Raw genomic sequence first — 72,089 nt, 5'->3', positions numbered from 1 at the left:
CCTTCTGCTTTCCAAGGCAACTGAATCTTTCGTCGTTATTTCCCAAATCTTCAATGAGAATCAGTGAAACGAAAACCAAACACATATACACACTCACGTCCTAGCTTGAAAGAAAAATGATGGAAGCATTTAAGAAATAACAAGAGCAGTCTGAACAGCTCCAGCTAATCAACTGCTCTAAGAAGTGATCGCTCCCTCTACACCCAGTTTATATCACTGAAAATGATTCAGGAAGCACAGCAAAGTTCTAAAACCAGCAAATGCATCTGCATACCTAAAACGTCTTTTTTTTTAAAAGCAAAATCTTCAGCTTTGAAAGATTGTCATCCATATATTTTCGTTTTTCTCTTTTTTACATAACACGCTTTCGAGAAATAAACTGTCTTGTAAATAAGGCTGTATTAGAAAATGTGTATCTAGGTTTGCTAAATTAAAATCGGCACATCCCAGTGGGCGAAATATGTAGAATATACATCAATTAAACGCACACCTTATACGTATAAATGGGCTCCGTAACTGGTCTAGAATGAAATTCTAATATATGAATATCGTTATACGTCAATTAGACGTCTATGATTATATGTTCATTATACATAAATGGTTGGAGTTCTATTATACGGATAAATTGAGAGGACTATCGTTAAAGGTCTGTTATACATCAAAGATAGATTTTATAGGTGTAGAAACTAGTAAATAAAGCCAATGATTTGTTTTAGAAATGTATTCTGAAAATATACAATTATTCACACCTTAAAAATATGTAGTTCAAATTATACATTATATACAATATTGTAATAAACAAATGGCTAATCATCATTAAAAACACAACTAGTAAACTTCAGTTACAAATTCTTGTAACATGGCAATATAAATATATAGTAATGACAAACAAACTAATTACATGAACACGCTAATATTTAACTGAAACCCACATTTCGATATCGATCATTTCTATATTTCCACGAAAATATTAGTAATGTAGCAAAAACGCTACTTTCTAATAAAGACAGAAATAAACTGTTTTGTGTCTCATGGTGATCCTCCTCTCCATCCTAATGAAAAGTTTAATATGATCCCTCGAGAAAAAAAAGGAGTCAATTTCCGCCTGGAATGATTGATGGCCCATCAAACATTTTGTAATATCCCTGGAAGTTTATACAGTAGAATCCTGGTTCTTGGCTTAAGTTCAAGGTAAACAAGACTAAGGAAACGAATTGGAAACTTGATGTCGATCTGGAATTTAATTTACCCGGAACATTTCACTTCATTCGGCAGTACGTGCCAGAGAGCATCATCTGTCATCCCTTCGATAGCTCGGTTGGTAATGTGGAGGATTGTGGTGAAATTAGTGGGGAATCCTTAGGTCTCTGGTTCGCTTCCAGCTCGCAGGAAGGTGCTTTTTGTGTTCTTTAATTAAATAGTTAAAATAGCAAATCTGTTTCACTCAGACATTGATCAAAAGCTTAATAAAAGCTGAAGCAGAGGCTCCTGTTCCGAATTCAGCTCACGTCTGATTGTCTTGTTTTGGCCAATATCTAATCTTTGAATTAAGGGAATACTCTGTTTGCTTTGTAATTAAAAAAAAAAACATACAGTACAAATGTCAAGTTTTTGGTAGATATAAAGGTGTTCTCTGTTTTCAAAGGATAGGTACTTAATTGGCTTTATGATTTGGTATTTATTTTGTATCGTTGTATTATAAAGTTTGTGCTTTCTGTGTTTTTATCGTATTGCTAACTTATTTTTTAAACAAATCCTTACAAAGGCAAACACGGCACACATCTGTTTATACCAGCGGTAAATTGTACATTTTTATTAAGTAGAAGCTACTGTTCACTTTTGGGAGTATAACAGGTTCGATATAAAGTGGCAAAAATATAAAAGGGGAATATACCCCAGACTGCGTATAAAGTTCTCGTTGTGACTGTTGTTTTATTTTGAGATAAAAATGGCATACTGTGCACGAAATGTTGCAGAAACACAATCTGTTATTTTAATAATTATTATTTAAATAATTTGATCAAATTGAGGCCCCGGATCCAAATATTCACTTCTGATTTTCTAAAGTGATATCTTCCCTTCTTCTCGTGGAAGTCACACGATGTGAGCAATTGTTTTTTTTTTTTCACATTGTGATCCAAAGAGCCTCAGGCGCACAGTAACCAAACCAGGATGGATTCTGCTGGGAACCTACTGAGCTCATTCTCACTCCCTGTGCTGAAAACAGAATCAGCTCTTCGCCGAACACTGTCTGCAGCTGCTGGATGGTGCTCTGCGTCCTACTGCTCCAGCAATTACTTTGACTAAAGACGGATCACTTGTGTGCTTTTAACCTTCTCGCAGCTACAGGCGAGACTGAAGCTGGAGATGTGAAGGCACCTGCTGGTACTGTACATCTTCTCTAACTTTCACAATCGCGACAGACTTCTCTTTAAAAAAAATAAAAAGTAGATATAGCCCTGAAAAAGCATTAGCTTTATCAGTTTTTACATTAATCGATTTTGAATCACATTTTGATATTTGACATTTGATATAATTTTTATTGCATTTTACATAATAATAATTATTATTGCTTACACTTATATAGCGTTTTTCTGGACACTGCACTCAATGTGCTTTACAGGTAAGGGGAATCTCCTCCACCATAACCAACGTACAGCATCCTCCTGAATGAACACAGAGAGTCAGGACCTCGGTTTTACTTCTCAGCCGACGGACGGCACCTGTTTACAGTTTAGTGTCCCCATCATAATACTGGGGCATGAGGACACACATGGACCGCAGGGTGAGCGCCCACCGACAGAAACCAGATGGTTCCGTGTGTCGGGCTCGGCTGGGAGCAGGACAATGACGTCAAGGGGACAAAGTAGAGGAAATCAAAACGGTTCTATAAAAGACCTGTGTCAGCTGTCGGTTTGCACTCTGGACTCTAAATCCACCGTTCCAATTTCAAATCTCTCTAACACCTGAGCTGCGGCTTCTTCCGAGTACTTATTTGTATACTTATTATGTGTAAGTGTATAGATGAAACCTTTAATGTATTGTTGAGTTTAAATCAACATGCTTTACTAATACAAGAGAGAAGTATAGTATGAAGGATGGGACAAATTTATGATTTCTTGGAAGAAAACGGTTTTTATTTGCATTTGAAATGAAGCGGAATTTTAGGGCGACACACAAACCCTTTGTCTTTTTTAGAGATATTTTTAAACAGACAAAATTGTAGAAAACGTGTTTTTTGAGCACCACAATATCAGGGCCAGTTGCGTAATGAATAACGCGTCAGAGGATTATAGGTTCGACTCCTATTTGGCTCGTGTTGCGTTTATACCATTTACATTCCTTTATATAAATGAGCTGCACCTGAAAGCTATAGAAAACACTTTGGGTAAGTTGACGAAATTCGAAAGGCTGCAGACAACTTAACACTGTTCTGTCTGGAGATCAGCTCCCGCTCTGAACTAAATTGCAATGAAAAACCATGCGTAACAAAGCTGGAGAACAGCTGAACTTGTGCTCAGTACGGTGCTGAGGGTTCATTAGTGGCGTTGTTGTAATTAGCACGAACTGCACAGGCTCTGAATCAGCCCATTTCAATTAGTCTGATCAGTGTAGGACACGTTAATGTGGAAGTGCTGTTGTTTTTATTTTACATATTGTTAGCATTTTAATGAATTGTTAAAAGATTGATACACAAATCGCTAAATACGAAACGTAAAAAAACCCAACTGTAAACAATTGACCAATCATATTCCTGAATTTTAAATCTCTGGGTTTATCTGTGTCCGAGTGCCTGGTGTAGCTATTTTAAAAGCAGAGGCTATGATTTATTGTGGAAGTGCATTGTTGCCACTAAGGGAAAAAAATCCTGAGTTCTCTTAATTAAGAAATACCAAATTATCTCCTAATTGAGAGATAGCAACGATATCATATGTGTGTATGAACAACCTGTTACATTTGCAATGGCAGTACCTACAGGCTATCGATAGGTTTGCTGGCACTGTGGGTTTGTTGTTCCTGACAATGTGCACGCTGAGAAATGCGCACGGACTGACTTTCTTCTCGCAATGAAAATGTTACCGTTTGTAGCTCATGTAAACACAGTTTTAACCAGTAGCACACTCATATATATCTCTGAATCAAGAACCAATGTGCCTTGGAATCCATTGTACCGCTTCAAACTGAAGTCAGATATTTAGTCTTAAAACTACATAACTCAGGATTTTTTTTTTTTTTTTTCCTTGATGGCAGCATTGGCTTCTGTAATTTAGATTCAACCACTGAAGAGGTTGGTTTTGTGTTTTTAGCTATTGAACATAACTGGTAAGTTTAAGTCAGTTCTTGTAACTCTTTCCACTCGAAAGAGCTGTATTAATACCGACGCACCTGTCTCCACAGGAAAGTTATTGCTGCCCCCAAACCAATGTACTGCAGCTTGTGGCCACGTGTTCCTGCTGTCAGCCTGTGATACCATGTTCGTCTTACGCCTTTACCATGCCAAGAACGGGATTTGAACCTAGACGACCAGAGCACAATGGATTAGCAATCCAAAAAGTGACTCCTGTTTAATTTTCTTTTCGCTTGCTCGATTTGTGGTACGCTCCGCAATCCTTACAACGATAAACAAAACGACTTCATGTGCCACAGCATTCTGCTGCAGGTACGGTTTGCACCGTGTATTGGGCGAACCCGAATGAAATATTTCAAATATGTGAAGAATTTCATGAAACCTGAAAAAAGATCACAGCCAATGTCAACAGTTCAGAGCCTGTAGGTAGCTTCAACAGAACAAAACGATCTGAAGCCGCAATTCTTTCATAGAGTGTATTGTGACACTCTAACCACGCTGTTGCTATTACTGCTACTTCTGCTGCCGTTGCTTTAAACTCTACTCAGCGGGCCAGTAAAGTTGTACAAGGAATAGACTACTTTGAGCCGTCCAAGTTCCATTATATGAATTTAAGTTTTTTTTTAATTAATAACAGCATTAGTAATACAATGCGTGCTCAGAAACGTTACTTATTAGCTTATGAAGCAACAGTGTTTCGACAATTTGCGGTCTTCAAAAAGTAAACCCTGAAGTTTTTATACTTCTTTGTGAACAGATCACCTTTGATTTAGAAAAGGAAAACTTACTCCCCTGTTGCTTTCATTGCAATATCTGAATCGAGACCCAAGCGCTTAGAAAGCTGAATAACTCAAAAGTCATAAACCCGATTTTAATTTAGATAAACATTTTCTAATGCAGCCTTCATTACATCACAGTCTATTTCTCGAAAGCGTGTTATATAAAAAAGAGAAAAACGAAAATATATGGATGACAATATTTTAAAGCAAAAGATTTTACTTATGAGAATTTGTCATCTTATGTATCTAGACGCTTTTCAACCGCTGGTTTTAGAACTTTACTGTGCTTCCTGCATTATTTTTAGCGTTATAAACTGGGTGTGGAGGTAGCGATCACTTTGTAGAGCAGTTGATAGGCTGAACCTGTTCAGACTACTCTTGTTATTTCCCAATTGCTTCCATCATTTTTCTTTCACGTTAGGACGCGAGTGTGTAGATGTGTTTGGTTTTCGTTTCACTGATTCTCATTGAAGATTTGAGAATTAACGACGAAAGAATCAGTTGCCTCGGAAAGCAGAAGGTTTGGTTCTCAACGATCTTGAAGACGCACCCATGTAGAGCAGCGTGTGAAGATTCGTACTACAAAACACCAAGTGCTCAAAGTGACGTCTGCGTTTACCGTTGAAACTTTTCATCTCAGGTGTAAAAGTAGTTGTGTTGAATAGCTTCATGTAGCAGAGTGGCGCAGCGGAAGCGTGCTGGGCCCATAACCCAGAGGTCGATGGATCGAAACCATCCTCTGCTATACACGGTTTACGCACGATTGAGCGCACTGTCACTTTAATGAAGTGCTTTGAAACTATTTTTTCTCTCGTGTGTGCAAGCTTCAAACTTAGGGTATTCTTTAATCTTTACCAATAGCAGATGCCCAAGTGTATCTTGTTCTGAGATCCTTGATAGTTTCCTCAAATCCTTCAAATGAACATTAATATCGGAGCAATTATGTTTATACGGTATATATTACAGTTAAGGCACATATAAGAAAATATCAACGCACATTTGTATAATGCTCATTTAATAATGATTGTCAACGATTGTCAAGTTATCCAACAAATCTGTGTTCTAATTTTGAAATATTTTTGCTAAGGATACAACGGGTGTATAAATGAATTCTCCCGACAGCCAGTTGAAGATAAAATTCCAGACGTGAAAATAGTTTTCTTGGACATTGACTTAGGTACTTAATTGTTTACTTGTTGTAGTTCCACACGAGTAAACCACGAAGATTTCCTGCAAAAGTCAAGAGAGTTTGCTAAGAAATCCCTTCAAGTCAGTTTCTAGCAGAGATTGTTTACATCAGAACAATCTGAAGCATATCCCTGAGTGGGTTTCAACCACCAGCCCTTTGCTTAACAGCTGCACAGGGACACGTTCCCTTTGCGTTTCACATTTCACATCTTTGTAGCAAAAGGAAATAAAATACTGCCATTTTCCTGCCAGTTGGCAGTATTTCTTCTGCACTGACCAAGAAAAACCAAGAACTTGATTTCATCTTTCGCAGGCTGTAATTTCCAGAAAAGGGAGTGAATACTTGTATTAAGCAAAATCAAGCCGACGGAAATGCACTGCTGTTGTTTTTCTGCACTTTTTGTTAAAAGGAGAAAAAATCACTGGCATTTTTAACTTGTAACAGTTAATTTAAATTATCAGACCACCTATGGAACTGAGAGCTGGGTGGAAATAAAACCAGGATACACATTTTAACCTCTAGAATCAGGAGTCTGATCCTCCTGGCTTCTATACTCCGAAGATTCGTGTAAAACCCTTAAAAGCGCTTATTACAGGGACTCGTGCTCGTTCTCTACTGCTACTCTCTACTACTCTCTGCTACTCCACACGGGTACGCTTTATAACGCATTAATCTGTGAAGTAAACTATATATTTTTTCTGTTTAATGAATTTAATTCCTAGGTTTGTTGCTCTCCTTCTCCAACTGTTATGAATCGCTTCTCTTCACAGCCCGGTGTGTTTTGGAGATGTTATATCTGTAAGAAAAGCCCCCCGGGCTCCGGACAGGAGTCTTCTCCAGCGGAGACGCGCTCTGCTCTGTCAGAAAGAGCGCTGTGACGTCACAGACACCAGCCAGAGCCCCGGAATCAGTGCGCAAAACCGCGGGAGGCGCGCGGATCACACGGAGGAGAGTTATTGATCACTTATCTATCGACAACCAATTAATTCAACTGAAGAACCGTAGAATAAACGATTAACTTCACCGATTGGTGAGTACTGATTCTTTTCCCGTTCTTGACCCTGTTTTAAATATCTAGAAAACAGTCAATAAAGACTGTATCAATCAGTTACCATAGTGCATTTAATGTTAATAATGTTCAATCTGAAATTAAACAATGATTATTCATATTATTATTTAGGTTACTGTATCCTAGAGCTTAGAAAATTATATTCCAAGTTGATAAATGTATGTAAGTATCAGTTTAAATGCATTTTTTCCTGTGTTTATAAATCATAAGTATGGTAACCACGGCGACAGGCGGCATGTCACTGTGCGTGTCTAGGTGTCTCGCCTTCGTCACAAAGAGCGATGTGACGTCACGGGTAGCAACAAATTCTAATACAATGTTTGTATTACAAGTGTAATACAAGTGTATTCATGTCAATATTAGAGAGTACAACTGGTAGTTTTCATGCTAGTGTTTATGTGAGTATTAATGATGATAGCGATACTGATAGTTTTAGTTTTAATGTTCATATTCATGTTAATATTAATTATAATTATAGAGTTACTAAGTTAAGTAACTTACTTAAGTTAAGTTAAGTAAAGTAAAGTTAAGTAAGCGAAAGTGTTCAAAAATTCTTTTGCCCAGTTCTGAGGGCCTGTCCCCATCCTATTCCATAATGTAATTATATATAATATAATACCTTACAACAGTGTTACTGTTAGAGTATTAACAGTAGTAGTAGTGTTTGTTTTAATGATAGCTTTACTGTTATTATAAGTAGTTTGTGTCAATGTTATTGATAATGATAGTGTGTGTCTTAGTGATAGTGTTACTGTTGTAATATGAGGAGTTATTTGTGTTAATGTTAGTTATCGTGTATCTGTAGATACCTGTGTATGTGGTGTCTGTGCATGTGTGTCTGTAAGTGTGTGGTGTTTGTTAGTGTGTAAGCATGTGGGGTCTCTGAGTGTGTGGTGTCTACAAGTGTGTCTGTGAGTATGTGTAGTGTCTCTTTGTTTCTGTGAATGCATGCCTGTCATAGTGTGTGTATGGTGTGTGTCTGTGAGTGTTTGGTGTCTATCAGTGTGTAGTTCTATATTTGTAAGTGTATGTGTGGGTATGTCTGTCAGTGTGTGTAGTGTCTATGTGAGTATTAATGATGATAGTGTTACTGATTTTAGCATTAATGCTAGTATTCATGTTAATATTAGTGATAATTATACTGTTCGTGTCAGAGTATTAACACTCTGTATTATTAGTCTAGTAGTAGTTTGTGTCAGTGTTAGTAACAATGATTGTGTATGTTTTGGTGATAGTGTTACTGTTGCAATATTAGCAGTATCTGCATTAGTGTTAGTTATAGTGTATGAGTGTATGCGGGGTCTATGTGTGTATATAGTGTCTACAGTGTATGTGTGTGTCTGTGCATGTTTGTGAGTGTGTGAGTGTCTGATTGTTTGTATAAATGTGTGTTGTGTCTGTGAGTGTGTGCGAGTATAAATGTATGTGAGTGTGTAGGTGTATATCTGTCTTTGTGTGTGAATGTTTGTGGAGGTGGGCTTGGGCTCCACTGATGGGCTCACACACCTGAAGACACTAACGTTTCTCTCCGTTAGAGTATGTGAATAACAGTTTAACCCAAAATGTTTGTAATTGTGATTTTGTTAAAATGCAATTAATCGTCTATCAGCAGTAAGTTTACAGTTCGTATCCTTCGTTTTGTCTTTTAACTTAAGTGTTCAGGATCCAAGCCCGTGAGCGGACGGTTGTGTTTCTTGAATCTCTTGTAATCATCAAAAGTCGTTGTTTGAGTCCTTCCTTCAGTTTTTTCTCAAGTTGTACCATGGATATTTTATACGATCCATACTTTTCATGATCTTTTGAATATTCCTTCACTTCCTTCCTTCATGGAAAAAGTTCAAGTGGTTCTTGTCACTGTGCTCCACATCTACAAGAGAGCACTTGTAACAGTACAGGACACGCAGTGAGGAGTTTGTGCAGCTTTCAGCTCAGTGCGGAGTCCAGAGGGAGGATTCGCTCACTGAATGTTCTCTCAAGAAATCCCGGGTGAGATTCAACAGGTGGCTTCTTCAACAGCCACGACAAGTCTGAAGACTTTCTTCTGAATTTCCTGAATATGACGTTAAATTAGTTCAAATAATTTGGTAGTTAACACAACTAAATGCTGTGGCGGTATATTTGAAGTTAAATTAAGTTAAAAGACAAAGCAAAGGATGTAAACTGTAAACTCTCTTAACGTCTTACAGTTTATTAAATAAAATAATTTCTTACTTTCTTAATTATTTCTTACTTATAGACGATATATTGCATTTTAACAAAATCACAATTACAAATATTTTGGGATAACTGTTATTCACACACTCTAACGCAGAGAAACGTTAGTGTCTTCAGGTGTGTGAGCCCATTTCTAAAAAAATAAAAAATAAAAATTACATGAAATTAATTGTTCTACTTTTTAGCTTGCATAGCCTTATGAATATTTTGGTTAAATCTTTTTTTTCTGTTGTAATTTCAGTTGATATTAATATTAGTCATGATTTACAACTTTTGGACATGGTACATCTTGAATAATTTTGTAATTAGTTTCAATTTTGGAAAATCGTGCCCAGAAGATACCAAAACTGATAATGTTCATATAATGTGTAATGCAATAGCAGCATTTTGGGTGGGAAAACAAAAAGTATTTCTTGGTATGAATCCCAACACTTCATAAGCGGGGTTCGAGGACTTCACGCTTCAGATAAAGCTGTCAAAGACATCATAGATTTTTACTCAATCAATAGCAGTGTTATCGCTACCGAACACTAAGTATAGATCCTGGAAATACTTCGTGAGATCTTCGTAAGAAAATCCAAAATACTACAGAAGCAATCAAATGTATACGTTTCTTTTGGATCTAGAATAATCTAGGATAATTATGAGACTCAAAACATGCCTGTCTTTTCTTTTTTCGAGGACAAATGGATTATTGAGGTGTAAAGATGGGTTCAAAACCAAAATCATCTGCTATTGCTGCTGTTTCTTTGATAGTTTCTTCAAATCCTTCAATTGATCATCGATATCGAGGAATAATATTATACAAATTGTGGTTTTCTGTTAATTGCCAATTTTATTGTAATTACATATTTTTTTACAGATGTCTTGCATGTATCACAAGGTATAATAGTCGCCGTGCGGCCTCAGCTAAAATGTTTTAAAAATTACGACAAAAGTACAATTTGCTTAACAACATTCATGGTTATATCTATATTAAAATGAAGGTAAATATACCAAGATATTAAAATACAATTTTACATTCCTAACCTAATAATGCTTGTGAAGTTTTCCAATAAATCCAAACTGTAATTTTGAGATCAAATTCAATGAATGAAAATACACAAGTAGTTCACTAAACTGAGTTTCTTCCCTGAAATGATTTGCTTGCGAAGCACTAAGCAGCTTTGAACGGATCGCGGGAATCAAATATACAGATGGGTTCAGAGTGTGCTTTCCAACTTTTGTGTAACATTTTCCTTTGATAGGGCAGAGTTGTCTTCACAATCTGGGTTAAATAAAAAGGAGTGACATCAGTGTCAAACAACGGTTGTGTTCAAAATTTCTAATTATTTTGGTTTCAAGATCGCAATTTAGTGTGAAACATAGAAGCCAGCTGGATAAATCTGTTACACGTCATTTACAATGGCCTTTCAACTAATAGCCTGTGCAGGGCTCAAAGCCCAGCTGTTGGTATGAGTTGCGTAAGGCTCTGCAACATGCAGATGAGAAACTAACCTCTGCTTCTTCATTATAGACACAGTGAGCTATATTTGCGAGCCTACTGCTCCCAACGGGCTCTGTATTTGATTGCGGTACAAGACTGGCCATTGAGAAATGAAGTGAGAAGGGTGTGTACATTAAAAGGCTCATAGCGTTCTTGGAAAGGCTCAAAACACCACCCTTTGGGTTAACAACTGACCCACAAAGACTCATGTACAGCTTAACACTCCTCGGTCTCAGTGAAAGTGATACACTCCGTAAAATTTCCGGAGATTCAATTGTTTTTAATGGAAAATCAACAACATATACTGTTTTTCATTCTATACTGCGATTTCTGAAGGGCACCCTGTGAAAATACGAGTTTTGATGAGAAGGGATTGACATATAAGGTCAGCAGGCTTGGGGAATTTGACCTTATGATTAAAGCTGTGGGTTCAGCAGCATCAGAACCTGATCAATATCAGTTGACTCCAATAGACTTTGAAAATTAACTTCGGGATTTAGAGTCAGACGTGTTACAGTTGCACCATGGGGTACTTAATTAAAAAAATAGAAAACAATCAGTGTTCCTGGATCTGTTATCGAGAACAACACCTGCACAAGAGCTGCGCAGGAAAAATAAAATGTGGTCTGGGAAGAAGAGACTCTCTTCAGAAGAGCGGCGCTACTCACAGGAGGAAAAAAAAAAAGTCTTTTTTTTGTGAAGCTGATTTTTCTCCTTTGGGGAATTCAAATCCATAGACAGCTGTTACCTTGTGGCGCAACGGTAGCACGTCTGACTCCCAATCAAAAGGCTGCATGTTCAAATCACGTTGAAGTCAGCTAATAGCTTTTCAGGTTCTGCTGGTCCTGAACACAGAATTCACACCATGCAGTTGAGCTCTCTGTGTACACCACATAGATAATCTAAACAAAATAGAGCTCACACAGCGACTACCCTCTAACAAAAGAGAAAAGGCACAGTTCACATCTGCTAAACATCACGTCCGACTTCTGAGACAGCTACATCAGAAAATGAAATGGAATCCTGGAAGTTTCAGGTAACGTCTTTTAATACAGGTACAAGCAAACCTGCTAGGGAGTTTCAGGACACTTTTGTTTTATTAAAAAGTGTCTGAAGCCTGAAGTAAATGTAATTTAAAAATAAAATGCTATTGGGCATTAGCTGGTGCTTTTTGTAACGATTTGCTATTTCATGTTGGAAAAAAAGGAAACCGACCCAACGTTTGCTTTCAGGTGCAGTTCATTACATAATAGACATCTATTACTGTGGAGCCTGAATAAAGTTTACACGAGCCAGGTAGAAGTCGAACCTACAATCTTATGATTTGAAATCAGATTCGTTATTTATTAAACCTCTGGTATATCACATAACCTGAATTGCGCCATAGTGTGCTGGGCTGCTACTAGTAATACACCGCCCAGTTAAAATTTCAAAGTGAGAAACAGGTGTTTTCTACATTTTTATGAGTTTTAAAATATAATCTCTTTAAATCAGACAAAGGGTTTATGTGTCGCACTGAAATTCTGACTGATTTAGAATTCAAAATAGACTGCTTTCTTCCACAATGCCGAGAAATGATCAAATCTTTCACTCTTGTAGTAAAGCAGACCTTGACGGGTGAGCATTTGCTCCGGTAAGTTAGGTCACGTATCATGTTAAATCATTTCTTCTCAACACATTTCCTGGTGCACGTTTTCTCTATGAAAAAAAGGACATTTTTCCCTTGCACGATTTCTCGTTTTTTTATCAAAGCGCACAGAAAGAAAAAAGAAGAAGAAATAGTGTTGCAAAAGAACTCTGTCGCCCTTGGGAGATGTCAAACGCATTGGACACGAAAAATACCAGATAAAAGCCAGTTCTCTTCGTTTCTCAGTGTCAGGGCTGCTATGTAAAAGAGGCAATTTGCTCTGAGAGCAGGTTCAGCACTTACTGAACGCAGATGTCTCAGAGCGGTGTGTCCAAGTGGCTATAGAAGGTAATGACCGTCCTGTCACTGTGCCTTAGTTGGTTAAAGCGCCTGTCTGTCAAACAAACAAATCCAGGTTCAAATCCCAGCAGTGTCTTTCTTCCTATCTTGTGGTACAGAACGCACCATTTCGGGCAACCACAAAGGGCTTGACTTTGTTAAATGCATGTGTTTAGTTCCTTTCTGGAAAACTTGTTTTTCAAGAAATTCACACAGTTTGCAAAAAAAATCAATTCAATTCTTGGTTATCAGTGCAGAAGAAATATTACTTGAAAAGCAATCAGTGGAATTGTTTGACAGTCTCTTGAGAACCTAAGCTAAGTTTTTAGAGATACTTTGTCAGCTTGACATCAAGGCAGAAAACAAAAGCTTTACTGCGTCCTCTCAACCCAAATGCGCTTTGCCACCTTTAGCGTTATGCAGGGAACAACGTCTGCTGAGATCACTTTCAAGTCAGTGCAAATCATAGTGTTTTAATGTTGGTTGTGCTGGCGTACTGCTTCTGTCTGTGAAACTTCAATGTTTTGCTTCTTCACGGCAAATCGTTGGCGGGAGTTGAGCTTGTTAAATCTTTGCACACAGCTCCATCAGAAATAACAAATAGAACATTTTTGGAACAACAATAATAATAATAAAAATCTTTCAATCCCTTGATTGCATAAGAGTGCAAACCCTTTACAAAGGGGGTTGTAACTGTTGAAATGTAACCAGTCACATCCCAAATCATGAACAAAGGTTATTTTCCTTCACCAGACATCAATTGTTATATCAATGATTATTCATATTTAATATCAGTTCATCTCATATAACGAACCAGATTTCGGAGAACAAACGTTCAAACTGCACAACAGAACCTGAATCTATCTGCTGATTGTCACCAAAGAATGTCGTTACAAATTATCCGCTGAGCTGTTTTAAGTATCCGGCCACCTCTGTCCTTCCTACTTTGCAGTGGGCACAATTCTTTCAGTTTCTTCTCTTGCATTTTCCTTGCTATTTTACTGTCTCTTTCTTCCACAAGGAAATGGATCCACAGCCAAAATCCTGTGTTTCTGCAGTGTCAGTCAGTGTGGAGAGAAATACTTGCACAGCTCCAGTGCACAACTGCACCAATCGTTCTCAACAGCAGTGTGCAGTGAAGTCATGCCCAGGTTGTTTCCTGTAGAAGTCTCGCCTGTGCAGAAGATCGCTGTTGAATTTATGTTGGTTCTTCTGTTACTTTTTCTGCTCGATGGCCTCTATTAAATCAGGCACACCTGCTTCCTCAGCAAGTTACTTTATCGCTTCTCACAAACCAACATACTGCAGGCACCTCTAATACCATCACTGCTTGTGGGCCACGTGTTCCTGCTGTTCATGCACATCTAGAAACATTACTACTCTAGTACAAGAGGGAAAAATGAAACGAAAACACAACCACTTAAAAAAGGGTAGTGCTTTGCTGTGGCTTAGTTGTTAAAAGTTCTTGCCTAGTAAACAGGACATCCTGGGATCAAATCCAAGTGGTGCCTTTATTCCTGTCTTTTTGTACCATTTATCATTATACACAACATGCTTCTGCATTAAGTTTAATGGAGGTGTTCATTTAGTTTTTAGCACAACTTGTTTTTAAAAAAATCCACACATTGTGAAAGATAAAATGCTAATCTTTCTTATCAGTGCAGAAGAATTACTGCCGGCTGGCAAGAAAATGACAATATTTTTTTTTGCTTTAGTCAAAAATCTGTTAATGTAGAAAAAATACACCATGTGTCAGTTTGTATGGCACACTCAGTCAGGGTGTGCTTCAGTTAAACACAACGTTGGTAGATCAAACGCAACCAGAAACACACTTTGAATTAAACCGATCTAAACATTACCTTCTCTAAATGTGATTGAGTTTCTTTACACATCTTTAGCCATCCTGATGTTTGCAGAGATTTTAAACTTTTGACACGAGTCAAACTACAAGTAAATAGTTGAGTATCTAAGCCATTTTGATATTTGCCAATCACCGGGAATGTAGATATACATGTCTACGTGTTTACTTGTACATGATCTACTGTTTGTCTGTATATTATCTTTAAGCACTGTTTGCACTGTGTTTTTACACTTGTTTTACAATCGTGAGACTTTCTGTAAGTAAGAATTCCATTGTACCAGTACATGTACTGGTTACATATGGCAATAAAGTTCAAGTTCAAGTAAACATCAATATTTCTGCTGTCTCCTGAGAAACACAAGTGTAGAGTCAAAACACAATAAATAATACTGTAAATCTATTAAGCTAACACCCAGATGTGACAGAACAAATGTAAGACTTACACCCCCTTTAAATATGTATTTACGTTAAAGAAAAAAAAATATTGTCACTGACGAGGATGGGATTCAAACCCACACGTGCAGAGCACAACATATTAAAAGTTAATCACCTTAACCACTCAGCCACCTCATCTAGAATTGCACTCCCTTCAGACATGATTTGGTGCCCTTAAGATGACCATCTTTCTGCATTCTTGAGGGTCATTTTCCTCTTCCACCTGTAATTTCACTATTTTCCTTGGGAGACGTCAAGCCACCAAGCCTGTGCTACGCTTCGGTGGCGGGTGTAGAGGACACCCTGTTGTACACGGAAAGCACATTGATCTCCTTGGACATGTAAAGTGCCAGATAAAAGCCATTTCTCATCCTGTCTCTTAGTATCGGGGCTGCTAGTGCATTAAAGGAGGCAACTTGCTCGGTGAGTAGGCTCAACGCACACCGAATGCAGATGTCTCATGGCGGTGTCTCCAAGCTGCTTTAAAAGAAGAGCGCTCTGCCGGCGCCATGACAAAGTTGATTAAAACACCTGTTTAATAAAGAGGAGATACTTGATCCGAATTCCAGTGGTACCTTTCTTCCTGTCTTGTTTTACAGAACATGTAATTTGGGACACTCACAGAGGTCTTGATTTGGTTTAATGCGTGTATTTATTTCCTTTGCGGAACCCATCTTGCTTTTTTTTAACCATATAGCTTACGAAAGATGAAATGCAAGTGAATTTTTTGTTCACCAAAAGCATGTTAATGAAAAAAAGCAAGGTGCAAGCATTTCTTTGGTGCAATTGGTTTGCGTGTTCGGCTATTAACCCAAAGGTGGGTGTTTTGAACCCACCCAGGGACGCACTTCCTCCTGTAGTAAACATCATCAACGCAAAAAAAATATTTTTCCTCAAAACCTTAACTATTTTGATATTCGCAGTAGTAAACAATTGAGAAAAGAGTCAACATTACCGGGAATTTCCAATAATTACCGACATCGGCAACTTCCAAGCAGATAGTATTCACCCATGGACATTTATGTTCCAATGGGTGGCGGGAGAATTCACTTCTACTCCCGTTGCATCTTCAGCTAAAGTAATTTAAAAAACAATGCAAAATTGTTCGAGAACTTGACAAGCAAAAACAACAGATCACCGGAGGTCTATTTTAATATTTTCGTATATTTACCTTAATTTGAATATAAATGTTAACTGAAGTGCTTTTCGATATAATGTAATGCTGTTGTACTTTTAAAATATTTTAGCTGAGGGTGAGAGGGGGGATATTACGTCTTGCCAAACATCTAAAATAACTGTAAAAGGGGATGGCATTTTAATAAAACTGGCAATCAAAAGAAAGTTACAATTTGTATGGTATTATGCCCAATATCCCTCGATATTGAAGGTCAGATGAGGAATTTGAAGAAATTATCAAAGAAACAACGGCAATAGCAGAGGGTGTTGATTTTGAACCAGTGTTTGCACCTCAATAATCCATCAATCTTCGCTTGACAGGCTTCCTCAAGATATTCGGTGTTCTATACAAAAAATCGACTATTAAGCGCAAATGTGACAAGAGGCAAAGACTGCGGTAGAGGAGGAATAAACTCCACACGATGACTGTATGTATACTGTACGTCTGTCTAATATTCGGCCCCTGCAGGGGCATCATATTCGCTGAACTGCCTGCCAGCGTGTGTACGGGCTTATAATTCAAGAATATCAATGGTCAGACGCTTACATCGGGTGTTTGTGTTTGTATTATTTAGAGAATTGAAAAAACATTTTCAAAACTACAGCTCAAATGAAATTAAAAAAAAGTTTATTTGTCTCTTTGCTGTAACAACTGTGCCAAAACTATTCAGATACATCAGAATGTAACTAGATTGTATTGGATTTTAGGAAATGTATTTTTGCGCATTTCCCTATACGATCAGAATGCCTTCCTGTTTTCACTGTGTTTATTGTTTCTGCCTATGATCTCGGAAAGAAAGACCCAGTATCTGTTCACTGAAATAATCCAGGAGTTTGCTGTGGTTTGAGAAGAGTGTATGAAGGTAATGAAGGAGGGAGGACACGCGCATTCCGCACGGGGAGCGCAGAGCAATGAGCCGCGCCTGCAGCTCTCTGAGTCTTTTCTTATATAACCTCTGAACCTGGAAACACAGCGTCTCCAGCCCGTTTTGGAGATTTACAGTTCAGAAAATAGCTGTCTCCAGCAGAAACTGATCTTTCTGCTTTAGTTAAGGTTTGGTTATTGTGGGGGTTTAGCGCTTGTAACTCTCTTCTCTTACTAAACACTATCTACTGTAAAGTATATAAATACTGTAGAAGCTAAAATGCAGCTAAAATACTTCAGTAAGGCCGAGCAAATAGGAAAGTTTAATAAAAATGATCTATGTTCTAGTTGCCCATATTTTTTAAACTCTCTGTTCGAGTTCTGATATCCTCTCGGCTCCTGCCGCTGTCACTGGGAGAGTGGCTGCATTCCGTAGGGCTACAGGCTGATTTCACAATGCCACAATTAATGAAATACAGGGGAAACCGCAATGAAAACAATATGTTTTAATACATCTTCTTCTGGATTTATATTTCGGTCTTTCACCTTTGAATGCATACCTTGACCGTAAATCTTTACTCGATTACAGGCACCCCAAACATTTCTTAAGGGAGAAATCGAAGCCTATTTGACCTTTTGCTAATCACATTGAAGTGTTCACGAAGCATTTCCCTGCCCATCATGTGCCCGCAAGCCGGTTTCTCCGTTTTCTTCTTTCTGTCGTTGTCAGCGAGCACAAGAAGACAGGAAAAATGCAAGAGAGGGAAAAGCTATCAGGAGTGGGATTTGAACCCATGCTTCTATTTAGAGACCAGAACACCCAAGCAATGGAAAGACAGGAGTCCTGGAGTCTGGCGCCTAAGACCACTCAGCCATCCTGACGAGGTACGTAAGTTGGTGTGTTAAAAGCACCAGTAGTTCACAAAACTGAGAAATGCTTTGCTGGAGAAACGCCATGTTGCCTAATGTTGCCTAAACGGATCTCGGAAATCAAATATTCGGATCGATTTAGAGTGTGCTTTACAGCCTTTGTGTAATATTTTAAATTGTTTTAAAAAAGTGTGTACTGTGTACTACGTTTAGGACTAGTTAGTGTGGTAGAATATGGAGATCATCTCCAGCTCTGAGCTCAACTGCAACAACAAGTTGTGCTGAACAAAGTCAGTTCAGCTGAACCTTTGCTCAGTGTGGTGCTCAGGACTCAGGAGTATTGCTGTGGTTCTAATTAGCATGAACTGCAGGGGCTCTGAATCAGAACATTTCAATTTAACTGTACAGTAAGTTAAATTGCAGGACACGTTAAAATCGGATTATTACTGTGTCTCTGTCCCGTTTGTATATAACCGAATGTTTAAAAGATACCAGTAAGGACACACAACTACTAATGCAGTACTTATTGGAAATAGTCCCAAAACAAGTATGTCCGGCAGCTGGTAGACCCCTGTAATAATTTTGCAGTGACACTTTGAAGATTTACACTCTATTTAAATATTAATTTACTAAATTTCAGTTCTCTTTTCTCACACTCCCTTGCATAACTGAACTCTCACTCTCTCATACTAAGGGCTTTACATGCATTAGCTGTGATACAGATTCTAATAAAGACAGAATGAAACTGTTTGTTTAGTGTCTCATGGTGATCCTCTTCTCGATCCAAATTAAATGTTTAATATGATCCCTCGAGAAAGAAAGGAGTCAATTTCCGCCTGGAATGATTGATGCTCCATCAAACATTTTGTAATATCTCTGGAAGTTTATACAGTAGAATCCTGGTTTGTGGCTTAAATTCAAGGTAAACAAGACTAAGGAAACGAGTTGGAAACTATGTCGATCTGGGATTTAAATCATCCGGAACATTTCACATCATTGGGCAGTATGAGCCAGAGAGCAGCTCTGTTGATAGCTCATTTGGTACAGTAGAGCAGAGGACTGTAGGGGAAACAAGAGGGAATCCTTAGGTCGCTGGTTTGACTCCGACTCGAAGGAAGGTGCCCTTTGTGTATTTCATTCAAACAGTTAAAATAGCCGATCTTTTTTTCACTCAGACTTTGATCAAAAGCTCAATAAACGACGAAGCAGAGGCTCTTGTTCCGAATTCAGCTCACGTCTGATTGTCTTGTTTTGGCCAAGATCTGATCTTTTAATTCAGGGACTACTCTGTCTGCTTTGCACAGTAATTCAAAAGTAGATACAAATGTCACATTTTTATTTTAGATATAAAGGTATTCTCTATTTTCAAAGGATAGGTACTTAATTGGCTTTATGATTTGGTTTTGATTTTGTATCGTTGTATTATTAAGTTTGTGCTTTTTGTGTTTTTAACATATTGTGAACTTATTTTTGAAACAAATGCTTACAAAGGCAAACACGGCACACATCTGTTTATACCAGTGGTGAATTGTATATTTGTATTAAGTAGAAGCTACTGCGCACTTCTGGGAGTATAACAGGTTCGATATAAAGTGGCAAAAATATAAAAGGGGAAAATACCCCAGACTGGGTGTAAAGGCCTCGTTGTGACTGTTGTTTTATTGTTGAATACGGCATACTGTGCATGAAATGTTGCAGAAACACAATCTGATAGTTAAATAATTATTATTTTAATAATTATGTATAAGTATGAGGCACCGGATCCAAATATTCAGTTCTGATTTTTTTTAAAGTGATATCTTCCCTTCCTCTGGTGGAAGTGACACGATGTGAGCAATTGTTTTTTGTTCTTTTTTTTCACGTTGCGATCCAAAAAGCCTCAGATGCACAGTCTGACAGCAACCAAACCAGAATGGATTCTGCTGGGAGCCGGACTGAGCTCATTCTTGCTCCCTGTGCTGAAAACAGAATTAGCTCTTACCCGAGCACCATCTACAGCTGCTGGATGGTACTCTACGTCCTGCTGCTCCAGCAATTATTTTGACGGAAGACAGATTACATTCGCGCTTTTAACCTTCTCGCAGCTACAGGCGAGACTGAAGCTGGCGATATAAAGGCACGCGCTGGTACACCTTCTCTAACTTTCACAATCGCGATAAACATTTTTTTTAAAGACCTTTGAAAAACTAGATATAGATATAGATAAAACTAGATAAAAAACATGAGTTTTATCGTTTTTTACATTAATCGATTTTGAATCAAATTTGATCTTTTTACATTTTACATTTTACGTTGAAATGTAGCATGCATACCTAGTCCACCAACGGACAGAGCAATATTTTACGTGGCCTTCCAGAGCTTCCAACGTGTGATGGATTTGTATGGGTGTCTGTATGATACCACTAGAGCACTGGCGCAGTTGCAAAATCCACTTTCACACGACTTTTTCAGTGTCTTCTCTCTCAAATGGACCGAAGCACAGGAGCCAATATTCGGGAAAACGACAGGTGTTTAAACAGAGGATGTCCCAATGTCTGGGACAATGCATTGTGATTTTGTATAAACGCAAATGGTTTCTCATTTAAAAGCCAACAATATTCTTTTTCTCCCTGGTGCTAATAAGCTACCACACATGCGAGCTGTAGTGTGAAAGAAAATTAAAATGTCCATAGGAAGGCAGAATAAAATCCAGAAATGTGTTGGTGATATCGATAAACAGGGCTCATGTTCACAACAAAACTTTACTGTATAAAAAGTTAAAATTTGTAAATATATATTTTTTTATTATGAATAGTGTCTTTTAAACCATTCATGAAGGATTTTTAGACAAAAAAACACACCATTATATGAGAAAATATATTTACTATATCTGCATTTAACTCATTTTTTAACAATTTCAATTTCAAGGCTGATATAAATTGTTGCCCTGCTTTTTTGTCATAAATACACAAGCTTGTTATGTCTTGTGTCAGAAATAAACTGCATGAAAGTTGCTTAAGCAACAAAAAGTAAGAGCCACAAAGAAGACAGACATTTGCGTTTATAGTGCAATGTTATCTCGAGCCTTTAAAATTACTTTAAATGCAATTTATTTTTCTCTGTGGCTCTAAGGCTTTGTCATTTACTGTAGTTATTCAGGAGAACATTATGTTAATCGTATAGATAAAACGTTTAATATATTCAGGTGGGTAGCTACGTCAGCATGCGTATCTGCAAAGGAACAAGTAATACTGTAGGTTTATTCCATGCTGAAAATAGAAGAGAGAAAATATGTTTTGGCCGAAACGTACCAGTAAACTTTACATTAACAATACCAGCCAACGATACATTATCATTTCACACCGGTTCTACAGGAATCTACAGCAGAGCCCTGAGTTGACTCCCAGAGTCCCACTGAGCCCATAGAATTCCACATCACCCATCACTCCTGCACACAGTCCGCTGAGAGCACCTGTCCATAAACTACTGGATTGAGAATGGGATCAAATAATTCCCCATTTTCTTAATTCTACATCAAAGGACTGTTAAAGGTCTATTTGAAGGCATCGATTCGTATTCTTAAACCAGATGAACGCCTGGAATAAGTTAATATTACTTATAAATAGTCGTGCTACAATACTCCAGTTGAAGGCATGCTTCTAGCTTTGTGGTACTCTGGTGCGTCACAAATTTATGTTTGAATTTCTGTGGATGAACTACTATAGGTGTACCCTCGCTCACTTTCTTTAGCGACAGTCGTTGCTCTTCATCTGAGTGATGTATTTGCCTGTTTTTCAGTTCACTTCCCTGCAAGGAATATTTACCTCAGAGCTCTCTTTCACAGACAGCAGGCACTATGTTTGTTAACAGGTGTTATAGTGATGACATCTTTCTGTATGATCAGGACAGGAGCTGCAAGTCCACTGTGTTGTGGCTGCAGTACAATTCTAGCTTTAAATTATAATACTTTTTAACAGCGACAGATTCTTAAGATCACGAGGTGTTTATATTATTTCAGTATTAAGCTGTTACTACATTCGGAACTGTCCCATAGGATTCAGTGTTCCGTTAGTTTGGCACTAAACTGCTTAGTCTATTGCAGGAATTGTACTTAGTCCTGTCCTGTAGTGTCCTCTAGAGAGCAGCAGCTGTTTCCTTGGGCTCATTGCAATTGGGAACATTGTGATTACTGAGCAGGGGACTAAAGTCAGCAGACGAGCGAGTTGCAAATCGGTATTAATCTGGCGTACAGAGCTGCATGCTAATCTCTGGATCATCACCAGTTAATGTGATGCTGTTCTTACCTTGCAATTGACCCAATCTGACTACTGGCACAAAACAACTCTGTTATTACAAATAAACTTCTTGTGTACCTACCGTGATACATAAGTTTGGTGGAGAGGTTTGGCAGCCCATATTCAGTCAAAGGTGTGTGTGCAGATCACTGTGATATACAGGCATCAACAAACTGACATACAATATTAAATGTTTAACTGATAAAACCCAAATGAACCAAACCTGAATAAATTATTGGTGGAAAGAAGTCTTTTTATATAGCAAAAGGTCTCTGAGCCTTTGGTAAGAACGTTGGGTATATAACCCATTGTCCTCAATATTGGAAATGAATCCTTGAGCACTGCTGTTTTACCAACGGTCCCCAAAAGTGCTGCCATTACCCCCGTCCCATAAAAGCCTAACATTACCCTTTCTTGCATAAACTGTAGAACATGCCATCACATTTCAGTTGCAGTTTAATCTATTATCACCCTACTCCCCACTTCATAACCTTCACTCTAATTCTGGTCTCCTAACTGTCCCCCAAGCCCGTCTACACTGTATGAGTGACAAGGCCTTCTCCTGTTATGCCACCAAGCTCTGGAACTCTCTCCCCAAGGATACCAGAGTCACCTTCCCTAAACTCCTTCAAATTCAGACTCAACACCTTCTTCTGTAGAAGAGCCTTTACTGAACTGGTTCCATTCTTTACCCCTCTGCTCCTACTTTCCTTAGTACCACCATCCATGGTCTCCTCTGTCTATTGGAATTGTTTTATCCTGTGTATTCTTATTGTAATTCTGTCAAGTGCTTTGAGAAGCCACCTTTGGAACCATCACATAAAATAGTTTATCCTAAATCCTTGAAGCTTTAATAGGGCAGTGCAGTAGGGCTAAAAATTGACAGTGTTAGTGGGCCAGCAGGATTTGTGCAAATTATAGGTAGTCACAAAGGGAGACTAGGATTCACTTGAAATTCATGACATGGGACACTGAAACAGGGGAGAGGCTTTGTGTAGTAAGCGTTCAGTCTCACTCTACACAGTCTGTATTGCTGGTAGAGGTGGTTGTGAACACCTGTCTTCCCAGTCAAGTACTGGGATCTCCAGTCTCAATCCTAATACTTCCCGTGACTGTCCAATACTGCGAAACCAACACCCATAAGACAAGACCTCCAAGATTCTAACTGTACCATTATTCACTGATGTTTGTGCACCAGTATTGTTCTTCTGCTAAGGAAGGGAAGGCCTACTTTACACCAAGCCCCTGTTGACAATTCCTTCCTTGTGTTTCTTTTAGTCAGTTTGTGCAGCCTAGAATGTGACACCAGATCTCACTCTTACTGGGCACAACAGTAGCAACTCACACTCCATAAGCACTACCCCTCTTGGAAACGGGAGGATTTCCAGTATATTGAACACCTCCGTCTCTCCCACAGTAAAAAAAAAAAAAAGTCACAAAGCCCTGCCCAAGGAATAGTGTGGCCATCTTCCCCCAGTACAATGCTTTATTACTCCAGCCATTTTCAGTCCTCATTGGCAGCAATATGAGAAGCATTCTTGAAAGGGGAACCCCCACAAATACTTCCATTGATTAATGAGTCTCACTTCCCTTGAACTCCTCCACCCCATTCAAACCTATAAACCATAAAGAAACAAGGGCAGGCAGAAGGGTCTTTCACAGCTTTATTGAAATGTTGCCATTACAAGGCGAGTGGAGGCAGGAGAGTCACAAGGGCCAGGCTGGAGCCTTCATTCAGGCACCTGGGGAGGAAGAAGGAGAACAATCCAGCTGAACTGCAGGACACCCACCCCTACAGGAGCTCCTCCTGCCAGACCCTACCTGTCCACTGGCCAACATCTCCAAAGTCCTCTGTTCCCTCCACATCCTCACTGGTGCTCTCAGCATCTTCACTGGAGCTCTGAGGGTCTCCTTCCTCATCCTCAGTCCAGTCAGCTCCCACATCCAGAGGAGCTTCTACTGGTGCCACAGCCACCCGACTACTGGTCACCAGGCTCCTGGTACCTGTGGACAAGTAACACCCAGGAGTGAGGGATCTGCTATACCCAGAGACCCACAGTCTACTCATCTAAACAGTCCCTTTGTCCAGCATGGGATCATTCCTCAGTTGTCCAAGCATGGTTGTCTCTTGGGCAGAGATGCATCCACAAGGGATAGAGAACCAGACCCACCTTCATTCCGACTGCCAGCACACCTGGACTCACAGCAGGCACAGACCTCATGGTCACCATACAGCTCCTCCCACCTGGAGGAGAGGAGGACAGGCGAGGCCTCCAGCTGGCATGTCCCAGAGCACTCTCAGCAGGCTCCTTGCAGAAGTACCTCTTCGCCTCCCTGTTGTAGGTGCAGGACTTGGTCCCTGGTGTTGCTTTAGCAGGAGCCACAGCCATGACACAGTGCATGTACAGCTCAGTCACTTCATGCTACAAGAGGGAAGGTCACAGCATTAAGGGATCAAGGCCAATAGAGGGACAGAGAAGGACCTTCTGCCATCAGTGAAGGCAAGCTGGCAGCTCTAGGCACTACAGCTGCCACAGTCTAGTTCACATCTAGATCATGGATGTGAAAGCGGAAAATGGATCAGTAGAGCAAGAAGGCTGAGCAGCCTTTGAGAGCAGTACCTTACTGGACAGCTTCTTCTGGAAGAGGAAGGCATCAATTGTGAAGCGGAGCACATCCTTCTGCTTGGAGGGGACAAACCTGGACAGGCAGTCATCTGCCTTGCTGTCCACCATGCACCTGGGGACAAGGACAAGGATGAACCCCTGCAGGCTCTCAGGGCTCCTGCCCACCTCTCCTCCCAGAAGGGGCCGTACCCCAAGTTGTCGATCACAGGGAAACGGGTCTGCGAGTGCTGGTCTGGTTTCTCCGTTACGTAACACGAGTGGATATACAGCCTCTGCTCCGCTGTGGCAAAGTAGGCAGTGGCCTGGAAGTACATGGGCTGACCCAGGAAGTACTCATCCTTAGGAGAGAGCCGGACCCAGTGGGCTGGAGAGAGAGGCACCATTACACCTGCACACAGCACCCCCTGCAGGCAGGAGCAGCCACTCGCTCAAGGAGCTTACAGTTGGTGGTGAGCAGCACAAAGCTGTGCTTGTTCTTCAGGTCCTTGAAGAAGGTCCTTCTCCTGGCCCACGTGGGGACATAGCCAACCTTGTAGGAGTAGTGGAACCTGCAGGACAGAGGGGATGAGGGGCTTCTGGACACTTTCCCAGCAGCTTCTCAGCAGCGGCAGAGCCCTGGCTACCTGTTGTAGGAGCACTTGACCGAGAAGGGAATGAAGCGATGCACAGGTGCACTGGAGGAGGGCGGGGCATAGCGGAGAGTGTTGGAGTACACCAGGCGGCCCTGGACAACCTGCAGGGTCACAGAGGAAGGGATATTCCCTGGAAAGGCAACCCCGACACTAACCCTACAGCTCAGATCGATACACTGCCTGTAGATGAAGACCTGCTTACTGATCGCTCGGTGCCGCACTCGTGAAGCCCGTAGATGAAGTAGAAGTAACGGCGTGTGGTTCGGCTGACGCTGCAGTTGCCCGAGGTCACCTCCGATGGCCGACAGCTGAAGCCGAACAGGAGCCGACTGACCCTCATGTACATCCTGCTGGAGTCGCACCACATGGCCGGCTGCCGCCCTCGCTGGGGAGGGAACAGAACACTCTTGATGTAGGCGGGTAAGGGGCGGCTGCCGGCTTCGGGCTTCATCTTCTCCTTGTCGAAGTAGGGCGAGTATGCGTCTCTGGACACGGGAAGGCGGCGAAAGTCGGGAGCCAAGGACTGCGAGTCGTTCTCGCTTGCAGACAGGTCTTCGGAGGGCGCATCTGCCAGGCTCATGTCCTCCAACTGGGCTGCGTCTTCAGGAGCCGGGAAGTCGGCCTGGAGCGCCAATTCCCGAGAGTCCCAGCCAGCCGGCTCGGCGGAGATCAGTGCGGGGAGCCCGGCCCCTGCGCACAGGCACAGCACAAAGAGAAACGAGCGCATCGCCAAATTAACGTCCCGCTTAATTGCTACAGGAGTAAAATAAGTAAACCACCAAACTGTGTTGAAGCAAGAGAGCATAAAGTATGAATGAAGTGACTAGGTTTTTATACTGACAGGACCTGCTACCACACACCTGGTCACACTACCGCTCAATCAACACAATCAATTACACACAGAGACACGGATTGTTCTCAGCGTCTAATAAGAACCTGCTTCCAGTCTGAGGCGGGACTCCGTGAAGCCTCCTGAACACTTTCCCGTGTGTATCTGACCTTAGCAGAAGGGGTTCCATGCAATTACGACAAAATTAAATCACCCACACGTGTAGATTTGGCTCAGATGAATTTATTGTTCAATTAGTTTCTATTTTCCGAGGACAGTGTGTTAAACTCACTGTCAGACAGAGTACGGAACATGCGACAAGTCCGTCCACACTTTCTTTTATCGAGGGGGCTGTTCCATCAACATGTACCGCAATGAAAATAATTTTACTATTTTTCACGTGTAATTGCATGTCATATTAAAATGTGTAATACAAGCATTTCTTTGCTTCCTAGTAAAGAAATACTGATCAGCTTTTGACATGATCTGATAATAATTTGTCTGATTTTTCAGAGATTGCTTTTGCTTCGCAGGACTGAGAACCTATGGAAGCCCATTTCCGCCAGGGAGTAAAAAAAAAAACGCGCTATGGTATCACAGAATTGTGACTGAATTCCTTCAGTCTTAGAGAATTTGAAATTCAGTTGTTGGATTTCTTCAGGTCAGGATAAAGACTGACCCGCAAAATGCATTTTGAAAGTCCAAAAGAGTAGAGATCAAAATAACACAAACTGCTCAGTCCTGTTCTGACCCCTGTAGTGTGCTCTCTGAAGGCACCAGTTCTGTAGGGTTTGGGCATTTACTGGGACAATTATTAATTGTAGCAGTAAATCACAAAATTGATTCTTTTGATGGCTTTAGAATCCAACCATGCGATATGACTCAAACAACGCACACACACAGGTACTAATACACGAGGATACATTTCTTAATATATGGAATATGCATATAAACCTAACAGATCTTATCGAGAGGGTTATCAGAATACAAAGGGTATATATTCAGTCAGTTACCAAGAGTTACATATATCAAGAGGACATACGTTCAGTATATCATTCATTTAGACCGTTTCATAAAGTGAACTTGGTTACAACTTCTACATTAGATACTCAAAACAAGTACATAACTCTTAGGAATTAAATTGATATCAACTGGTTGGGATAACAATTGAATTCTCGAGCAGTAATGCAGTGAAGTTGAATATGTAACGCTGCTCTGTAGAGGTGAAAAGGATCCGATGCAGATGCAGGAGTCGCAGGGAGGTAAGTAAACGTACCAAGCAAATCCAGGAGCTGAGTCGTAGTCCAAAGGCGAAGGTAGGTCGAGATCCGGTAAAGGCACTGGTGGCGAACAATCCAAAACGTGAGACAGACTCGTGGTCGAAAAGAGAGCTACAGGGTCAAATCCAAAACAGGCAATGATAGCAAACAATCCAAGGGGCGAGACGAGATCCGAAGTCCGAAGGCAAAAGGTGCAGGCAGAATTCCAGGAAGGCAAAAGAGGGGTAAGAACGGTAGGCTGAGCAACAAGTAGAGAACTCAATACCGAGCAACGGGAATCAGGTAAGAATGGTATAAATAACCCGGCGTGCCGCACGGTAGAGCAATTGCAGGTGTGTTAACTCGTGCGGCGGCGCTTGTTAGTAGTAATCCGCTGCTGGTGCTGATTGGCTCGCTTACGTGTTGATCTCAGCTGGCTGGTGGTCGTGACAGAATACTCATCCAAACTCTGGGGATTCAGATCTCCTGCGGGCACAAAGAAACAGTTTCAGGCTGTTGCTGTCAAATCCGCGCTCTCTGGCTCGGTGCCAGGCTGTGCTGTGCGGCTTGCGACGGTGCGCTGCTGATGCTCACTGACCGGCTAGTTAGTGTTGGCTTTAACTAGCAAAGTTTGCGCACAGGAGAAAAGATGACTGTGGGTCCCAGCAAGTCAGGAAGAGGACCGGTTCATTCCTGATGAAGAGCAAGTTCTGAATAGTGATTCAGCTGTCCACAGTTCTGACCTGTTCACGAGGCCTGCTGCTGATGCTAACCTCGGGTGGATCCTCTGGTTACCCTCTGGCAACCTCCGCTCTAGACTCTTAGAACAAAGGAAAGTTCTGGCATTCCGACACACTGGCCGCTCCGTGGTTGTCCGGGCTGAGTCTCAGGATGGTCAGGAGGCGCTCTGTGAGAATGTCCTGCCCTTGGGAGCCTTCTGCTCCTGGGATGTCCTGCCCTGGAATTCTCCTTTGAATTCCCTTTAGAAAAGTCCACAGAATTCTCCACTGAATCTTCTCAGGCCCTCTGTGTTGCCTGTTTTTACCTGGAGGAACTTCAGCTCATTTATTGGCTGAAAGTTCCATTGGCATCAGAGTCCCACCTGGGTTACTCGGCCCTACCAGTCCCTGATTGGTTGATCAAGGTGAGATATGAGTCACTTACTCCTGACAACACTTAGGAATGCAGTCCAGATGTCCATCTGGCACTCCCTAGACAGATAGGCGCCAATGGATGACCATTGATCATGATAGCCAGGCTTAACTAAGTGCATCCCCCTTTGGGGGCTGTCCCTTATCAAAGGAAACCTTAAATCAGCCTGCATGAATAGTTTCTCTGTGGCTGCACCACAGAGATGAACAGAGATGGGACCATTTGGGAAAGCTCAGAACACTTAATTCTTTCTTATTAATAAGCATCGCTGCTACACTGACATTTGCTCTGCTTTAAGTAATCAATGAAGAACACAATGTGCTTCACTAGACTCCGGTCCAAACAGGATTAAAAGCCAGCAAGTATACCTTTTCAAATTGACGTCAGCAGGGACTAGATTGGCACTTTAACCAGTGCCTGATTGGCTCAGTCAGTAGCGCATGGAATTCTTAATCTCAGGGTTATGAATTCAATTTTGGGTGATACAGGTGTTCTCATTAATTAAGTTTCCTGTTCATCTTTGACCATGTTACATCTTGATGGTGACTCAAATTGAGAAAAAAAGGACTGATCTAGCTCCTCATCTGAGTAGATAAGTCAAAGACTCCGTAGATAACCTATTCATACCAAGCACTTGGATGCAGCTTCACCTATCACAACTAGTATTTAACATTATGATAGCTCCTGTCTATTTACACTATAATTTACACTAGTGTTTCCTTAAAAATTGCTTGTAAGAATGAGACATAACACATGTATTCCAATAAAATAAATATTATTAATCTTTTCACTGTAACAGTTTCACTGTGACTTGGCAGATAACTGGCAGTGATCACTAACCACACCGAAAAATATGGGAAAGCAATGGGGAAAATCGACTCTTCAACATGTGGAAATGTATTACTGGGAGGAGGAGTCCTTTTCTCTTAGGTCAACACTCTTTGTAAGAGTCAATTCTCCCAGCTCACATCGCGGGTTTCCGTAGTGTGCCTGCAAAGAGTGATCAATTTGAGATAGGTAAACATCCTGATTTTATTTAACAAAGCTAGATGCACATTTGCTAATGCTGCCTTCATTGTAATAGGCAGTTTATTTCTCGAAAGCATGTTATGTAAAAAAAGAAAAAATGAAAACATGGATAACAATCTTTCAAAGCTAAAGATTTTACTTTTGAGAAATGGACATTTTATGTTTCTGGGTGCTTTTCAAATGCTGGTTTTAGAACTTTGCTGTGCTTCAAGCATAATTTTTCACCTTATAAACTGGGTATTGAGTGTTAGGGTTAGTGTTTTTTATTTTGATGACTTAGTAAAATGTCTGGAATTTTTTCACTTTGATATTATAGAGCACTTTGTGTTGATGAGTGGCAACAATTCTCAGTTAAATACATCATGGTTCCATACTGTAACACAATAAAATGTGAAAAGGCCAAGGGGGGAATAGTTTTTATAGGCACTAAACGTATTACAAAAATATAATGCTTCATTTTATGGAAACTTCTTACTATAACCACCAACGCACTCGCTGTTTAAGCAATTGGGGTTTCACAATCCTCTTTCTCACTGGTAATGTTATGAGCAGGAAAAAGACCATTGAAAATGGATTTCAATCACTCAAAACTAATAGTTGTCACACCCTCTACAGCTAGAGGGCGCTCCCACTCTGTCCTGGCCTAGTTTCCCTGTGCTTTGCTTGTCCTTCTGGTTTGTCTTTGTCTGGGGCTATATATTTCTGGGTCACCCTTTCCTCTTCATTCAGTATTGAGGGTTCATATGTCTTCAGACCTGCCTAGCACCAGGCCATCTCCTCCGCGGCCTGAGGGCTTAAGTTTCTACCCGACATCATCTGACCTCCTAAATGGGCTAACACCCGTTTTGCCACTACACATAGGGCCTATTTTGCTCTCCTGGCCATTCCACGGCATGCCCTTATAACATCCGTGACAGAAGTTCCAATGCTGTGCTGCCCTTTTAATTAACATTGGCTGAAACAATGTGTTGTTTTTGTCTCTTAAAGGGTCTGCTCCTTTACTCCGTCTTGCCAGTGTCGTATAGAATTGAGTACCTATAAAATCTGAGACCCCTTTCAAAGTCTGCATGTGCAGTGGACATAAGAGGCTTGGCGCGTGTCGCAATTGTTGCCCTATCTACTAAGCCCATCCTCCAAGTTTGCACTTCTGTGATGTAGTCTCACAGGCCTGAGAGACATAGATTTCACACATGTAATTACTTATAAAAGCCAACAAACCTTTTCTGAGTGGTCTAAGGCTCTGTGTTAAGGTTGCAGTCCCCCTGAAAGCTGGGGTTATAGTCCTGACGTTATACTTCAACTAATTCTCAGTAAATAGATCTTGCAGTACTCTGAGTGCCAGCTAGCTATGTAACAAGTGCGCTATAAAGACAGAAATTACACATTGTTTGTGAGGCTGTGTGCTCCTGTATGGTCTAGTGGTTAGGATTCTGGATTTTCACCCAGGTGGCCTGGGTTAAACTCCCAATAAGGGAAACTTTTCTCTTCCCTTATGTTTTCCAAATAAGCATCTCAGTGTAGAAAAGAGCCCCGTTATGCACTGTCGGGAGCGCTAAACTTTTGATATAAGAGATAGCTTGTTTCCTCCTGCTTTCGAACTGAAACCCTTTGGTGTGTTAAGAGAATGTGACAATCACTACACTGCACAAGGTGGGGAGGAGTGACTTGCAGAGAAAAGGACTCAACCCAGGAAAATATTTCCACATTCTGGAGAGGAGATTTTTTCCATTCCCCCACTTTTGCAGCCTGACCTCCTCTATTTCTAGAGATCTGTAGAATGTGGAGAAAACGTTTGAAGTTGTTACTGCTACCTCCCCTCGCTTTGAACAATGTGTGGAGTTGTTTGAGTCAAAAAGAATGATAGTTCAGGCCTATGGGAAGATCCATATTCAACTGTGCATGTTGTTTTGTTCTCAGAGTTTGCAAAGATGGAGGACATTCGCACCTGGCTAAGCCAGTATTCTATAGTCCTTCATGGAACTGAGTTCAGAGGTGCTGACGGAATAAAAACAGGAGGTTGAGGAACACGGGGGTGTTCAAAGGCATTGAGGTTCCAGTCAAGGGAGCAGGTAGCCTGGCCCTGTCCATTATTAGAGCACTATAACCTAAAGAGATGGTTTCATATATATTGTTTTGGGTATATTTATTAAAGTTTCCTATTTTGTGATTCTTTGTATTTGTTTGTGAAATTAAAATAGTTCTTAAAAAATAAATTGAAGGTTTTTCTGAAGTCAGAAAGCCAATTTATTTGGTGGAAAAACAGATTGGTGAAGCTCCAACAAATAAATCCAGTTTATTTGTTTATTTTTTTCTGAAACAACTGAATTAGATGAAGTGTGCTAATGTGTAAACTAACACCCGTTTGAATAACTAGAAGAGGGGAGCAGCTCCATTCCAGACCAAGGGAGCTTTGAGATTGGCTGGGCCAGATCTCTCATTTGCATATCTGATTTGGAAATGTAACACTAAACCCCCTTCTTGCATGGATTTAACTTGCACTCAAGAGTCACCTACTGTGTATTGCCACTTCAGTTTTTTTATGAGTAGCTGTGATTACCAGTTGACAGCTTTTATTTGTTGAATTATAAATGGTTTTGTATTATCACCCTGAATGGCCTGTACTCAAGGTTTGGTAGGGTATGTGTTTTCATTTCATTTACCAAATGGAATTTTTGCTCTTTTAGTATTTGTCTAGAAGGCTCTCTGAAGTCAGGAAGCCGATTTATTTTGTGAAAAAAGATTCTGTATTAATATTAATGTTTCTCATACAACATAAATAGGGTCTTTTAGGATTAAAAAGATCTTGCGCTTGGAAGTCTTAATAAAGCTGTGTGCTTCCATACACTCGAACAGTTTTGATTCCTACTATTTGACCTTAGGTGTGGGAACGGGTCTTTTTTGCCATTTGATTTACAATTGATCAGCACAGTATAGAAAATAGACCCATAAAGCAACGTCAGCAGTGACAAATGTGCAAAAAGTGATCACTTGTTTTCGCCCGCTTTCAAACTGAAACCCTTTGGTGTGTTAAGAGAATGTGATAACCACTACACTGCACAAGGTGGGAATGGGTGACTTGCAGAGAGTGTTGAACTTCGAGAAAGGACTTCTCTCAGGAATATATTTCCACATTCTGAAGAGGAGATTTTCTCCATTTCTATAGTCTGACTTCCTCTTTTGCTAGAGAGCTGTAGAATGTGGAGTCACCTATCCAGCTCTGGGAACAGTGTGTAGATAACAGGTTTGTTACTGCCGGATGAGCACAGTAAATTAATACAGCAGAATAAACACACTGTGAGTATTTGAAGGGAATTAACAATCTTTTACGTCTCGCCATGTTCAATACTGCTGTCATTTCTGTAATATTGTGATTATCACGTTCATCACACATGCGCAAGATCCCCTGTTTGAAATTGGGCAGAAACAGGTGTCTTTTTATCTTCTCACATTTTGCACTCCTGCCAGAGTTTTATGGATCTTGTTTTGTCTTATTGCAAGAATTCGAATTTCCTGTGTCATTCATTACATCACATCACATCAAACAGCCAGCAGATCATGTCACCTTTCAGACAGTCATTCTTCTGCTTCCTAAATTTCCTAGAGACAGGTCTTTTCAGCAGAACTGACAAACGTGGCAAAGCAACCTGATAAGACCAGGTCCTAGAAGTCACTACTCAGTCAGTTACTACTGCCGAAATGCAAGCCCTTCCTCCAGCCTGAAGAAGTTGATCCTACATTACTCAGGAAGAAGATGTATCTACCAAACCTCAGAGAGCTGAGCTGGATTACTCCCCTTCTGAATGACATAACACTCTACCACTCGTCTTCGTGCACTCATGCTGGAACTTTGGGAGGCTACTGCAGACAGCAGAGGTTGGATCATACACAGAGGTTGAAATAGCCCAGCTGAGAAAGCCTTAGACTGATGCTCTAAAGGACCCTGGTTCAATCTGGGATATGGCATTTTGTTTCGTTTTGTGTCCAAAGTCACACTTCCCTTTCTCAGCCTGAATCCCAAACTAGAGTCTTTGTGTCCTTGAGTCCCTCTTTTACCGACACTGATGAAGTACAGAAATAACTTAACATATTTTGCACTCCTTATGGTGTTTTATGGTGGGACCTGTATTTCTCTATGAATTTCCTTAGTGACAGCCCATTTGTTTTCAATATATTTCTGGTGAAGTTATTACATCGATCTCCCCTGGTGGCTTGTTTTCATATCCCACTTCTGACAATGACTTTTCTTATGTCACTTTGATGGGAGTACAATTGGAAAAAAAAACTAAAATGTGTGTAGTTGTTTCCATATCAAACCTGTCTTCCATTTTATACAGTATTCCACAGGAGTGAATCAATTCCTTGTTTAATTTTGCAAATGACCCTGCTGTCAAAAAAACTAAATTCCCATGTAGCCAAGGAGTTGCTGAAAAGCAACTTCACTTTGATGTTTTGTGTTGTTATAACTAATTCATCTCCTTTTTAAAAAATAGATTTCTTTAGAAGAAAGGTGTCTCACACTACAGTTTAAATTGTAAACAGGTCATAGAAAAAGCTCCTTAGCTCCCTGTCAGGAATCAAACCCCACTCTCCTGTATGACAGGCAGGGATTCTCACCATGGTTAAATTGCAACCGTAATAATATTGACAACATTAATAAATGCATATATAATTGGAATTGAAAACATATCTAACACAGCATCTTTTCTGGTTATATACTACAATGCATTGCTGATATTTGTTGTTTGCCATTTAGGTTAAATACTGTCATGTTTTTCTCAGCAATCATCTTTTGATGTGTAAGTATAAATAATGATAATACTATTTGAATACATACAGGTCTTAACATTATTTTGATTAAAAATAGTAAGTTAATAAGCAATAAATGGCATATAAAATAGTGTGAAGGTGAAGATCACACAAAATCAACTACAAATGTGGGAATTTTACATTTTTAGGATTATAAATTGCATGTAGCACATTAGCAACACTACAGTAATGCTAATATAACAATAGTGTAAAAAAAATCCTGACCTAATTCCTTACAAATGCTGATACAAAATGTGAATGATTTCAGAGTTCCGGGGATTGGGTCTCCTGATAGAGAAAAGAGATGAACTGAGGCATGTGGGAAAGTGTACAGAACTGGTGAACTCCCGATTCCACATCAAGAGGCTGAGCACAATGGAAGAGTCCTGTACACACAAGTGAGACCTTGACAACATGGACAATCAAAACCTACTGGTATGATATTATATTCTCTCTGTGGTGTAGAAAATATTCACTACTAGTATTATAGGTTACAGATAGGTCATTATATGACAGCTTACATCTGATTAATAGGATCCATCTCTGGCATACATTCTTATTTTTAGTTTATAATGTATAATCTTGCTAAATTTTAAATGCCAAAATAAAGTGTTTTATAAAAAGCTTCATGTTCTAAGAAATTACTACAACTTTTGAACTTTGAAATATGGCCACTTTGTATTCTAGGACTTAGCAAATACTGCAGAAAAGTGGAGTTAAAATGTGAAAATGTGTAATGGGTATGTCTGATTAGTTGATTAGTGAAGATCCAGTAGTAAAAATAGCTTCTAATATTATTTATAATATAATATTATTTCCAGATAAACCAACTTTGGAGAGTAGGCAACAGTGATTTCAAAGAAAGTGTGTTCACAGTGTTGTTAAGGTATTGCTTATAGATTTTTTTAATGTTTTTACATTACATTTTTACTTTGATCAAGTTAAAATATCCACAGAATTTAGCTTAAAGATACTTTGTTAACCACTGAATTTGCAAGGTGTAAAACTGCTAAATTGTCTTTTAAAATATAAGAATTACAGTGGTACATTTGATACTAAATATTTGAGTAAATAAACGTTGAGTGAAAACTCGCTAGAGAAATGTCTAAGCTCAGTCATAATTTGGTTTTCAGACTTAAGACAAATTAACTGATGATGGAATTCAACTTCGCTGGCACAAACCAGAAAGATCAAAGACAAAAGAGGTGCCTGGGAGACACAAATCTTTTTAGAGCAATTAAAGGTACTCTTATTCTATGTTGTACTTTCAAACTTTGGGTACTCTTTAATTAGGACAGACTTTATTGCTCAATTACTATGATGCAAGCTAAACTTAATACACTGATTAAGCTTTGATCTTAGTAAATCTTAATGGTTCTTTTTTGAGATTATATTCAAGAAGAGATTAATCATCATTTGTTGATCATTTGTTCTTTTGTTGGAGAACTTGACAATCTTTGACAATTATTATTAAATGAGCATTATACAAATGTGCTATATATGTTATATGCTATATTGTAATATATATAAACACAATTGGTTTGATATGGATGTTCATTTGAAGGATTTGAGGAAACTATCAAGGATCGCAGAACAACCAAAGATACATTTGGGCATCTGCTATTGGTAAAGATGAAAGAGTACCGTAAGTGAGAAGCTTGCATACACACGAGAGAAAAATCAGTTTTAATGCACTTCATTAAACTGATGGTGTGCTTATCAATCGTGCATAAAAAATATATAGCAGAGGATGGTTTCGATCCATCGACCTCTGGGTTATGGGCCCAGCACGCTTCCGCTGCGCCACTCTGCTGACACCTTTCATAGTGTGATTCAACACAACTGCTCTATCTTTGCTTTCTAAAAGTGCGCCGGAGATGAAAAGTCTCAACGGCAAACGCAGACGTCACTTTGAGCACTTGGTCTTTTATAGTACGAAACATCACACGCTGCTCTACATGGGCGTGTCTTCAAGATCGTTGAGAACCAAACCTTCTGCTTTCCGAGGCAACTGATTCTTTCGTTGTTAATTCACGAATCTTCAATGAGAATCAGTGAAACGAAAACCAAACACATTTACACACTCGCGTCCTAGCCTGAAAGAAAAATGATGGAAGCATTTGAGAAATAAGAAGAGTAGTCTGAACAGCTCCAGTCTATCAACTGCTCTACAAAGTGATCGCTACTTCCACACCCAGTTTATAACGCTGAAAATGATTCAGGAAGCACAGCAAAGTTCTAAAAGCAGCGCTTGAAAAGCGTCTAGATACATAAAATGACAATTTCTCAAAAGTAAAATCTTCAGCTTTTAAATATTGTCATCCATATATTTTCGTTTTTCTCTTTTTTACATAACACGCTTTCGAGAAATAGAATGTCTTGTAATGAAGGCTGCGTTAGAAAATGTGTATCTAAATTAAAATCGGGTTTATGACTTCTGCGTTTTTCAGCTTTCTTAGCGCTTGGGTCTCGATTCAGATATTGCAATGAAAGCAACAGGGGAGTAAGTTTTCCTTTTCTAAATCAAAGGTGATCTGCTCACAAGAAAGTATAAAAACTTCAGCGTTTACTTTTTGAAGACCGCAAATTGTCGAAACACTATTGCTTCATAAGCTAATAAGTAAGGTTTCTGAGCACGCATTGTTTTACTAATGCTGTTATTAATAAAAAAAAAGCTTAAATTCACATAATGGAATTTGGACGGCTCAAAGTACTCTATTCTTTGCACAACTTTATTTGCCCGCTGAGTAGAGTTTAAAGCAACGGCAGCAGAAGTAGCAGAAGTAGCAACAACGTGGTTAGAGTGTCACAATACACTCTATGAAATTATTGACGCTTCAGATCGTTTTGTTCTGTTGAAGCTGCCTACAGGCTCTGAATTGCTGACATTGGCTGTGATCTTTTTTCAGGTTTCATGAAATTCTTCACATATTTGAAATATTTAATTCGGGTTCGCCTAATACACGGTGCAAACCGTGCCTGCAGCAGAATGCTGTGGCACATGAAGCCGTTTTGTTTATCGGTTGTAAAGATTTAGGAGCGTACTACAAATCGAGCAAGCGAAAAGAAAATTAAACAGGAGTCACTTTTTGGATTGCTAATTCATTGTGCTCTGCTCGTCTAGGTTCAAATCCCATCCTTGTCATGGTTAAGGCCTGAGACGTGTGTGTTTTTTTCTAAACGGTGTTTGCATTTGTTTCCTCTTTTACTCCTGTAAACTCAGGATTTTTTTTCCTTGGTGGCAACAATACGCTTCTGCAATACAGTAAATGGTAGACTCTGCTTTCAAATTAGCTGCACCAGGCATTCGGATACAGAAAAACACAGGGATTTAAAATTCAGGAATATGAATGGCCAATTGCTTACAGCTAGGGTTTTTACGTTTTCTTATTTAGCGATTTGTGTATCAATCTTTTAATAATTCATTTTCTGACAACTATTCCAAAGGGGCACCCTGTCAGCTCCTAATACTTTTTAAAAGTCTGCCTGCATGTTTGATTATTGTCGTTTTATTTAGAAAAAGTTCAATATTGATCGTAACTAAAGAAAATTAGGATCACGAATAAAAAAGGGGCTGAAGATGCGAGTCGGTCTTGAATCAGAGCTGAGCGACACGGGCTTCTGTTCTGATATGATTGTACAAGAAGCAGGAGGAATCGCTTCACTCCTATGGAGCATGAGCTGAATCAGGAGGGAGACATTTCGTATGCTCGTGCATATGTTAACGCATGACCTACATCGTAAAACTAAATTAAAAACTAACATTAAGCTGTCAAAGACATTCATTTACATACAAACAAGAGACAGACATAGTAATGATTCTACATTAACGTGTCCTACATAGTAATGTATCGCAGAATTCCGACTAAGTAACTCAGAATTGCTACCTAAAAACTCAGAATTATGACTTTATCTCTCACATTAGCCCATATTTCATTGTCTGTCCTTTTGTTATTGTAACGATTCGGGTTCTATCTAGCAAGACCTGGGTTCGAGCCAATACAGTGAGGCACGAAGTAGGGTGGGAGCGGCAAGGGCACAAGCCCTAGAACCCGAATCCGTTACAATAACAAAAGGACAGACAATGAAATATGGGCTATTTCGAAGTCGCAAATGTGAGAGATAAAGTTAAAATTCTGAGTTTTCAGGTCGCAATTCTATGATTCTAAGTCACAATTCTGAGATACCATAGTGCGTTTTTTTTTTACTCCCTGGCGGAAACGGGCTTCCGTAGGTTCTCAGTGCTGCGAAGCAAAAGCAATCTCTGGAAAATCAGACAAATTATTATCAGATCATGTCAAAAGCTGATCAGTATTTCTTTACTGGAAAACAAAGAAATGCTTGTATTACACATTTTAATATGACATGCAATTACACATGAAAAATAGTTAAATTATTTTCATTGCGGTACATGTTGATAGAACAGCCCCCTCGATAAAGGAAAGTGTGGACGGAGTGTCGCATGTTCCGTACTCTGTCTGACAGCGAGTTTAACACACTGTCCTTGGAAATTAGAAACGAATTGAACAATAAATTAATCTGAGCAAATTTTACACGTGTGGGTGATTTAATTCTGTCGAAATTGCGTGGAACTCCTCCGCTGAGGTCAGATACACACGGGAAAGTGTTCAGGCGGCTTCACGGAGTCCCGCCTCAGACTGGAAGCAGGTTCTAATTAGACCCTGAGAACAATCCGAGTCTCTGTGTGTAATTGATTGTGTTGATTGAGCGGTAGTGTGACCAGGTGTGTGGTAGCAGGTTCTGCCAGTATAAAAACCTAGTCACCGCATTCACACTTCATGCTTTCTTGCTTCAACACAGACCTTCCCTCTTGCAGCATGAAGTGACTGAGCTGTACATGCACTGTGTCATGGCTGTGTCATGGCTGTGGCTCCTGCTAAAGCAACACCAGGGACCAAGTCCTGCACCTACAACAGGGAGGCTAAGAGGTACTTCTGCAAGGAGCCTGCTGAGGGTGCTCTGGGACATACTAGGTGGAGGCCTCACCTGTCCTCCTCTCCTCCAGGTGGGAGGAGCTGTATGGTGACCATGAGGTCTGTGCCTGCTGTGAGTCCAGGTGTGCTGGCAGTCGGAATGAAGGTGGGTCTGGTTCTCTATCCCTTGTGGATGCATCTCTGCCCAAGAGACAACCATGCTTGGACAACTGAGGAATGATCCCATGCTGGACAAAGGGACTGTTTAGATGAGTAGACTGTGGGTCTCTGGGTATAGCAGATCCCTCACTCCTGGGTGTTACTTGTCCACAGGTACCAGGAGCCTGGTGACCAGTAGTCGGGTGGCTGTGGCACCAGTAGAAGCTCCTCTGGATGTGGGAGCTGACTGGACTGAGGATGAGGAAGGAGACCCTCAGAGCTCCAGTGAAGATGCTGAGAGCACCAGTGAGGATGTGGAGGGAACAGAGGACTTTGGAGATGTTGGCCAGTGGACAGGTAGGGTCTGGCAGGAGGAGCTCCTGTAGGGGTGGGTGTCCTGCAGTTCAGCTGGATTGTTCTCCTTCTTCCTCCCCAGGTGCCTGAATGAAGGCTCCAGCCTGGCCCTTGTGACTCTCCTGCCTCCACTCGCCTTGTAATGGCAACATTTCAATAAAGCTGTGAAAGACCCTTCTGCCTGCCCTTGTTTCTTTATGGTTTATAGGTTTGAATGGGGTGGAGGAGTTCAAGGGAAGTGAGACTCATTAATCAATGGAAGTATTTGTGGGGGTTCCCCTTTCAAGAATGCTTCTCATATTGCTGCCAATGAGGACTGAAAATGGCTGGAGTAATAAAGCATTGTACTGGGGGAAGATGGCCACACTATTCCTTGGGCAGGGCTTTGTGACTTTTTTTTTTTTTTACTGTGGGAGAGACGGAGGTGTTCAATATACTGGAAATCCTCCCGTTTCCAAGAGGGGTAGTGCTTATGGAGTGTGAGTTGCTACTGTTGTGCCCAGTAAGAGTGAGATCTGGTGTCACATTCTAGGCTGCACAAACTGACTAAAAGAAACACAAGGAAGGAATTGTCAACAGGGGCTTGGTGTAAAGTAGGCCTTCCCTTCCTTAGCAGAAGAACAATACTGGTGCACAAACATCAGTGAATAATGGTACAGTTAGAATCTTGGAGGTCTTGTCTTATGGGTGTTGGTTTCGCAGTATTGGACAGTCACGGGAAGTATTAGGATTGAGACTGGAGATCCCAGTACTTGACTGGGAAGACAGGTGTTCACAACCACCTCTACCAGCAATACAGACTGTGTAGAGTGAGACTGAACGCTTACTACACAAAGCCTCTCCCCTGTTTCAGTGTCCCATGTCATGAATTTCAAGTGAATCCTAGTCTCCCTTTGTGACTACCTATAATTTGCACAAATCCTGCTGGCCCACTAACACTGTCAATTTTTAGCCCTACTGCACTGCCCTATTAAAGCTTCAAGGATTTAGGATAAACTATTTTATGTGATGGTTCCAAAGGTGGCTTCTCAAAGCACTTGACAGAATTACAATAAGAATACACAGGATAAAACAATTCCAATAGACAGAGGAGACCATGGATGGTGGTACTAAGGAAAGTAGGAGCAGAGGGGTAAAGAATGGAACCAGTTCAGTAAAGGCTCTTCTACAGAAGAAGGTGTTGAGTCTGAATTTGAAGGAGTTTAGGGAAGGTGACTCTGGTATCCTTGGGGAGAGAGTTCCAGAGCTTGGGGGCATAACAGCAGAATGCCCTGTCACCCATACAGTGTAGACTGGCTTGGGGGACAGGAGACCAGAATTAGAAGAGTGAAGGTTATGAAGTGTGGAGTAGGGTGATAATAGATTAAACTGCAACTGAAATGTGAAGGCAAGTTCTACAGTTTATGCAAGAAAGGGTAATGTTAGGCTTTTATGGGACGGGGGTAATGGCAGCACTTTTGAGGACCGTTGGTACAACAGCAGTGCTCAAGGATTCATTTCCAAATTTTGAGGACAATGGGTTATATACCCATCGTTCTTACCAAAGGCTCAGAGACCTTTCCACCACTTATTTATACAGGTTTGGTTTATTTGGGTTTTATCAGTTAAACATTTAATATTGTATGTCAGTTTGTTGATGCCTGTATATCACAGTGATCTGCACACACACCTTTGACTGAATATGGGCTGCCAAACCTCTCCACCAAACTTATGTATCACGGTAGGTACACAAGAAGTTTATTTGTAATAACAGGGTTGTTGGTGCCAGTAGTCAGATTGGGTCAATTGCAAGGTAAGAACAGCATCGCATTAACTGGAGATGATCCAGAGATTAGCATGCAGCTCTGTACGCCAGATTAATACCGATTTGCAACTCACTCGTCTGCTGACTTTAGTCCCCTGCTCAGTAATCACAATGTTCCCAATTGCAATGAGCCCAAGGAAACAGCTGCTGCTCTCTAGAGGACACTACAGGACAGGACTAAGTACAATTCCTGCAATAGACTAAGCAGTTTAGTGCCAAACTGATGGAACACTGAATCCTATGGGACAGTTCCGAATGTAGTAGCATCTAAATACTGAAATAATATCATAAACACCTCGTGATCTTAGGAATCTGTCGCTGTTAAAAAGTATTATAATAATAAGCTAAAATTGTACTGCAGCCACAACACAGTGGACTTGCAGCTCCTGTCCTGATCATACAGAAAGATGTCATCACTATAACACCTGTTAACAAACATAGCGCCTGCAGTCTGTGAAAGAGAGCTCTGAGGTAAATATTCCTTGCAGGGAAGTGAACTGAAAAACAGGCAAATACATCACTCAGATGAAGAGCAACGACTGTCGCTAAAGAAAGTGAGCGAGGGTACACCTACTGTATAGTAGTTCATCCACAGAAATTCAAACATAAATTTGTGACGCACCAGAGTACCACAAAGCTAGAAGCGTGCCTTCAACTGGAGTATTGTAGCACGACTATTTATAAGTAATATTAACTTATTCCAGTCGTTCATTTGGTTTAAGAATACGAATCGATGCCTTCGAATAGACCTTTAACAGTCCTTTGATGTAGAATTAAGAAAATGGGGAATTATTTGATCCCATTCTCAATCCAGTAGTTTATGGACAGGCGCTCTCAGCGGACTGTGTGCAGGAGTGATGGGTGATGTGGAATTCTATGGGCTCAGTGGGACTCTGGGAGTCAACTTAGGGCTCTGCTGTAGATTCCTGTAGAACCGGTGTGAAATGATAATGTATTGTTGGCTGGTATTGTTAATGTAAAGTTTACTGGTACGTTTCCTCCAAAACATATTTTCTTTCTTCCTTTTTTCAGCATGGAATAAACCTATTACTTGTTCCTTTGCAGCCTACGCATGCTGACGCAGCTACCCACCTGAACTACAAATTGTATGTTGGCCATTCTGTTACACTATATTGATGAATCGTACAAGATCATAGGATCTATAAGCCTGAAGACTTGTCTTGTACAGTGACCTGATAAAAATCAAATTAATTACACTAATTTTTATGGAATCCCATTTCCTGTAGTGAGGCTTCCATAGTACACGGATGGAATAGTGGACGGTGGGCTTTTAATTTTTTTTTTATTTAAACAACAGAAATACAAAAACGAAGACAATATGAAATAAGATACATAAATAGACACTTCACATCCAGGAGAATTCACAATTATAAAAGCTGAAACTTTTTAAATATTTCCATTGTATGTTCTTTTTTACTTTAAAAAAAAACTCTTCTTTAGCTCAGCTGGCAAGGCCTGGGTTCGAGCCAATGCAGTGAGGCACGAACTAGGGTGGGAGCGGTGAGGGCACAAGCCCTGGAACCCGAATCCGTTACAATAACAAAAGGACAGACAATGAAATATGGGTTATTTCGAAGTCCCAAATGTGATATATAAAGTCGGAAAGTTCTGAGTTTTTAAGTCGCAATTCTCGGTTACTTAGTCGGAATTCTGAGATACCATAGCGCGTTTTTATTTTTACTCCCTGGCGGAAATGGGCTTCCATAGAAATGGTCAGATTCAGAGCCATTGCAGTTCGTGCTAATTAGAACAACGCCAGTACTGAACCCTCAGCACCGTACTGACTACTGAGCACAAGTTCAGCTGCTCACCAGCTTTGTTACGCACAGTTTTGCATTGCTATTGAGCTCAGAGCAGGAGCTGATCTTCAGACAGTACCGTGTTAAAAAAGCAACATGAGCCAGGCAGGAGTCAAACCTACAATCTTCTGTTTCGAAGTCAGATGCGTTATACATTACGTCACTGGCCCTAATCTTACGGTGCTCAACTGCACCATAGTGACCTCAGCGCCACTACTAGTAATACATCGCCCCCGGCCAAAATTGCTTAGTAAAAAAAAACGTTTTCTATAATGTCTGTTTAAAAATATTATATCTTTAAAAAAGACAAAGGGTTTGTGTGTCACGCTAAAGTTTCGATTCATTTCGAATGCAAAGAAAAAACATCTTCCAAGAAATCATAAATTTGTCTCATCCTCCATACTATAATTCTCTCTTGTAGTAGTAAAGCATTTTGAGTCAAACCGAACAATATATTAAAGGAACAAGTAATAGGTTTATTCCATGCTGAAAAGAGAAGAGAGAAAACACAACGTTTCAGCTGTGAAACCTTCTTCAGGTTTGTTTTCTCTCTTCTCTTTTCAGCATGGAATAAACCTACAATTTTACTTGTTCCTTTGCAGATACGCATGCTGACTTAGCTACCCACCTGAATATATTAAACGTTTCATCTATACGATTAACATAATGTTCTCCTGAATAACTACAGTAAATGACAAAACCTTAGAGCCACAGAGAAAAACAAATTGCATTTAAAGTAATTTTAAAGGCTTGAGATAACATTGCACTATTAATGCAAATGTCTGTCTTCTTTGTGGCGCTTACTTTTTGTTGCTTTAGCAAATTTCATGCAGTTTATTTCTGACACAAGACATAACAAGCTTGTGTATTTATGACAAAAAAGCAGGGCAACAATTTATATCGGCCTTGAAATTGAAATTGTTAAAAAGTGAGTTAAATGCAGATATAGTAAATATATTTTCTCATATAATGGTGTGTTTTTCTGTCTAAAAATCCTTCATGAATGGTTTAACAGACACCTTGCATAATTAAAAATTATATATTTACGAATTTTAACTTTTTATACAGTAAAGTTTTGTTGTGAACATGAGCCCTGTTTATCAATGTCACCAACACAGTTCTGGATTTTATTCTGCCTTCCTACGCACATATGAATTTTCTTTCACACAACAGCTCGCATGTATGGTAGCGTATTAGCGCCAGGGATACAAAGAATGATGTTGGCTTTTAAATGAGAAACCATTTGCGTTTATACAAAATCACAATGCATTGTCCCAGACATTGGGACATCCTCTGTTTAAACACCTGTCGTTTTCCCGAATATCGGCTCCTGTGCTTCGGTCCATTTGAGAGAGAAGACACTGAAAAAGTCTTGTGAAAGTGAATTTTGCACCTGCGCCAGTGCTGTAGTGGTATCATACAGACACCCATACAAATCCATCACACGTTGGAAGCTCTTGAAGGCAACGTTAAATATTGCTCTGTCCGTTGGTGGATTAGGTATGCATGCTACATTTCAAAGTAAAATGCAATGTAAAAAGATCAAATTTGATTCAAAATTGATTAATGTAAAAACCGATAAAGCTCATGTTTTTTATCTAGTTTTATCTATATCTAGTTTTTCAAAGGTCTTAAAAAAATGTTTATCGCGATTGTGAAAGTTAGAGAAGGTGTACCAGCGCGTGCCTTTATATCGCCAGCTTCAGTCTCGCCTGTAGCTGCGAGAAGGTTAAAAGCGCGCAAGTGATCTGTCTTTCGTCCAAATAATTGCTGGAGCAGCAGGACGTAGAGCACCATCCAGCAGCTGTAGACGATGTTCGAGGAAGAGCTAATTCTGTTTTCAGCACAGGGAGCAAGAATGAGCTCAGTCCGGCTCCCAGCAGAATCCATTCTGGTTTGGTTGCTGTCAGACTGTGCATCTGAAGCTTTTTGGATCGCAACGTGAAAAAAAAAGAACAAAAACCAATTGCTCACATCGTGTTACTTCTACCAGAGGAAGGGAAGATATCACTTAAAAAAATCAGCACTTAATATTTGGATCCGGGGCCTCATACTAATTATTTAACTATCAGATTGTGTTTCTGCAACATTTCGTGCACAGTATGCCGTATTCAACAATAAAACAACAGTCACAACGAGGCCTTTACGCCCAGTCTGGGGTATTTTCCCCTTTTATATTTTTGCCACTTTATATCGAACCTGTTATACTCCCAGAAGTGCGCAGTAGCTTCTACTTAATAAAAATATACAATTCACCGCTGGTATAAACAGATGTGTGCCATGTCTGCTTTTGTAAGCATTTGTTTCAAAAATAAGTTCACAATATGTTAAAAACACAAAAAGCACAAACTTAATAATACAACGATACAAAATCAAAACCAAATCATAAAGCCAATTAAGTACCTATCCTTTGAAAACAGAAAACACCTTTATATCTACAATAAAAAAGTGATATTTGTATCTACTTTTGAATTACTGTACAAAGCAGACAGTATTCCCTGAATTCAAAGATCAGATCTTGCCCAAAACAAGACAATCAGACGTGAGCTGAATTCAGAACAAGAGCCTCTGCTTCGTCTTTTATTGAGCTTGTGATCAAAGTCTGAGTGAAAAAAGACCAGCTATTTTAACTGTTTGAATGAAATACACAAAGGGCACCTTCCTTCGAACCGGTGTCAAACCAGCAACCTAAGCATTCCCTCTTGTTTCCACTACAGTCCTCCGCTCTACCAACTGAGCTACCAACAGATGTCAGGAGATGCTCTCTGGCACATACTGTCCAATGTAGTGAAATGTTCCGGAGGATTTAAATCCCAGATCGACATCGTTTCCAACTCGTTTCCTTAGTCTTGTTTACCTTGAATTTAAGCCACAAACCAGGATTCTACTGTATAAACTTCCGGAGATATTACAAAATGTTTGATGGAGCATCAATCATTCCAGGCGGAAATTGACTCCTTTTCTTTCTCGAGGGATCATATTAAACATTTCATTTGGATCGAGAAGAGGATCACCATGAGACACAAAACAAACAGTTTCATTCTGTCTTTATTAGAATCTGTATCACAGCTTATGAATGTAAAGCCTTTAGTATGCGAGAGTGAGAGTTCAGTTATGCCAGGGAGTGTGAGAAAAGAGAACTGAAATTTAGTAAATTAATATTTAAATAGAGCGTAAATCTTCAAAGTGTCACTGCAAAATTATTACAGGGGTCTACCAGCTGCCGGACGTACTTGTTTTGGGACTATTTCCAATAAGTACCGCATTAGTAGTTGTGTGTCCTTACTGGTATCTTTTAAACATTCGGTTATATACAAACGGGACAGAGACACAGTGATAATCTGATTTTAACATGTCCTGCATTTTAACTTACTGAACAGATAAATTGAAATGTTCTGATTCAGAGCCCCTGCAGTTCGTGCTAATTAGAACCACAACAATACTCCTGAGTCCTGAGCACCACACTGAGCAAAGGTTCAGCTGAACTCTGACTTTGTTCAGCACGACTTGTTGTTGCAGTTGAGCTCAGAGCTGGAGATGATCTCCATATTCTACCACACTAACTAGTCCTAAACGTAGTACACAGTACACACTTTTTTAAAACAATTTAAAATATTACACAAAGGCTGTAAAGCACACTCTAAATCGATCCGAATATTTGATTTCCGCGATCCGTTTAGGCAACATTAGGCAACGTGGCGCTTCTCCAGCAAAGCATTTCTCAGTTTTGTGAACTACTGGTGCTTTTATCACACCATCTGACGTACCTCGTCAGGATGGCCGAGTGGTCTAAGGCGCCAGACTCAAGAACTCCTGTCTTTCCATTGCTTGTGTGTTCTGGTCTCTGCATAGAGGCGTGGGTTCAAATCCCACTCCTGACAGCTTTTCCCTCTCTTGCATTTTTCCTGTCTTCTTGTGCTCGCTGACAACGACAGAAAGAGGAAAACGGAGAAACCGGCTTGCGGGCACATGATGGGCAGGGAAATGCTTCGTGAACACTTCAATGTGATTAGCAGAAAGTCAAATAGGCTTCGATTTCTCCCTTAAGAACTGTTTGGGGTGCCTGTAATCGAGTAAAGATTTACGGTCAAGAAGAAGATGTATTAAAACATATTGTTTTCCTTGCGGTTTCCCCTGTATTTCATTAAATGTGGCATTGTGAAATCAGCCTGTAGCCCTACGGAATGCAGCCACTCTCCCGGTGACAGCGGCAGGAGCCGAGAGGATTAAATCAGAGCTCGAACAGAGAGTTTAAAAAATATGGGCAACTAGAACATAGATCATAGAACATTTTTATTAAACTTTCCTATCTGCTCGGCCTTACTGAAGTATTTTAACTGCATTTTTGCTTCTATTTATATACTTTACAGTAGATAGTGTTTAGTAAGAGAAGAGAGATACAAGCGCTAAACCCCCACAATAACCAAACCTTAACTAAAGCAGGAAGATCAGTTTCTGCTCGAGACAGCCGTTTTCTGAACTGTAAACCTTCAACACTGGCTGGAGACGCTGTGTCCGGACTCCGGGGGGTTGTATAAGAAAAGACTCGGAGAGCTGCAGGCGCGGCTCATTGCTCTGCGCTCCCCGTGCGGAATGCGCGTGTCCTCCCTCCTTCATTACCTTCATACACTCCTCTCAAACCATATCAAACTCCTGGAATATTTCGGTGAACAGATACTGGGTCTTTCTTTCCGAGATCATAGGCAGAAACAATAAACACGGTGAAAACAGGAAGGTATTCTGATCGTATAGAGAAATGCGCAAAAATACATTTCCTAAAATCCAATAAAATCTAGTTACATTCTGATGCTATTTTGATGTATCTGAATAGTTTTGGCACAGTTGTTACAGCAAAGAGACAAATAAACTTTTTTAAATTTCATTCGAGCTGTAGTTTAGAAAATGTTTTTTCAATTCTCTAAATAATACAAACACAAACACCCGTTGTAAGCGACTGACCATTGATATTCTTGAATTATAAGCCCGTACACACGCTGGCAGGCAGTTCAGCGAATATGATGCCCCTGCAGGGGCCGAATATTAGACAGACGTATACATACAGTCATCGTGTGGAGTTTATTCCTCCTCTACCGCAGTCTTTGCCTCTTGTCACATTTGCGCTTAATAGTCGATTTTTTGTATAGAACACCGAATATCTTGAGGAAGCCTGTCAAGCGAAGATTGATGGATTATTGAGGTGCAAACACTGGTTCAAAATCAACACCCTCTGCTATTGCCGTTGTTTCTTTGATAATTTCTTCAAATTCCTCATCTGACCTTCAATATCGAGGGATATTGAGTATAATACCATACAAATTGTAACTTTCTTTTGATTGCCAGTTTTATTAAAATGCCATCCCCTTTTACAGTTATTTTAGATGTTCGGCAAGGCGTAATATCCCCCCTCTCACCCTCAGCTAAAATATTTTAAAAGTACAACAACATTACATTATATTGAACAGCGTTTATGTTAACATTTATATTCAAATTAAGGTAAATATACGAAAATATTAAAATAGAACTCCGGCGATCTGTTGTTTTTGCTTGACAAGTTCTCGAACAATTTTGCAATGTTTTTTAAATTACTTTAGCTGAAGATGCAACGGGAGCATAAGTGAATTCTCCCTCACTCACTGGAACATATAATTCTATGGGTGAATACTAACTGTTTGCAAGTTGCCAATGTCGGTAATTATTGGAAATTCCCGGTAATGTTGACTCTGGTACTCAATTGTTTACTACTGCAAATATCAAAATAGTTCAGGTTTTGCGGAACAATTAAATTTTTGCGGTGATGATGTTTACTATAGGAAGAAGTGCGTCCCTGGGTGGGATCAAAAAACCCACCTGGGGATTAATAGCCGAAAACGCTAACCGATTGCACCACAGAAATGCTTATACCTTACGCTTTTTTTCATTTACATACTTTTGGTGAACAAAAAAATTCGCTCGCATTTCATCTTTCGCAAGCTGTATGATTAAAAAAAAAAACAAGTTGTTCTGCAAAGGAAATGAATAAACGCATTAAACCAAATCAAGAACTCTTTGAGTGTCCCAAATTACATGTTCTGTAAAACAAGACAGGAAAAAAAAAGGTACCGCTGGAAATCGGATCCAGGATTTCCTCTTTATGAAACAAGTCTTTTAACCAGCTTTACCACAGCACTGGCAGAATACTATTCTTATACAGGTGGGTACCCACCCTCAAACCTTTGTTCTCTCGCTACTGTTACAGGAGGCGTTGTAGGACTTTTTTAGTTCAGAAAAAGCTATCAATTCATCTTACATTTCTACTCCATCAATATTAGCAATGCTATCTTTACTAAGCTCTAAATATAGCTCTAAATAAATGCAAATTTTAAAATACATTTTAAAATAAATGCTATTCCATATGTTGTAACTTTGTGGTATTTAGAAATTTTAGGATGCAAGGGAAAGTATTACTGTATACAACTGTGAAAGAGGCTTGTATTTTAATACAATTTTCGATCAAAAGAAAACCAAAGTCCCTATGATATTACCGTCAATATCTCTTGATATCAACGTTCAGTTGAAAGATTTGAAGAAACTCTCAAACAAGCAACTGCAGTAGCAGAGAGTTTTGATTTAAACCGATGCTTGCAGCTAAATACTCCATTCATCCTTGAAAGAAGCAAAGACAGGGATATTTTGAGTGTCTCCATGATCCTCTTCTCAATCCAAAAGAAAGGTTTTATATGATCCTGATCCCACTAGAAAACGGGCCAATTTCAGCCTGCACTGATGTCCCTTCAAACGTTTTATAAGAACTCTGGACGTTTATACAGTGGAAGCCTGGTCCATTTCTTCTTCTGAACGAGACTATGGGAGTGAGTATTTTGACGTCGAACTGGGATATAAATAGAGGAACACTACACTACATTGGGCTACACGTGTGAAAAAGCGTTTACTTTCCGACCTCTCGATAGCTCAATTGCTAGATCTTAAGACTATAGACAAAAACAGTGGGCATTTCTTATGTCCCTGGTTTGAATCCAGCTCGAAGGATGGTGTTTTCTTGTTCCTTAATCAAAAAGTGAAAATTGCGAATTTGTCTTTCACTTTGACGTTCACCCGAAAGCTCAGTATATAAAGAAGTAAAGGCTCCTGTTCTGGATCCTAATCCTAATCCTCACGTCTGATTGTTTTGCTTAGACCTTTAAAATGTACACTGTGGACTGTTTGCTCTTCCTAACACAATTAAAAAGCCGCCGACAAACTTATCGATCGGGAGTTTAGTTCAGTGATAGCGCGCACTTAAGACGCTCCGTTTTCTATCGCCGGCATCTCTGTATTCTTTTTAAACGCGATATTTTTTATTCTTCGTGTGTGAATTTCAGGGAGACTCATAAACCCTTTGTCTGTTTTAAAGATACATTATTTTAAACCAGGCATAATGAAAGACGTAGTAACTAGACACACATACAAGACACATGAATAGTAGCGGCTTTGAATGCAATACAAACGCCAATGGCGCAATGGATAACGTGTCTGATTACGGATCAGAAGACTTTAGGTTTGTACTCCTTCCTGGTTCGTGAAGAAGCTTTTAAACCTCACTACTCAACACTGACATCGTAGGGTGTGCGGTCCTACACAACCTTACTATCGACTGGATGAGTCTTCTGTTCAATCTCCGATTCTTTCCGCACATTCCTGCTATTTCACCACCGTTATTGTAGGATAACAGCCACAGACACGAGAAGATATACTATTCCGAACAAATGTCTTAAAAAATCACGTTGAAAAAGGTGACAATACGTTTTTGTTTCTTTAACTTAACCTTACTTTTGCCTGTAAAGTTCACATTATTTTCTGTAGCCGCAAATCCCCAATATTTCTGCTGTCTCCCGAGAAACACAAGCATGGAGTCAAATCATATTAAATAACACAACACATCTATTAATTTAACACCCAGATGTGACAGAACACATGTAAGACTTACACACAGCTTTTAATATGCTCTAGTGAATTTGCAGGTGTCCTGGGGAGGGAAGAGAACTGATATTAAGGAAATACATATTTAAAGGGGATGTAAGTCTTAAATGTGTTTTGTCACATCTGGGTGTTAACTGAATAATTTTTTAGCATTATTTATTGTGTTTTGACTCTATACTTGTGTTTCTCAGGAGAGAGCAGAAATATTGATGTTTACATTTCTATTCACATTCCCGGTGATATTGACTGAGGTAATGCAGAAGCATGTTCTCTATAACAATAAACGGTGCGAGAAGACAGGAAGAAAGGCACCGCTAGGATTTGAACCCAGAATCTCCTGTTTACTAGACAGGCGCTTTAACCAACTAAGCCACGGCGCCGGCAGAATACCCCTCTTTTACTGCGACTTGGACACACCGCTCTGAGACACCTGCGTTCAGTAAGCGCTGAGTCGGCTGGCTGAGCACGTTGCCTCCTTTAGATTCAATAGGATTCAATAGGAGCCCCGACACTAAGAGAAACGTATAGAAATGGGTCTTATCCGGCACTTTTCATGTCCAATGCGCTTGACATCTCCCACGGGCGACAAAGTTCATTTACGACACCTTTCTTTCTTTCTTCTTTCAGCAGGAGTACAATAATGGCAACAAGATGCTTGGAGTTCGGCATTTCATTTAGTCTGCGGAAACATCGTATCGGAATGAACTGCCTGAGATAAAAGAGTAATTGCGGTTTCAGATCGTTTTTACAGAGCATTGCGTTGTTCTGCTCATGCTGACTACACGCTTTAGATATGTCATTTACTGCAAGCGTTGCTTTTCCAGGTTTTTCTGAAATTCCTCGCATTTGAGCCAGCACTAAAACATTTCATTCCCGTCGCTGAATACATCGTGGAAACGGTATTTGCAACGGAATGCTGTCACACATGAAACATTTTCGTTATTCGGTTCTGAAGTTTGAAAATGAAAATAAAACGGGGGTCACCTCATAGGCTTGAAAGAAGTCCAAGCAGCATAAAAACCCACGAATTCTCACAAAGGCTGCACCTTTCTTCTGCTGCTTTTAGAAATCTGCCTTAAACATTTGAATGCATACCTTACTGCTGCTAATCACATTCACGTGTTTACGAAGCTTTTTTCTGTCCGTTATGTTTTTGCTAAGCAGTTTCTCCGTTTTCCTCGTACTGTGATTCTCAGTGAGCACAACAAGACTGAAACAGTGTAAAGGCAGGTAAAAAAGACAGGGTAAAACGCCTGACTGTCAGAAGTGGGATTTAAACCCGTGCCTCTATTTGGAGAGCGAAACACAAAGCTTAAAAGACACAAAGCTGTGAATTTGCTGTTTTAAACCGCTCGACTGTTCTAAAGATATGTGTGCAATCATTGCACCAGTCGCATCCGATTTTCTGTAACTTTAGAACGATTGATACGACTGGACAAACACAATTTGTGGCGTTTAGCATGACATGGAAAACGGTACCGGAGCATTCGGGCCCGGACCACCAGACTCAGAGACAGTTTTTACCCCCGCACTATCAAACTATTAAACTCCCAGCCTCTCTCACTCTCTCCTCACCTCTCACCTAGGATCTGAACCTCACGGTGCCTTCTTTCTTACCAAAAACCCAAACACACATTGAACATTTACCTCTACCATACATGTCAAAAGCTCACTCCCCATCATTTCTATCCCTTTATTTCATTCTTTTGATGCATGTTTTTGCACATAACCTGTTACCTTTTTGTTGTTTTGTACACTGCCTGTTGTTGTTTTTTGCACATTGGCTGTTGTTTCTGTCTGTCTTTTGTTATACAATTGTATTGTTGTTGTGTTTTTTTCTTTGTACTACTTATGTCCGAGAGCTAGCTACAGTAAATAGCATTTCGTTATACCATATACCTGTGTATGAGTATAATGACTATAAACTTGGACTTGAACTTGACAAGTCTTGCAGGCAGTATATTATTTTATCGTTTACTCGTTTAAAAAAACACGGTCTTTTCGTTCCTAAGCCAGATTTTTAGTGCTTTCGAACGTTACTTCCAACCTGGACTGACAGCTCACCCGATCCGTTTGTGATCAGACCATGGAGTGGGGGGCTGTACCAAGTGCACGTTCCTTCCCAATGCTGAGGCGATCATTTGGAAGATGGGTGTGAAGAGAGACAAGCTTTGTCGACTAAAAAACAAAGCAGGATATGCAAGAATACTAATCACTGGCGACAGTTATGTCCTCTTACTATTGAGACCCCTACATTGCGAGTTTTTGACTTTAGTTTTAGACTTTGAAACTAAAGGAAAGCAGTGACAAATGAAACAGGCACGGGTGGGGTTCGAACCCACGCTCGTCGGTTTACGAGACCGACGCCTTACCACTCAGCCACCACGCCTTCGAGTAAATGTGGGAATAATGTTGTTCAAATTATTTTTTTCTGAATCTGGTTTACATCGCCTGGATGCAGCAACAACAATAAAAGGGATACTTGTCCTTAAACTTGGTTGTTCTTCTATTTCTCTAGCATGACTGCGTCCTGCTGCTCGGCTTTTGTTTGTAAACTTTGAGCGAGCGCCCCGTTCAGTGTCACTTTGTCACTGTGGTCAGAAAGCATTCTTGATTCTGCTTGAGCTGCTTCATGAATTCTAGCGATTGTAAGAGCTTTTCTAAAGTCAGCCCTTCCTCCTGCAGCAATTTATAGTCTCTTATGTGCACATTTTTCCACAAGTTGATATCTTAACATGTCAGTTTCCAATACTCCAAAGTCACAAGATTTAGCCAGTTCTCTTAGTGCAGTCAAAAAAGCAACAACAGATTCGTCCTGAGACTAAGTTCTCTGCCTAAATTTATGCCGTTCCAAAACCACATTTCTCCGCGGTGTAAAGTAAGCGTCTAAGGCAGCTACAGTCTGTTCATATGTACCTTTTTCTCCAGGGAGGTTGGCGAAAATCCGCTGCACGGGAACCCCGATACAGTGCAGTAATGTAGCACGCCTCACGGCATCCTGAGCTTCTGTAGATCCACTTACACCCCTTTAATTATGTATTTCCTTAATTTCAGTTCTCTCCACCAGGACACCTGGAAATTCCCAAAAGCATAATACAGCTACTAAAGTACTAATGTTAAAGATAACATTAAACTTTATTATTAAGATATCACGCTTTTATTAATAAAATATGTATTGATAAAATTCCTTGTGAATAATTGTAGTGTCTGGAAAGCAATTTTAGTTAAATATAAAAATAATTTTCAAACAAGTGGTGCATCAGTTCATTACTTAATGACGATATTATTCCACTACACTCAGGACAGTTCCAATGTAATCTATTGTTCCGCTTAGTCTGCTACTTCAGTAACATCTAATGGGCAGCAGCTGTTATTTTAGGTTTGTTGCAATTGAGAACAGGTTCAGTACAGAGCTGCTGAAAAATTTCAGAGGCCAAGTTTGTTTCAACTCACCCGTTGTAGCTACCAATCAGCAACAAGGAGAAACAAAACATCAGTTTTGCCTTTTTTTTAAAAAAAGGGAAACAGAGTAGTAGTTATTGAGGTCATTTCAGGTACAATGTAAGAACTAAAATTAACTAGTCCCATAGTAATGCGTGGGGTCCTATTAACAGAAAAAAAAAATAGTTGTAACCCGAAAACACAACAAACACAAAACGAGAAGTCTTCCGGGAACCTCGGTAAATCCCTGTAGTTGTCTAACAACTATAAAAAAACAACCAAATGCAACAACTTAAAAAGAAAAAGAACATTTAAAAACAAATCTGGGGAACAACAAAAACATAATCTAATGCAAGAGCTTTATCAAGTCCAGTGCTCCTCTCGTCTCAGTAGACCTCTCTCATATATTTGTGTACAGGTCAACTGGAGGTACACAGCTGATGGTACTTTAAGTAGGGAGCTGCGTCAGCATGGGTGGGCTTCAAAGGAAAAAGTATAGGTTTATTCCATGCTGAAAAGAGAAGGAAACACAATGTTTCAGCTGTGGAGCCTTCTTTGATTGTGACTCGAAGTAAACCTTTACCTTTACTTGTTCGTTTGATGTTAATTTATCTCCATCAGATACCTAAGAGTATCTAAACTCGACAGTTGCTTTCAGTAGCTAAAGACACTGCTCCAGGTGAGGCTTGAACTCACAACCTCGGCATGACTCCGCTGTGCACTGCTGTATAAGTACCGCGCGCTGACCGATTGCGCCACTGGAGCTGTGCAAAATGCGCTCCTCATACAGACTGAAGTTGCACAAACAGGGTGAAAACAGTTTCGGTTGTGGATCCATCTCCTCATGGGGAAAAGCAACAGTAAAATATCAAGGAAAATACAAGAAAAGAAACTGAAAGAATTGTGCTAACAGCAAAGGGGGACGGAGGGAGGTGGTCGGACAAGTAAATTAACTTTTTTGTAGCGACATTTTCAAGTCGCCTCCTTTACACGCAATTGCAGCCCCGACACTGAGAGAAGCATGAGAAATGGCTTCAATTACAATGTGAAGCGCAGTACAGGGTCGATGGCTTCACATCTCCCATCAATCAAATAAAATTGCAGTAAAGCGATCTAAATATGACTCTTAAGTACTGGGAAAGATGATTATTTTGAGCGTGCCTCCCAGGGTCTGCTACGAGGCTAAAGTTGGCTTCTTATTCGCGTTTTTCGTTCCACCTTAAATGGTGCTGCTCTGATGTTATATCTCTTCTTGTGCCGAAGAGCAGTCATACCTGACCCGTCTGGAATGACCACTGACAGACTTTATCCAGAAGCGACGGCACCACTCACAGTAGAATGAGTGAGAAATACAGCATGACATGGGGAGGTAAGGGGCTCCCACAATCCATCTTTCCTCACATTACTGATTTTTTTCAATAGCATTTTGACCTTTTTTCACATTCAGATTTTTTTCACATTTAATAAAATCTTTTAATCAACAACATTAAGAAAACAAATGGAACATTTTTTGGAACAATAATTTAAAAAAAACTTTCAATGCCTTGGTTGTATACGTGTGCACACCCTTTATAAAGGGAGTTGCAACAGTGCTGAAATGTAAAGAGCATTTCTGTAGGGAAAACAGCATTTTTTCTGCCTTGATGTTAAGCTTAGAGAGTCTAAACACCTTGCACAGCCTCCCGACAGACTAACAAATATTTTTTGGAGAAATTGGCTCACACACTGGAAGACACTAACGTTTATCTACGTTAGAATATGTGAATAACAGTTTAACAGAAAACGTTTGTAATTGTGATTTTGTTAAAATTCAATAAATCGTCTATCAACAGTAAGAAAGTATAAGAAATTGTTTTATTTCATAAACTATAAGACAATTAAGAGAGTTTATAGGTCATATCCATCACTTATGTTCTTTTAACTCTAGTGTTCAGGATCCAAACCCAGGTGCGGACGGTTGTGTTTCTTGAATCTCTTGTAATCATCAAGAGTCGATGTGTAGTCCTTCAGTACTTTCTCGAGTTGTGCCATGGATATTTTATACGATCAATACTTGTCATCCTCTTTTGCATTTACCTTAAGAAACGGAAAAAGTTCAAAGTGTGTTTATGGCTGTGCTTAACATTTACACGAGAGCAGTACAGGACACGCAGTGAGGAGTTCGTGAAGCTTTCAGTTTAGTGCGGAGTTCAGAAGGAGGATTCGCTCGCTGAATAATCTCTCAGGAAATCCGGGGTGAGATTCAACAGGTGTTTTCTGCAACAGCCAAGACAAGTGTGAAGCAATCTCTGGATTTCCTGAATTTGAACTAAATTATTAGTTCAAATAATTTAAGATTAAACAGAACTAAATGAGGTACATTTAAAACAGCAGCGCAACTCTGCAGCACGTCGAGTGTGCCTGCATTTAATTTTGTAAACTTGTCTCTCTCTGAACACGAGCAAAGAGTTCTAATTCAACAGAAGATTGCGATGTGAGTACTATAACATAAAGCACCTGGAGATGCCAGGGATTGAACCCGGGACCTCATACATGCGAAGCATGCGCTCTACCACTGAGCTACATCCCCAATGAAAAATTTTATGGAACAGACTTAGAGATGTGGAAATGCTCACTGATCACAATTCACCACTCACGAAGAATGCCTGCAGTTTCCCACTTTCGCGTTTCTTCTACTACAGAGTAAATTCATAGGAATGAAGAAATAAGGAAGGAAAAATAATCGCATCGAAGCTTCAAGAGACTGGGCACAAATTAATCTGTTATTTTTGTATCCAGTTACATGGGCGACGGTGGTTGATTCCCAGACGGGGGAGTGCTTTTTTTCTACCTCCTTACTCGACTGTCTTTCAATTCTATTTTATTTGAAAGCTTTTTGCATCTTTTAAGTGCTCTTGATTAAACTATGCATAGAAAAACAGCAGTACTGATGATTTAACGTAAAAGGGTGAAACAACGCCCCGGCACAGGAATGGTAACAGGAAGGATCGTGTTCTTATTTAATATGTCCTTTTGAGATGTCTTGTCAATGCACACAGGCGGTAGAGCTGAATAATTTACTTTTAGTGGTGTTTTTAAACAAAGATGGAACACGTTCTTTCTATACCAGGAAGAAAGGAGCAGACTTGACCTTTAAGAGGCAAAAATGACACCTTATCAAAGCTAATATTAATTAAAATGACATCACAACAAAAGAGTGGAGCCTTGAGTGAATAAAGCCTTGAGTGGAGCCTTGAGTTTTCATTGGACGTCTGTGTCTCCATAACTTTGTAGGTGAGAGAGAGGATTGTGATAATTTCCAGGTGCTTCTCGGAAGTGCGTTGGTGGTACAGGTGCCTTCCAAATAATTAAGTCGTGTTTGAATCCCAGCCAGTACAAACCCAAATCTTTTCAAGATAATTTGTGGTCCGCTAACACATCTTTGGAAACACTACAACAGGTAACACCCCGTGTGAAACACCATGAACATCTGTTAAAGTTTTACATACTCTCACGTAAATAAACGTTAGTGTTTTCTGGCGTGTGAGCCAATTTCTCCAAAAAATATTTGTTAGTCTGTCGGGAGGCTGTGCAAGGTGTTAAGAAATATAATTTCTAAAAGACAGACTCCCTAAGCTTAACATCAAGGCAGAAAAAATGCTGTTTTCTCTACAGAAATGCTCTTTAAATTTCAGCATTGTTGCAACTCCCTTTATAAAGGGTGTGCACACGTATGGCATTGTACAACCAAGGCATTGAAAGTTTTTTTTAATTATTGTTCCAAAAAATGTTCCATTTGTTTTCTTTTTAATGTTTTTGATTAAAAGATTTAATTAAATGTGAAAAAAATCTGAATGTGAAAAAAGGTCAAAATGCTATTGAGAAAAATCAGTAATGTGAGGAAAGATGGATTGTGGGAGCCCCTTACCTACCCATGTCATGCTATATTTCTCACTCATTCTACTGGGAGTGGTGCCGTCGCTTCTGGATAAAGTCTGTCAGTGGTCATTCCAGACGGGTCGGGTAATGACTGCTCTTCCGCACAAGAGACACGTGACTTGCGAGGATCCCGACAGTGTCAACTTTCTTTCAGAGCCCGGATAACTCAGTCGGTAGAGCATCAAACTTTTAATCTGAGGGCCCAGGGTTCAAGTCCCTATTCAGGTGGTTGAACTGTTCTTAAGTCTATTGTGAATGTCATTCTAAATAGTCTTTTATCTTTCACTGTTCTAGCTGTACTGTGGTTATTTTAAATGTCCATTACTTGTATTTACAGTAGTGTATTTAGTGTTTCATTTCACAAACCAAAAATGTTCAAGTAGATCTTGTCACTCTACTCCACGTAATCATCTAAATTAAATCACAGTAGAGTACAGAACACGCAGTGAGGAGCTCACACAGTGAGTACTCTTGAATACGACAAGAGGAAAGGCACACTGCACATCAGTAGTATAAAGCGACACCTTTCGTAAAACTTTTGACAGGTACCACGCCCCCCTTTTCCAGCCAATGGTCGTCCACGGTGTTTGGTTGTCCCGCCCCTTGCCATCCAATGGCGTGTTGTTATTTGTGCATGTCCCGCCCCCTCAGGAGCCAATGGTGTGGGTCGGAACCCCCGCCTCCCCCCGGCCGGTCGTTCCGGAGCCTCAGGGTCCCAAAGCCCCAAGGCGGCGCATCCCTCGCTTTAGGTGTGTGCAGGTGTGTATTGGTTTGGAAGGGGACCATGTCTGCCGCGGGGTTGAGTGTGTTCTATTATAACCCTAGGAAATCGGGTAGTTACGGCGGCGCGGGGAGTCTGTTGCAGGCCGCAAGATCCTGGGGTGTGAGCTGCGCCAGCCGCGGCCGGGTGGCCCAGTGGTTGTCCGGCTGCACAAGCCGTGTCTCCAAAGCAGCAGGGGTGCAATCATGCACACACACACTGACTGCGTAAAGTCTCACGGAAAGAACTCGCAGGACAAACACCAGGTGAAATGTGAACCGCTTTATTTCAACAGGGGGTTTTCAAACACCGAAACAGCGCAGCCGCACTTTTTACACAAGTTACAGACTCCAGTTTGCAAGTATGTGAAATGTGAACTGCTTTATTTCAACAGTGGGTTTTCAAACACCGAAACAGCGCAGCAGCACTTTTTACACGTTACAGACTCCAGTTTGCATGTGAAATGTGAACCGCTTTATTTCAACAGGGGGTTTTCAAACAGTGAAACAACGCAGCACACATGCATTACCGGCTCCTGTTTGCATTCAACAATTAAATGTTGGTGCGGAAAATTAGTTCGCTACACATAACCACCACCCCAACATTGCTGAGAAACTTTGCAGCATCTGAAAAAGCATTCATAACCCCCTTCCGCTCCCCGTGTCTAAAGCCATGCGAACCACACTGGGCGATCCGATCTAGCAGAGCAAAAACATTTGCCTGCGTAATCAGCGGGATGGTGTTACCACAGGTTCTGAGCAAAACACGCTGTATTTTGGAATACACACTGTAGAACCCCTCAGGCTTCCTTTTCTGATCTGAAAACATCAGATCCGCAATAATTTCACTCAAGTTCTTGACATACACATCTATCTCTTTAACAAATTTAAGGACATTAGCATTTGACTCTTTGTTTTGCATATCAAGCTTTGTAGAGAGAAGTGTGTAAAGCACTCTTAGTAAGAATTCAGACGTATACATTCGAAATTCTTCATTCTTCGGACGATGGCGGTCCTCAATTATATTTTTTAGCAACTGTTTTATGCGCCGCTCAGTGTCATTTGTAATGGTGTACGAACCCAGACACCGGGCGGTGTACAGAACAGCCGATAAAATTCGGGCTAAACTGAGAGACTTATAAATATCTAAAGTGGCAAACGTCACGTCTTCAGACCCATCTGTGTAGCTGCCAGACAGGCATGTGTGACCCCGCTGCCCGGGATGGTCAATCAGACAGGCCGGGCAGTCATCAACCAGGACCCCCTTTAAACAGTGTTTGAAGATGCAGTAAACTACTGCTTTCACAACCTGGGGCATAACATCGGGCTCATTAGGGACATAGGCATCAGCTTTATTAACATTTGGGCGAACACACAAGCATAGACACGAGACATTCACGTGTGCCGGTAGGCTGAAGATTGACCCGTCCACATCCTCTTTATTCTATTAAAGGAAAAAGAAAAGGAAGGCTTAACAAAATAGACATGCTTTGTACCTAAAATATTGAGCATTTAACGCGCTTGTGAGCTAAGGTTTTTCGTTAATATTTACCATTTGTAGCGTGGCATCATCGCTAGCACCCGGCAGTTCTTCAACATCTGGTACCCCAGCTGAACTCACACCCCCGCCGCTGTCACAGGGTGTAGAGGGTGGGGTTGGGTTTTGCTAAAAAGAAGATCAAGTATTAAAATGACATAGGCTAAGCACCGATACAAGTACGATCAGAAAAATATTTTAGCCGCCTACCTCTTGACTTTGTAGAGTAGCGGACCCCGTTGTTTCTTCACACAAAGAAGCCATCTCAGCACCTCTGCGGTGTCTGACAGCTCCAAGCACGCACTGCGACCCTGTCAGGCCGGAGCATTTAAGAATATGCGCCAATGGTGTAACACGCCTACATAACACAAGACATTTTTCAATTGGTTGTGATGACCCCCCCGATTTATCGAGCGCGAAAAGTATTCATACATCTGTTTATAAGTTTTAAAGTATTAACACACAATGCAAACACAAATGTTGTGTTTCCCCAGAAAATAAATTTTAAGTTTTCTCATTTACAAGCACACCATGTATTTCACGCAAAAATGTTCTTAACATTATTAAAAAATAAAACCTCAAAACGTCAAGCTTGTTTTGTGAACACGTCCCTATAAAGAACAGATAAGTTTTCTTATAGCGTTAATAAAAAACATTTTGTTTGATAATATTCTTAGCGGTCTGTTGGTGAATCAAACACAGACAGCGCGACACATTTTCACCACGTTTAACAGCTATGAAATTTAGACACCGTTGTATGCCTTAAAATAATATAGATTTTTAATAATATAGATTTTAACATTATAACAGTCTAAAACGTTTTCTAAAATGTTTCTTAAAATAATTTCTACAGACCAGTACGTGCACCCCCAACGATACCTAAGATTAATGGTTTTATGGGGGGCCATGTGTGTTTCTTAGAAGAGAATGTTTATCGGTTTGGGTATAAGTACCAGAGGTTTAACAGGCGAAGTTTTAGCTGCATTCCAATTCCTACAGTCTCACGTTATCGCCTAACTCGTCAGAATGGATCACGCCGATCAATTTCAACAGTCTGAAGATATTCTATTTACAGACTTAACACTGCTCGACTTGGTAGACGAAGGCCAGGACTCCACGAATTTCAGCGGTATGTATATCCGGCTTTTTGTGAGACAATTACAACGTCACGATGCATGTCTCATGTTTGATATAGTTACAAAACGTTGTATAATATTTGTATACTAGACAATATTGAATTATTATAATGGAATTACCAGGGAGTTGCTCCATAATGTGGTCGTGACTGTGTGTATCTATTCATTTCCATTAGCCCCAAAAACCACAGCTGTAAAAAGGCCAGTTACCGCACAGTCCAACACTGGTGAGTATTTACGACAATGTTTTGAATAACACTTTACGACCATGTGAGTCTTAAAGACACCGGGGTATATACTCCACACCAAAACTCGTGTGTCTATTCCACAGACGCGGGAGAAGGGACAAGTCGCTACACATTTAAAAAAACTCGTTTGGGGTTTACAATCCCACCGCAAAACCTTGTGGAGACAGATGTTCACGCCATACCAGAGGGTGCGGGGCATATTATCAGATCGCCTGAGAGAAGAGGTCGGTATTATATAAAACATTCTTTTAGCATGGCCATTTAAACGTGTCTATAAAAAAAAAAAAACAATCGTTTTTTGGTAATTTGCGGTGTTGAGTTCTTTCACTAATGGTATTTTCCCACTCCGTGCAGACCCCGGACCTTCAAAAAATAAACTGCGACGCGCCAACACGTTAACTGGGTCAACGAGCTCAAAACGTCTGAAATCAACAAGCAAAGGTTAATATAATTTAAACGTGGTCAAGATGTGTTATGATCCACTTACGGCAAACGTTGCTTCTTTTGTTAGGATGTTAATTCGCTGAAAGATCCTACATCGCGTAGTTTTCTGTTTGGGAGTGTTAAAAAACCTTATTTTAAAACTGCTTAGCTTTTAAAGTTAAAAGCGACTGGTCTGTGCAAGGGTCTACAGGCCGTTAACCACGCTCTAGTAGCGCCACCACAGCCGTAAAGGAAACCGGTGTAACAACATGTCCGGGTAACTTGTTCCATTCACCCGGAGCCCTGTGTGTAAGGATGCACCACATGTGTGGCGTTTTTATCATAGTTATCGTAGTTTTCTGATTTTGACAGTTTAGATTTCATTAATTGTTGTGTTGAAAAGTCTTTTATTTTTATCACCGTGTAGTTTTTTTGATTTTGAGATGTGGAGCATTGGCGTGGTAATAAAAAGTCTTTTATTTTTTCACACAGCCGCTGTATCGACGAGCGGTGAAACAAATGTGGCGGAAACGTCGGACCCCAAGGTGGTGACTGCATCGGAGACGGCTGTTAAGACGCTGACCAAAGCCAGACGTGTCAAGCCTGCGGAGAGAAATCATAACGTGCCTAAAGACTTTGTGTTGGGTGATGTGCTAGATTCAGTGCGCAGTATTACACAGTCACTATCAACGGCGATCACTAATGAGGTTGCCAAAAAACGAGCTTTAGAGCGTCTAAGAGCGGTTTTAGCCGGTGTACAGACCTTGTTTCCAAAACAGATCCAGGTTTTCACCGCTAACCTCTTTAGATATAATTTCTACAGAAGATGCCGCTCTAAACTCTGGATTTCAGACCATGATGATGATATTTCATACTTCATTGGTGCAAATCCCCGGTGATAAATGACTAAACATGCGGTCTAAAAAGTGCTTAAAAGACCGACCGCTTGCCAACCGCAAGCTTTTGTACATAAATAAAAGAATTAAACTGGCAAAAGCATGTTTGTTGTGTCGTCAAAGATTCAGAGAGAGGCATCAGATTTCCCAAGGGCCGCCCGAACCACGCAATGAGAATGCCATGGTAGAAAATAACTTAAGGCCCGAGGCTGTTGTAGCAGAACAGGATGTCGGTAACCGAGAACCGGTTGTATTGAACGATCTGAATCAGGTTGGTGGCGGTGCAGGGGCGAATAGAGACCCCTTAGTTTTCCTGGAGCGTATACGTAGTTATAACAGGTCTTATAATAATTTTAGAGCAACAGAGCACCATGAAGAATGTCATATGTACAGGCTATAGACGCTGTGCATGGTGCAGTCCAGAGAATATTGGATGAATTTTCTCCAAACATCGGGGCGAATGATTTTGTACAGCTGCGATTGACTGCGGGTGGTTTTAACAAACCCTTGTTCTCACGCAGGAGACACCCTGGAGAATTAAATGCTGCCGATTTTTTAAGCCACATCTCGGACCTCTTACAGAGCCACACAGAGGTTCTCACCGATGACAGCCTCTGCTTAGTGGTGACGATAGTTAGGAATATGCAGGGGGGTGCCCGCCGAAGATTTAAATCCGTTCTGTACAGCCGGGTAATTGCTCAGAAAAAAGCGCACCTTATCGACTTACATTACACGGGCGGTAATCTGTGTTTCGCCGGGTGTGTGTACGGTTTGTTGAATGAAGGTTGTACCGATAGGGAAATGTTACAGAGCGCTAAACGAATGCACAAAGAGTTTGGTTTTCCAGAGAATCGGAAAATTAGTTTGTCAGACATAAAAATTTTGTACCACGACCAGGGTGATTGGAAATATTTTACAACGGGGCCCACACCACCAAATTCTAAAATACTTTTTGTTCTACTGCATGAAGAGCATTTTTATGGGGTTTTAAATATTAAAGCTTTTGTGGGGGCGGCGTATTTTTGCACTAACTGCCATGTGGCGTATAGCCACAAGAACGCACACGCCTGTGTTAAAGCTTGTAAAACCTGTTTAGATCCCCAGTGTTGCAAAATTGCAGAAATTCAGAATTGCCCGGCCTGTAAGGTCTTTTGTCGTAGCTCTCAGTGTTTGGCGAGACACTTGCGGAATGCGGCGACGGGTGTGAGTAAGTGTGAGCGCAGGGTCTTTTGTGAGAAATGTGGGGTTTATAACCTCGCAAGTCACAAATGTAAAGAGAAAATGTGCTCGCGTTGTAACAACGTGATCGACACCCCTGACACACATTTGTGCTACATACCGCCTTTGGACAACCCCAAAATTTCAAACAAGTACATTTTTTTCGACTTTGAATGCATGCAAGAAACGGGGAAACACATACCAAATTACGTCCACGCCCTTCATATTGACAATAAACGAAGCTGGGAATTTTATGGTGAAACTTGTCTAAAGGATTTTGTGTGTAAATTTATCGATAGACGTTTCAAAAACCATACGTTCATATCGCACAATGGCAAGGGATATGACAATTACCTAGTAATCAGACAGTTGTTAGCTGCAAAGATGGACGTTGAACTAATTAATCAGGGTGGTAAGATAATGTGTATGACCGTAAAAGCTCTGAACATCAGATTTATCGATTCTTTAAACGTTCTACCTATGAAATTAAGCAAACTGCCGGCCGCCGTGGGGTTCCCTGGGGCTAAGGGTCATTTTCCACACTTGATGAACACTTCAGAAAACCAAAATTATGACGGCTCGCTGCCGCTGCCAGAACTTTACGGCGTTAACTACATGCTGCCGAGCGAGAAAGCCGGGTTTTTGGTTTGGTATGAAGAATGCAGGGGAAGTGTGTTTAACTTACAGAGAGAGTTGAAACGTTACTGCCAGTTGGATGTGGCAATTCTAAGAGAAGGCTGTATCAGGTTTCGGGACGAGGTCATGAATATGACCAGACAGACACTCATGACTGAGTTAGGGGCCGCCTGTGTTGTCTGCATCGACCCCTTTCAGTTTGTGACCATCGCTAGTGTCTGCATGGCCATGTTCAGACTTATGTTTTTACAGGAAGAGACGATTGCGTTGCTACCCCATGAAAATTACCACCGCCAGCAAAAACGATTTTCTACACCCAGCATTCAATGGCTTACAGTGCCTTGCGAAAGTATTCGGCCCCCTTGAACTTTTCAACCTTTTGCCACATTTCAGGCTTCAAACATAAAGATATAATTTTTTTATTTTATGTGAAGAATCACCAACAATTGTGAAGTGGAACAAAATCTATTGGATTTTTGAAACTTTTTTAACTAATAAAAAAATGAAAAGTGGGGCGTGCAAAATTATTCGGCCCCTTTACTTTCAGTGCAGCAAACTCACTCCAGAAGTTCAGCGAGGATCTCTGAATGATCCAATGTTGTCCTAAATGACTGATGGTGATAAATAGAATCCACCTGTGTGTAATCAAGTCTCTGTATAAATGCACCTGCTCTGTGATAGTCTCAAGGTTCTGTTGAAAGCGCAGAGAGCATCATGAAGACCAAGGAACACACCAGGCAGGTCCGTAATACTGTTGTGGAGAAGTTTAAAGCCGGATTTGGATACAAAAAGATTTCCCAAGCTTCAAACATCCCAAGGAGCACTGTGCAAGCGATCATCTTGAAATGGAAGGAGTATCAGACCACTGCAAATCTACCAAGACCTGGCCGTCCCTCTAAACTTTCAGCTCAGACAAGGAGAAGACTGATCAGAGATGCAGCCAAGAGGCCCATGATCACTCTGGATGAACTGCAGAGAACTACAGCTGAGGTGGGAGAGTCTGTCCATAGGACAACAATCAGTCTTACACTGCACAAATCTGGCCTTTATGGAAGAGTGGCAAGAAGAAAGCCATTTCTCAAAGATATCCATAAAAAGTCTCGTCTAAAGTTTGCCACAAGCCACCTGGGAGACACCCCAAACATGTGGAAGAAGGTGCTCTGGTCAGATGAAACCAAAATCGAACTTTTTGGCCACAATGCAAAACGATATGTTTGGCGTAAAAGCAACACAGCTCATCACCCTCAACACACCATCCCCACTGTCAAACATGGTGGTGGCAGCATCATGGTTTGGGCCTGCTTTACTTCAGCAGGGACAGGGAAGATGGTTAAAATTGAGGGGAAGATGGATGCAGCCAAATACAGGACCATTCTGGATGAAAACCTGTTGGAGTCTGCAAAAGACCTGAAACTGGGACGGAGATTTATCTTCCAACAAGACAATGATCCCAAACATACAGCAAAATCTACAAAGGAATGGTTCACAAATAAACGTATCCAGGTGTTTGAATGGCCAAGACAAAGTCCAGACCTGAATCCAATCGAGAATCTGTGGAAAGAGCTGAAAACTGCTGTTCACAAACGCTCTCCATCCAACCTCACTGAGCTCGAGCTGTTTTGCAAGGAAGAATGGGCAAGAATTTCAGTCTCTCGATGTGCAAAACTGATAGAGACATACCCCAAGCGACTTGCAGCTGTAATCGCAGCAAAAGGTGGCTCTACAAAGTATTAACGCAAGGGGGCCGAATAATTTTGCACGCCGCACTTTTCATTTTTTTTATTAGTTAAAAAAGTTTCAAAAATCCAATAGATTTCGTTCCACTTCACAATTGTGTCCCACTTGTTGGTGATTCTTCACATAAAATAAAAAATTTATATCTTTATGTTTGAAGCCTGAAATGTGGCAAAAGGTTGAAAAGTTCAAGGGGGCCGAATACTTTCGCAAGGCACTGTATGTACATCGAACACACAGAGCCCGTTAAAATCCAACACGCGTTAACCACGGCCGGTGAGTTCAAGGTTGGCCCATATTTTCTGGATGGTTATGCTGTAATTGACGGAGTGCCGACAGCCTTTGAGTTCAACGGTTGCTTTTTTCACGGTTGTAGCGTTTGTTATTGTAAAAACGATTTTAAACGATTTTAATCCGCTGACAAACACTACTTTTGGTTGGTTGTACAGAAAGACGATGGTGAAAATTAATTTTCTCAAAATGAGAGGTTTTAACGTGCGTGTTTTGTGGGAGCACGAGTTCAGAGACATGCTTGTTGAAAATGGAGACTTGGGTAAATTTCTAACAGCGGGTCGCTTTTTGGGGGGAGAACAAATGAGATTTGTTTGCATTACACAGCGCAGCCCAGTGAAAAAATCCATTACTATGATTTCACCAGTCTGTATCCATTTGTGAACAGAACTAAAAAATACCCACTGGGGCACCCCCGAATAATTTATAAGAACTTTGGAGATTTAAAACAATATTTCGGTTTAGCAAAGGTGAAAGTTTACCCACCCAGATGTTTGTACTTTCCAGTTCTTCCAACCAAAATTGACAAAAAAACTGTCAACACTGTCGTACATGTGGTGAAACAAAACAGACCACCCCCTGTGAGCACGGTGATGAAGATCGCGCCTTGACTGGTGTCTGGTGCGCCCCTGAATTATGGCCTTAGATCTGGGGTATAGAGTGGGTAAAATTTATGAAATTTGACATTTCGAAAAGTCCTCACACAATCTTTTTACCGACTACATCAAACTGCATCTGAAAGGGAAACAGGAAGCTTTGGGGTTTCCAGAGGGGTGTACAGATGTCGCGAAACAACAAAGATATATCAGCGAATATTATGAAAAAGAGGATGTCCGGCTGGACCCCGGCAACATTAAAAAGAATCCGGCCAAAAGACAGCTTTCAAAAATTGCCTTGAACAGTTTGTGGGGGAAGTATGGACAAAGAGACAATTTACCACAGACCACCATTGTGAGAAACCCCGATGAATTGTTCGGGTACTTATTTACGCCATATCATGAGGTGTCAGCCTGCGAGTTTATCAATGAAAACACAGCCTGTGTTACGTGGAAACACTAAACACCACTATACAGGCCATTCAAACACTAACATTTTCATCGCTAGCTTTACAACCGCCTATGCCCGCTGGGAGTTATACAATCTGCTAAACGCTTTGCAAGGCCACTGTCTGTACCACGACACAGATTCCGTTATCTTTGTGAGCCGGGAGGGTGAGTGGAATCCGGGGCTGGGTGACTATTTGGGTGAGCTGACCAGCGAAATAGCTGCTGGACAACACATCACCGAGTTTGTATCAACAGGACTCAAGTCGTACGGGTACAAGCTGTCTGGTGGGAAAGCCTGTTTAAAGGTGAAAGGCATTACGCTCAATGTGAACAATTGTGAAAAAGTTAACTTTGAGAGTCTGCGGGACTTGGTTTTTGACTATGGCATTAATCCTTATGCAGAGTGCCGGGAATTTAAACATTTCTATTCAACAGCCGATGATCGTGCGTGTTAAAAAGGATTGGCGCATTGAGACCCGGACCTTAAAGAAAACCCAGAAGGTGGTGTACGACAAGCGGGTGCTGCAAGAAAATTTGACATCGTTGCCCTACGGATATTAACACGATGGATGTCAGGTTAAAACACCCTTTTTCATGCATTTTTTCCTGACCCTCGAATTGCGGTAAAAGTTATTTTATAAAACAGCTCTTGGAGAACAGTGATACTGTTATGACTCGTAAACCCGAAAACATAGTCTGGTGTTACAGCTGCTGGCAACCTCTATCCGCTGAGTTGCTTGTGAAATTTCCATACATTCAGTTTATAGAAGGGCTACCGACGTCTTTTTCCGATGACCAGCTACTGCCACCGGATAGAGTAAATTTGATTATAGTTGATGATTTGATGGAGTCTGCGTGTGAAAATAATGAGATAGAAAAAGCTTTTACAAAATACATACACCACTGAAACCTCAGCATCATGTATATCGTCCAAAATGTGTTTTGTCAAGGCCGGAAACGTAGAACCATAGCATTAAATACAAAGTACATGGTGCTGTTTAAAAACCCTAGAGATAAACTACAGATTACAACCCTGTCACGGCATATGTATCCCGGTAAAGCCAGATTTTTTTGGAAGCGTTTGATGACGCTACTAAAAAACCTTTCGGTTACTTGTTGGTGGATTTAAATGCCGACACCCCAGATGACTATCGCTTGTGAACAGGACTTTTCCCCCCAGATGTACCCGTGGCTTATGTATTTAAAGAATCTAAAAGTCGGTGATCTCGCAACCACAGACTCAGTCAAAAAAACACGTTCGGGCCATCGTCATGGCTTCACGCGTTCGGAGAAACCTGACACTTACATTTTCTGGTAAAAGCCAGCCCCAGTCACCAGAAAGCTATTCTCTGTGGGGCTTCAGATGATCTTGTACAGGCAATAGCTAAGCCTGCCAAGCAGTTTGGGACCCTGAAGAGAAAGCATAAGCTTTTAAAGACTTTGAGTCAAAGGGGTCTTTCTCTTAAAAGAAAGAGACTCTTGGTGAACCAGTCCGGCAGTTTTATCGGGACACTGTTGAGTATTGTAGTACCATTGATTACGGAGCTTCTACAACACCGATAATGGACCACACTGAAAAAAAATGTACCTTGTACCTCAAAAACAGCTCAATCAACTCCTAGACTGGTCCGGCAAAGAAACCGATGTGAGAAAAATAACAACCCGCAGGTTGGATGACGAAATGAGAGACATTTTTCAGAACTCGCATCTGCCTGAATATGAAAACGTGAAATTATATAATCAGCTGTTACAACGGTATTTGACATTAGTATGCCAGGAAGTTTCTGAAGAGGGGACTTTAACTGTTGTACGACCCGAAAATGCACCCGCCGATCTATCACACGCATCACCACAACAGCCGTCATCGACCGACGCTGATTTTGGGTATATTTTAGACAGTGCGTCTCAGTGGTTCCAGAGAAATGCCGAGATATTGTTAAAGATTATGGCACACAATAAACCGTTAATAGCTGGGAATTAAAGAAAATTTGTGTACAAAGGGGCACCCGTTGAGGGCTCTCACATGATTGATCTTGTCAGGGCTCTCACACAACAGCAATCAGTTGAAGCCGGTAAGAAGCTAAAAGATTGGGATGTGTTCACAGGGGCAATGGCCGAAATCAACGTACCGGGCACCTTGCTAGCCAATGCTGGTAACTGAGAGCTACTAAAACTCAAGTCTGCCCCACTGTGGTGTGCAGCGTCTGTCAAAACTTTAAAACCCCATGTCCCACCCCCTTTTCAACCAATGGTGTTGTTATAGGGTGGATGTCCCTCCTTCCCCCACAGAGCAGTAGTGTGATAGAGAGGTTTAACCAAACTATTAAAACAAAAATGTGGAGGTACCTGACACACAAAAACACCTTTCGATATATCGATCTGTCTGATCTTATTTACTTTTATAATCATAGTTACCACATAACTATTAAACGACCCACGGCTTCTGTTACGACTGATAACTCCCTTGAGATGTGGAGAACCGTCTATGGCGAACACTTTAAGCGAAAACCGTCAAAGTTTTAATTTAATGTAGGTGATCATGTGCGGGTGTCCAAAATAAAAGGGAATGTTTGAGAAGGGGTATGAACAGACCTTCACAGATGAAATTTTCATTGTCAAAGAGCGGACCCCGGCTCTGAGACTCTATTACAAACTGCAGGACTACGCAGGCGATGACATTAAGGGCTCTTTCTACGCAGAACAGCTACAGAAGATAAACCCCAATTCTGAGAGCGTCTATCGCATCCAAAAGATTAAAGCAGCCAGGGGGCGTGAAAAAAAACAAACAGATTTTGGTAAAGTGGCGCAGATAGAGCGATAAATTCAATAGTTGGGTAAAGGCTTCCGAGGTCAAAGAAATATAGAGGTGCTGAAAAATGAACCCCAATGTCTTCTAGGTTACGCTGGCCAGTA

At 40.6% G+C, this 72,089-nt stretch overlaps 1 protein-coding gene and 6 non-coding genes across 7 annotated transcripts; 2 read left to right on the top strand and 5 right to left on the bottom strand.

Annotated features, from left to right (window-relative positions):
• Positions 1-24,182: 24,182 nt before the first annotated feature.
• On the bottom strand, positions 24,183-26,518 carry LOC138243348 (zona pellucida sperm-binding protein 3-like). The gene is made up of 9 exons (XM_069198915.1): positions 25,994-26,518; positions 25,783-25,892; positions 25,601-25,707; positions 25,325-25,523; positions 25,154-25,271; positions 24,855-24,955; positions 24,704-24,777; positions 24,354-24,536; positions 24,183-24,274 (listed from the first exon to the last, which is right to left on the bottom strand). The coding sequence occupies exons 1-9, from the start codon at positions 26,516-26,518 to the stop codon at positions 24,267-24,269; spliced, it is 1,425 nt and encodes a 474-aa protein (XP_069055016.1). The 3' UTR covers positions 24,183-24,266.
• Positions 26,519-32,724: 6,206 nt separating this feature from the next.
• Positions 32,725-32,782, top strand: LOC138243877 (U7 small nuclear RNA). Its single transcript, XR_011192495.1, has one exon. It is a non-coding gene; the product is annotated as a U7 small nuclear RNA (small nuclear RNA).
• Positions 32,783-47,707: 14,925 nt separating this feature from the next.
• Positions 47,708-47,818, top strand: trnal-caa (transfer RNA leucine (anticodon CAA)). The gene is made up of 2 exons: positions 47,708-47,745; positions 47,773-47,818. It is a non-coding gene; the product is annotated as a tRNA-Leu (tRNA).
• A 4,381-nt stretch (positions 47,819-52,199) lies between these two features.
• trnat-agu (transfer RNA threonine (anticodon AGU)) lies at positions 52,200-52,273 on the bottom strand. Its single transcript has one exon. It is a non-coding gene; the product is annotated as a tRNA-Thr (tRNA).
• A 1,937-nt stretch (positions 52,274-54,210) lies between these two features.
• trnat-cgu (transfer RNA threonine (anticodon CGU)) lies at positions 54,211-54,282 on the bottom strand. The gene has a single exon. It is a non-coding gene; the product is annotated as a tRNA-Thr (tRNA).
• A 1,723-nt stretch (positions 54,283-56,005) lies between these two features.
• Positions 56,006-56,099, bottom strand: trnai-uau (transfer RNA isoleucine (anticodon UAU)). Its single transcript has 2 exons — positions 56,062-56,099; positions 56,006-56,041 (listed from the first exon to the last, which is right to left on the bottom strand). It is a non-coding gene; the product is annotated as a tRNA-Ile (tRNA).
• A 1,732-nt stretch (positions 56,100-57,831) lies between these two features.
• On the bottom strand, positions 57,832-57,903 carry trnaa-cgc (transfer RNA alanine (anticodon CGC)). Its single transcript has one exon. It is a non-coding gene; the product is annotated as a tRNA-Ala (tRNA).
• Positions 57,904-72,089: the final 14,186 nt, after the last annotated feature.

This window comes from Lepisosteus oculatus, chromosome 14 (assembly GCF_040954835.1).
Source record: "Lepisosteus oculatus isolate fLepOcu1 chromosome 14, fLepOcu1.hap2, whole genome shotgun sequence".
Classification (NCBI taxonomy): Eukaryota; Metazoa; Chordata; class Actinopteri; order Semionotiformes; family Lepisosteidae; genus Lepisosteus; species Lepisosteus oculatus.
The sequence above is the reverse complement of the archived record's forward strand: the minus strand, read 5'-3'. Positions and strand labels throughout refer to the sequence as shown.

Coding starts and splice junctions, on each gene's coding strand:
- LOC138243348 (XM_069198915.1), bottom strand. CDS start 26,518: ATGCGCTCGTTTCTCTTTGTGCTGTGCCTGTGCGCAGGGGCCGGGCTC. Junction 25,708..25,782: donor GTCAAGTGCTCCTACAACAG/GTAGCCAGGGCT, acceptor TCTGTCCTGCAG/GTTCCACTACTCCTACAAGG. Junction 25,272..25,324: donor GGCCCCTTCTGGGAGGAGAG/GTGGGCAGGAGC, acceptor CCTTGTCCCCAG/GTGCATGGTGGACAGCAAGG.